Source organism: Oncorhynchus nerka, linkage group LG7 (assembly GCF_034236695.1).
Source record: "Oncorhynchus nerka isolate Pitt River linkage group LG7, Oner_Uvic_2.0, whole genome shotgun sequence".
In the NCBI taxonomy this organism is placed as follows: domain Eukaryota; kingdom Metazoa; phylum Chordata; class Actinopteri; order Salmoniformes; family Salmonidae; genus Oncorhynchus; species Oncorhynchus nerka.
The window spans coordinates 71,106,611-71,176,346 of record NC_088402.1 but is presented as its reverse complement, the minus strand read 5'-3'; the positions used below and the strand labels follow the sequence as shown (position 1 = coordinate 71,176,346).

Below are 69,736 nucleotides of genomic sequence, written 5' to 3'. Positions count from 1 at the left end.
CTTAGAAATGTTCTGGTTTTTGAAAGACATCAAATTGATCAGAAATACAGTATAGACATTGTTAATGTTGTAAATGACTATTAATATCTACATAGGTGTACAGAGGCCCATTATTAGCAACCATCACTCCTGTGTTCCACTGGCACGTTGTGTTAGCTAACCCAAGTTTATCATTATAAAAGGCTAACTGATCCTTAGAATGTCACGTTCTTTCAAAATCGAACCCAGAAGCAGACCAGGACAAGGAGAGTAGGAAGAAGGTGAGTATTTATTTACAAGTGAATGTGAATGGGTAGATATATCCAGGTGGCGTAGCGGGCAGCGGTGGTGAGTTGATGGGAGTAAATAGGTGGATCCAATGGGGTAGCGGAATCCTCCGACGACCAGGCGGGAATGGGGTAAATGATCCGGGTGAGTAACTGAAGACAGAACAAACGGAGGTAAGTTTAAGGCAAGCAATACGTAAAAAACAACAAAACAAATTCTATCCAACTTGAGGCTGATACTATGGCACAACATACTGTTCATGGCTAACGATCCGGCAGGGAATGGATGTCAGGTCAGAGCTTTTGAAGGGGAGAGGTGATGATCAGGACAGGTGTGCAGATTACTGATGGGATACAGGTGCGGGTGAACATCGATCTCCCAACAAGCTAATTCGCCCGGCAACCAGACAGGGTGCGTTCCAAGACACCGGAAACACACTCCAGGACAGAAACACAGGCAAACACAGACTCAGGAAGCGGGATTCATGACAGTACCCCCCCTCCGACGAACGCCACCGGGCGGACTACCTGGAGCGCCAGGGTGGAGGCGGTAGAAGTCACGAAGCAGGTCGTCATCAAGGATCTGACGCCGAGGAATCCAACTCCTCTCCTCTGGACCATATCCTTCCCAATCCACGAGATAGTGGAAACCTCGACCCCGCCGTCTGGAATCCATTATGCGGCGCACCGTGTAGGCAGGACCACCTCCGATCATCCGAGGAGGAGGAGGGGGCAACAGAGGACTGAGGAGAACCGGCTTGAGGCAGGAGACATGAAAGGTGGGGTGTACTCGAAGCGTTGCCGGCAATTTGAGTCGGACCACAACAGGGTTAATGATTCTCTCCACCACAAATGGACCAATGAACTTTGGTGACAGTTTCCTCGACTCAGTCCGTAGAGGAAGATCCCGTGTAGCCAACCAAACCTTATCTCCGATGGTATAAGCGGGAGCAGGAATACGGCGACGATTCGCCTGGATCTGATACCGGTCAGAAACTCTAAGGAGGACCTTCCTGGCCCGATGCCAGGTCCGGTGGCAACGACGAATGTGGGCCTGGACAGAAGGAACCGAAAGATCCCTCTCCTGAGAAGGAAACAAGGGAGGTTGGTATCCGTACAGGCATTGGAAGGGGGACATCCCAGTGGCAGATGAAGGAAGGGTATTATGGGCATATTCGACCCAGGGTAATTGAGATGACCAAGAGGTGGGATCAGAGGAGACAAGACAATGCAGCGTGGACTCCATCTTCTGGTTGGCTCTCTCCGCCTGACCATTAGATTGTGGGTGAAATCCAGAAGTGAGACTGACTGTAGCTCCAATGTCCAAACAGAAGGATCTCCAGACAGAGGTAAACTGAGGACCACGGTCAGAAACAATGTCACTGAGCAATCCGTGGACCCTGAAAACCTCCCTAACCAGGATCTCGGACGTCTCCGTGGCAGATGGAAGCTTGGAGAGAGGGACAAAATGAGCAAACTTGCTGAATCTGTCCACAATGGTCAGAATGACCGTGTTCCCAACAGAATGGGGCAATCCCGTGACAGAATCCAGGGCCAGATGCGACCAAGGTCGCCGAGGAATAGGTAGGGGGTGAAGAAGCCCAGAGTTGGGCCGATTGGCACTTTTGTTCTGAGCACAAACAGGACATGCGGCAACAAACCTCCGGGTATCTTCTCCCATGGCAGGCCACCAAAATCGTCTGCGCAGTAGCGCCATAGTCCGAGCAACGCCAGGGTGACAAGCTATCTTGCTGGCGTGGGACCACTGAAGAACAGCAGAACGGACCGACTCAGGCACGAACAACCGACCGGGTGGACCGTTACCGGGGCCGGGCTGCGTCTGAAGGGCCGCCATCACATCCTCCTCAATCCTCCATGTAACGGCTCCCATGACAAGGTTCTGGGGAAGAATCGTCTCAGTCTTGGCCCCACTCTCATCCGTCTTGGAGAACATCCGGGACAAGGCGACTGCTTTGCCGTTCTTCGACCCAGGTCGGAACGTCAGGGAAAAATTGAAGCGTCCAAAAAACAAAGCCCACCTGGCCTGACGGGAGTTGAGACGTTTAGCCGATTGCACGTAAGCCAGATTCTTGTGGTCAGTCCAGACCACAAACGGTTGCTCCGCTCCCTCCAACCAGTGACGCCACTCCTCCAAGGCAAGCTTCACAGCGAGAAGCTCCCGGTTACCCACATCGTAGTCTCTCTCAGCTGGTGAAAGACGACAAGAGTAGAAGGCGCAGGGATGGAGTTTACCGTCAGTGGAGCTACGCTGGGACAGGATGGCGCCCACTCCCACATCAGACGCGTCCACCTCAACAACAAACTGACGGGAAGTGTCAGGTTGAGAGAGAATCGGCGCGTTGCTGAATCGGCTCTTCAAGTTCAGAAATGCTCGGTCTGCCTCAGGAGTCCAACAGAAAATTCTGGTGCAAGACGTCAGAGCAGTTAAAGGGGCGGCCACCCAGCTGTAATCACGGATAAACCTCCGATAGAAGTTCGCAAATCCCAGGAATCTCTGGAGCTGCAATCTCGTACCGGGCCGGGCCCAATCCCGAACCGCCCGAACCTTCTCTTGGTCCATCTTGATCTCACCCCTGGAGATGATGTACCCGAGGAAGGATGTAGTGTGGGCGTGAAAATCACACTTCTCTGCCTTCACAAACAGACGGTTCTCCAATAACCGCTGCAGGACCTGCTTAACCTGCTGGATGTGGCTGGAAAGCTCATTGGAGAAAATCAGGATGTCATCCAGGTAAACGAACACAAACAGACCGATCATATCCCTCAGCACGTCATTCACCAAACTTTGGAACACTGCTGGAGCGTTGGAAAGTCCAAACGGCATCACCTGGTACTCGAAATGTCCCATAGGTGTATTGAATCCAGTCAACCACTCGTCCCCCTCTTTGATCCGAACCAGATGATACGAATTGCGTAGATCAAGCTTCGTAAACACAGTAGCACCCTGTAAAGAATCGAAAGTGGAGCTCATCAAGGGCAAGGGGTACTTGTTCTTGACCGTAATATCATTCAACCCCCGATAATCAATACACGGTCGAAGAGAGCCATCCTTCTTACTCACAAAAAAAAATCCAGCTCCCAGGGGTGATGACGAGGGACGAATGAGACCTGCAGCAAGAGACTCCTTTATGTAGGTCTCCAGGGCTTCCCGCTCAGGTCGAGAAATACTGCATAACCGTCCCTTGGGAAAGGCAGCTCCAGGGAACAGCTTAACTGTACAATCATAAGGTCGGTGGGGAGGAAGTGACTGAGCTTTCTGCTTACTGAACACCTCACCCAACTCGTGATATGTTTCAGGAACCAGGGACAAATCAGGAGGAGCAGACTCACTGACCCGACTGGGGATAGCATAAGAACAGGCAGTCCTGAGGCAGTTAGCATGGCACTCAATGCTCCAACTAGTTACCTTACCAGTCACCCAATCGAACGAAGGATTGTGTTCTCTTAGGCAGGGGTATCCAAGAACCAGAGGAACATGGGGGGAAGGCAAAATGAAAAAAGAAATAACCTCTGAATGATTCCCCGACAACAACATCTTAACCGGTTCAGTCCTCATAGTGATCCGTGCCAGACTACTGCCGTTCAGAGTGGTTGCTTCAATGGCTTCCGGTAATTGCTCCTTGGAAAGCCCCAGCTGTTCCACTAAGTCGGCATCAATGAAGCTGTCATCGGCACCTGAATCGATGAAAGCGTTAATCGCTAAACTCTGATTCTTATTTATGAGGGTAGCAGGAAAACGAGGTCTGACAGGGCTCTTGAGAGGTTGAAACTGGCTCGCTAACAAACCTCCCAAACTTAACGAGCCGAGCAGTTTAACGTGCGCTGAGGACAAACGGAGATGTAATGTCCCGAGCTACCACAGTAGAGGCAGCTGTTGGTCTCACGTCTACGTTGGCGCTCGTCCTTAGTTAACCCGTGCCACCCCACTTGCATAGGTTCAGGATCTGGCGGCAGGACTCCTCCACTAATCCCGTGTGAGGGAAAATGATCAACCCGTTCTGGTCCACTTCCTGACCCGAATGGTAACCGAGTCTCAGATTGATTAGATGGACACCACTGCTTCTCCCTCCTTTCTCGGACTCTATTATCTACCCGAATAGCTAAGGTGACCAAACTATCTAGGTCACTAGGCTCTGGATATGAGATCAGCTCGTCCTTGAGTTGCTCCGAAAACCCCTGGTAAAAAAACGCTTGTAGTGATTCCTCATTCCAACCACTCTCCACAGCCAATGTCCTGAATTCTATCACAAAGTCTGCCACACTGCGAGCTCCTTGGCGAAGAGAGAACAAACGTTTAGCTGCGTCCTTACCTCGGACTGGATTGTCAAAAAGCTTTCTCATCTCTGCCGTGAAACCCTGGTATGACGTCATGCATGTGTCCCGTCGTTCCCAAACAGCTGAAGCCCATTCCAGAGCTCTACCACGCAGCAGCTCAATAACAAAAGCTATCCTAGCCTTATCTGTGGCGTAAGAGTAGGGCTGCAGATCAAAAACTAACCCACACTGTAAAAGAAATGAACGGCATCCTCCCAGATCTCCCTCGTACTTCTCCGGTGTCGGAACCTTGGGCTCACGGAAGGAAACCGCACCAGACACGGCAGGTGAGATGGGTGAAACAGGTGGTGAATGAATCGCCGGCAAACTGAGCTGATCCTGGATTTGTGTCAAGCTAGCAGATAAGTTCTGGATTGAACCAGCTATCTCCTGTAGCGCCGTCTTGTGTTGTTCCAATGTCTTCCCCTGCTGGGTAATGGCATGGCAAACGGAGTCCAGGTCCGCTGGGTTCATCCTTGGCCGGATCGTTCTGTCACGTTCTTTCAAAATCGAACTCAGAAGCAGACCAGGACAAGGAGAGTAGGAAGAAGGTGAGTATTTATTTACAAGTGAATGTGAATGGGTAGATATATCCAGGTGGCGTAGCGGGCAGCGGTGGTGAGTTGATGGGAGTAAATAGGTGGATCCAATGGGGTAGCGGAATCCTCCGACGACCAGGCGGGAATGGGGTAAATGATCCGGGTGAGTAACTGAAGACAGAACAAACGGAGGTAAGTTTAAGGCAAGCAATACGTAAAAAACAACAAAACAAATTCTATCCAACTTGAGGCTGATACTATGGCACAACATACTGTTCATGGCTAACGATCCGGCAGGGAATGGATGTCAGGTCAGAGCTTTTGAAGGGGAGAGGTGATGATCAGGACAGGTGTGCAGATTACTGATGGGATACAGGTGCGGGTGAACATCGATCTCCCAACAAGCTAATTCGCCCGGCAACCAGACAGGGTGCGTTCCAAGACACCGGAAACACACTCCAGGACAGAAACACAGGCAAACACAGACTCAGGAAGCGGGATTCGTGACATAGAAAACCCTTTTGCAATTATGTTAGCACAGCTGAAAACTGTTGTTCAGATTAAAGAAGCAATAAAACTGGCCTTCTTTAGACTAGTTGAGTATCTGGAGCATCAGCATTTGTGGGTTCGATTACAGGTTCAAAATGGCCAGAAACATAGCACTTTCTTCGTAAACTCGTCAGTCTATTCTTGTTCTGAGAAATGAAGGCTATTCCATGCGAAAAATTGCCAAGAAACTGAAGATCTCGTACAACGCCGTGTACTACTCCCTTCACAGAACAGCGCAAACTGACTCTAACCAGAATAGAAAGAGGAGTGTGAGGCCCCGGTGCACAACTGAGCAAGAGGACAAGTACATTAGAGTGTCTAGTTTGAGAAACAGACACCTTGCAAGTCCTCAACTGGCAGCTTCATTAAATAGCACCCGCATAACACCAGTCTCAATGTCAACAGTGAAGAGGCGACTCCGGGATGCTGGCCTTCTAGGCAGAGTTCCTCTGTCCAGTGTCTGTGTTCTTTTGCCCATCTTAATCTTTTATTTTTATTGACCAGTCTGAGATATGGCTTTTTCTTTGCAACTCTGCCTCGAAGGCCAGCATCCTGGAGTAACCTCTTCACTGTTGACATTGAGACTAAGGTGTTTAGCAGAAAAAAAACCTGTATTTAGTTGCAATGACTGTAATTTCCTCTATATTTAAGGGATAGTAAGAGATTTTGTCAGTGAAGCCTTTTCTCTACTTCCCCAGATCCGGTTGAACAGGAACAGCTAGAACTGGTTATCATTGGCTTGTGAAACTAGCTCTAACTTCTTTCATACTGGACACAGACACATACAAATGGTGGTATTCTGTTGCAGCTAGCGATATTCATAAAATATACATATTTTTCACATGACTAAATCCCGTAAATATTATTTTTTAAATAGAGCACAATACAGTAGAGCACAGTACAGTAAAGTACAATACATTACAGTACAGTACTGTAGAGCACATTATAGACATCTATAGATATACCAAATCTATACCAAATAGATGTCAATGTTTGGGCTCTTGGAGGGTTGGAACCAGCTGGCTATGCATCTCTATACTCTACACTTTTTTCTGAAGTGTGCACTTGTCCACTACATGGTGGTCCTCTGCAGCTCAGTTGGTAGAGCATGGCACGCATGCTACCAGTGGTGCCACAAACACCATAATGACACAGATACAAAGATGAGACCTCTATATAACTCTATGTAGTCAATTATTTTGGTTGTGACTATTGGTCAATTTGAACATATTTTGGACTTTAAAGAATCCCCATAGCTATCTTTCATTTTGACAGATGTACATCCCAGCAAACATATATTTTAGTCCCACAGCCATACTTTACATATTTATGGATATATTAGATTGTTCGGTGGTGACACTTCTCAAAAATACATGATGACTTACCAACTTGCTCAGTCATTTTCTCCAAAATGTTTGCAGACCGGCTACTCACCATCTGGCCATGCTGGAGAGTGCATGTACAAAAGCTAAGGAACATATGCACATCCATGTACTTTCCATACTTTCCAGTTACCATGCTGGTGATATTTGTAGGGGTGTGGCTTAAGGTACATTCATTCTACAGTCTTTTAATGTGTGTGTTCAAGAGACCCTCCACAACCAGCACCACTCATCGTAGTAGGACAGAAAGTACCAGTGGTAACAAGTACCAAGTACTGTATCTTGGTTTTCATCGAGACTCTAAACTCAGTGGTGACACACGTGTGAAACAGTCAGTGAGAAAGGCCACAAAGCGCCTGCACTTTTTGACTGTTCTTGACAGAAATGGCATACCCACTGAAGATCTGGTAACAGTATACACTACACTGGTCAGACCTTGTCTGGAATACAGTGGACTGCTGTTAGTTGGATGCAACCAAAAGCAGCAGGCCCAACTCCACAGGGTGCAAAAGAAGGCCCTGAAGATCATGTCCAGAGATGGAGCAGTCCAACCACAGTTCCCGTCACTGCAGAGCAGGTGAAAGCAGGCTGCAGTGCACCTAGTGAAGGACATGGTGCTACATCCAGAAAGAGGTGACAGCGCCAGGCTCCTGAGAAACTCTTTACTGTAACTGCCCGTACGAACCGCCATTGTAACCACTGCTGTCAGACTGTAGCTCTTAAATGTTTTTCCCAACTATTTTATTTTTAACAATTACATTTTAACATTTCAGTTCCCATCATGAAAAAATGTAATGTAAAGTTTTAGGTGTCCAAACTTTTTTCAGCAAACATCAATGAAATCACACCTGCTCAGACCCACGTGTTCCCACCACAACCACACACATCCCATTTGTCTCACAACAATTGCCCTCATCCTTCATCCTTCATCCCCTGGACATTTCCAGTGATTGTAACACTCTATGCCATATGGCCTCAAATTGCGCTATTCTGTTTCTCTCCATAGCCCATAGTTTTCCAATATTTAAATAATAATGTGTTTCATTCATCCACTGTCTTAACAATGGATTATTATTTGATTTACAGTTTTTAAGTGAAGGATTTTTCAAAATGATTGACGAGAAAAGTATGTTCCAACCCATTGGGAATCTCATCCCACTCTCATATGCCATGTCGTGAAATATGCAGATTAAATTTAACTTAAATTGTAAAACTTCTGACAGCCAACATTCTAACTCCGCCCATAACTTTTGGACTTAATGGCCATTCCAGAAGGCATTAATTACTGAGTTGTTGTTAGTTTTACACATAAGACATGATTCTGCTGTTGTGCTGTAGAATGTGTAAAGTTTGTCTCTTGCATAATACATTTTATACATTAGTTTATACTGGATTAAATGTACATTTTCGTTAACTGTAATTTTGGTAGTTATGTTCCAACATTCCCTCCATCTATCAGTTCCTGTCACACCCTGATCTGTTTCACCTGTCTTTGTGATTGTCTCTACCCCCCTCCTGGTGTCGCCCATCTTCCCCATTATCCCCTGTGTATTTATTTATACCTTTGTTCTCTGTTGTCTGTTGCCAGTTCCTCTTGTTTGTCAAGTCAACCAGCGGTTTTCTTTTTCTCGCCCTCCTGGTTTTGACCCATGCCTGTCCTGACTCTGAGCCCACCTGCCTGACCAGTCTGCCTGCCCCTGCCCCTGAGCCTGCCTGCTGACCTGTACCTTTGCCCCACCTCTGGTTTACTGAACCCTGCCTGCCTTGACCTGTCTATTGCCTGCTCGACGCCCTTATTGCTTTGACCATCCACATTGACGGGCGATTGTGGGAACGACAGATGGAGAGGAAATTTGATTTCGCTCGCACGTCCAGGGATTCCACCTCGTCTCCGAGCCAACCCGGAAGTCCCAGACGTTGCCGAGTGCACCTGATGTTTCCCAACCTTCCTCGAGAGTCACAAAAGACGGCAGAAGCACTGTTCCCGAGCCTATGCAACTAGGCCGAGCTGGGCTATCGCCAGCGGAACGGCAACACAAGATCAACACAAGGAGCTGTCTGTATTGCGAGACTTTGGGTCATTTTGTGTCCTCTTTCCCGGTAAAAGACCAGGCTCACCGGTAGGAGTGAGTACTCTGGTGCGGCATATGGAGAACTTTTCTGCTTCCCTTACTCGCACCCCTTTTCATGTAATTCTGCTGTGGGGAAACCAGTCCAAATCTCTCCGGGTCCTCATTGGGGCCGATGAGAGCTTTTTGAACATCCCCACTCAGCCCATCTCCATTCCCATGGAGGTTAGAGCGCTGGACGGGCGCAAATCTGACCATCACCCCTGGCGAAACACAATCGCGACTCGTCAGTGAAGAGCACTTTTGGCCAGTCCTGTTTGGTCCAGCGACGGTGGGTTTGTGACTATAGGCGAATTTGTTGCCGGTGATGTCTGGTGAGGACCTGCCTTACAACAGGCCTACAAGCCCTCAGTCCAGCCTCTCTCAGCCTATTGCGGACAGTCTGAGCACTGATGGAGGGATTGTGCGTTCCTGGTGTAACTCAGGCAGTTGTGTTGTCATCCTGTACCTGTCCCGCAGGTGTGTTGTTCTGATGTACCGATCTTGCGCAGATGTTGTTACACGTGGTCTGCCACTGCAAGGACAATCAGCTGTCCGTCTTGTCTCCCTATAGCGCTGTCTTTGGCGTCTCACAGTACGGGCATTGCAATTTATTGCCCTGGCCACATTTGGAGTCCTCATGCCTCCTTGCAGCATGCCTAAGGCACGCTCACGCAGATGAGCAGGGACCCTGGGCTTCTTTCTTTTGGTGTTTTTCAGGGTCAGTAGAAAGGCCTTTTTAGTGTCCTAAGTTTTTATAACCGTGACCTTAATTGCCTACCATCTGTAAGCTGTTAGTGTCTTAACGACCGTTCCACAGGTGCATGTTTATTAATTGTTTATGGTTCATTGAACAAACATGGGAAACAGTGTTTAATCCCTTTAGAATGAAGATCTGTGAAGTTATTTGGATTTTTACGAATTATCTTTGAAAGACAGGGTCCTGAAAAAGGGACGTTTCTTTTTATGCTGAGTTTATATAGAACTTGTGAACATGTTGGCTGAGCAAACATTTAACAGAGGACAAAGTACTTATTTGTACTTTAATGCACTGTGCTTTTAAAGTATAGTGACTTCTGGGGCTCTACTTGGGGAGAGTTAAAAGACCGAAGTGAGATGAGTGAAGGCACCACACATACAGCACTTCAAGGAAGTGTCTGATGCCCTATCAGCCACCCCATCCCAATCCCTTGGAAAGAGCCCCTCTCCACTCTCGCCAATAACCACCATGGGATCTTACCTATAATGGCGGCAAACAAGGTATAATAATGACTCGACATCCTCTCCTAATCTTGCAAGAACTGTTATTCATTTTACAGCAGGTTTGCAAATCACAAAAATAAATACAAGTACATTGTAACATAGATAAATCCTTCCTTCCCTCTCTCCCAAGCCAAACTTATCACTCTCCACCTTTCCGTTCCAGTTTCCTCCCCCCTGTACCCCACCCAGCCCATGTACTATATACATTTAACAATATGTTTATAGCCATTCCATTGAATTAGAAAATATCATAATATAAATAAATGTCCTAAGATGGAGACTTAAACTTTTTTTTAAATTGTTTTTTTGGGGTGCAATTTGCACCACTTCCGTAGAAGCACCCATAAAGCGTTTTGGATTGAAACTCTTCAGTTGTCTTATTTTAAAAGGTTTAAAAGGTTAAAAAGTAAATTTTCTGTAGCTGTCACACTCTGACCATTATATTTGAGTTGTTTGTTTCTATGTTTTGTTTGGTCAGGGTGTGATATGAGTGGGCATTCTATGTTGCATGTCTAGTTAGTCTGTTTCTATGTGTTTTGGCCTGATATGGTTGTCAATCAGTGGCAGGTGTTTGTCGTTGTCTCTGATTGGGAACCATATTTAGGTAGCCTGTTTTGTATTGTGGTTTGTGGGTTATTGTCTATGTTATAGGTTAGCACAGTGGTTCTATAGCAGTCACGTTTGTTTAGTGTACTTCGTGTTTTTTTTTCATTCACACCACGCTGCGCTTTGGTCTACTCCATACGACGATCGTGACAGTAGCCTATTAATTTGTCAAGCCTCCCAGCCTACTGTAAACAATGTACCACCCCCTCATTCCCCCCATTCCAACCCCCCAACCCCCAGCTCTAGGGTTTCATCAGACATGAATGAATAAGGATCTCATTATGATTCCCCCAAACCATCTGTCCTCTGGATATCTCCTCCTCACAGCCAAGAACCAACCATCTGAGTGGTTTAGATATTTATGATGCATAAACTATACAACTGGATTGCTGTCATAATATTGTGTAAGTTAAATTGCTAACACGCAGTTTAGTTCAGGTTCTTTTTGGCATATCTGCTATGAACACCCTGTTAACATTGTGCACTGGTTTATCCAGATAATTCCCTTCTTCAGTAACAATCTAGGCAAGACTACAGGAAAAATCAACACCATACTGTATTTACTTAAACCATTCCATCAATAGAGGTTGAATCAATAAAGGATGGGTACACTGAAATCATTGGAGCATGATGTTTTTATAGTAGCCAGCCACAGTCATTGAGAGCAGCTACTGCAAGTTCAAGAATCTTGTTGCCTTGACTGGTGGTCTCGGTGGATTCTTGCATTCCTAGAATTCATTTGCTTGTATGTTGATTTTTCACATGGTGAAATGTAGGTCTGTGAGCCAGTTGACCAGGATGACACAAACGCACATTTCGAACTTGCAAGTCTTGCATGCTCTGTCAAGGCAGGTTAATCAAATAGCTACCCGGAGTATCTGCATTGGCCCTTTTTGCACAACACATAAGCTGCTGCTACTGTTTATTATCGGTCACTGTATTCCTAGTTATATGTACATACAGTATCTACCTTACTTCATACCCCTGCAAATCAACTCAGTACTGTATATAACCAAGTTATCGTTACTTATTGTGTATTTATTATTACTTGTATTATTATGTGTTTTACTTTTCTATTATTTACATATTTTCTTTCTGTATGCATTGTTGGGAAGGGCCCCTCAGTAAGCATTTCACTGTTCGTTTACACCTGTTGTTTATAAAGCATGTGACAAATACAATTATATTTTATTTTATTTGTCACCTGCAGACTCAATGGTGATGATGATTGTCCTAGCTTTACGCTGCCGCCCGGTGGAGAATAAGGGACTTTTAAACGGGGACAGTGCAGATTGCAAGGCACAGGAGAGTCGCCTGTGGTGATCTGGCGTTTGCTTTTAACCTTTCCACGGTACAGCCTGTAATGTAATGTGACACTATGCTATCGCAATACCTAACTGGTTGTAAACTTTATGTTCAGACTCCAGTACCATTGCTAGAGAGCAGTAGGGTACAAGCTCCGATAATAATAATAACCTACATTAATAAACATAATACATAACCTACCCACATTTTAAGATCACATTTTCTCAATGTTATTCTCCCATCATCAAAAAAAAACATAAAACACGAGATTTCCTCAAATATTTTCAAACATAATCAATATTTGGGTCAATGCTATTAACACGGCTATGTAGTCTACGAAATTTAGAAATAGTCAACTCATCTGATGGTTTGCAATGTGACTTGTACATGGTAGTTGGATCGTAGTTACAATGTAATTACACTATAGGTATACAATGTTGCACAATAGGCTTATAGTTGTAGTTACACTGTAGCCTACCTTTCATAGAAAGAAAAGTAGGGTATGTGTGAAAATGATGGAGATGATAATAAGGCTATTCTTTTTAAGAACGAATACTTATATTTGTACATTGAAACAATGTATCCCGCTATGGTATTTTACCTGAGCAGATTTGAAGGTAAAATGTGGTAAAATCCCATCGGATGTTGCGACCAATGAAAAAGCTGACATTGACCGATCAATACACCAAACGTGTGGCTTATGGTGCTTGTAGTTTTCCATACCACAAACTCCCATTTCTACGAGCGTCATTCCCTGTTCTACAGAACTTCATATGTTTTTGCGTTGTTTGCGCGCTGGGTCTTGGAGCAAGACGGGTTTGCGTTTTCAGTGGCTGTTACAGCGAGTGTTTTAGAGAGGTGGCCATAACATCGTTCGTTTCTTTATAATTTGAAATTGCCAAGAAGTTGACAGCCGCAAGTATGCAAGCGGAATCGGGTATAGTTCCCGACTTCGAGGTTGGAGAAGAGTTTCAAGAGGAACCAAAAACGTATTACGAATTGAAGAGTCAGCCCTTGAAAAAAAACAGGTCGGTGTTTTGACTGTGCACTGCTATTTTATGCGGTAAAGAGGAATTTGATATTCGAGGGATGTTTGCAAAAGTTTTAATTATTGTGGAAATGTTTTTTTTTTGTGTGGGTATAATTATATTATTTCCAATGAAGGCGATTCCACAGGGATGTTATCCTATATCAAAATGTCCTATCCTATTGAGGACTTTCTAGGAGGGATTTGTTTGCTTCCCATTCCTTATGTCTCTTCTATATTGCACATTTAGTTATGCAACACTTGGGTGTTGTCTTGTTAACATGCAACCTCAAATATTAGCTTGTGAAGAATAGAGTTTGTTTGTGGATTTTGATCAGCCATACCAGGGAGTAAACTATGATGTCTTCTTCACTGTGATTACCATAGCGAACTAAACTCCACTCCATGGTGAACGTCATTCAGTTTATTCCGTTGCCATAGTTATTTTCCACATGTATAGTCTAAATGCATTTTCTTTTGAAATAAATATATTTCATGCATTGTAAATGTCATTACAATGTCAAGAAAAATGTCATGTTAAATGGTGTTGTAATGTATGTGTTCAATGTGATCAAATGTGTGTCACATTTCACTGGTGCATCAGTTTGTGCATCTGCTGTAGGGATATACCTAGTGCTCAGTGAATTCTTAATATTATTTATATCAATAGAGACCTAGTAAGAAAATGCGTTATACATTCTAAAATTAAGTAAATAAATATTGTAGGAACCATGTTACTTTCCAAAATAGCTTATTTAACTACATAAAGGAAAATGTATAGATATTTTCCTAAACAGTTGACAAATGACTTAATAGAGAGCTATTTGCATCCATATTGTGTCCTCTGTCCCTAGCGCTGAATAAAGAGCAGGGAGCTGAGTCAGGTCTGTTCGCTGGACATGACCTTTTACCCCTCTGCCGCCTGGGGTCCAGGCCTCCCCTGAATTATTGTCACTTTGGTTATGTCTCTCTGTGTAAGATTAGAATGTACAAATAACTGGGACTTTTCTATTCTAAAGACTAATGCATCAGTGGGGGCTGCTGAGGGGAGGATGGCTCATAATAATGTCTGGAATGGAGTCAATGGTGTGGTATCAAAAACATCAAAGATGGGCTTTCCATGTGTTTCATACCATTCCATTGATCATTCCAGTCATTATTATGAGCCGTCCTCCCCTCAGCAGCCTCCACTGTTATACATTTAAGTCCTTATACCATAATATTGCCTTCTGTGTAATTGCGTAGTTCATGGGGATGCCGACTGTGAAGCTTGATTGACTGGGACAAGCGTTACATTGAGCAATGGTCTAAAATGCCTGTCAATACTGTGCGCTTGGCTGCATGCCCATTGCCAGGAAGTAGTTCAAAGCAATATTGTCTCTTTTTGTCTGTTAATTATGTATGACTTCATTATTGTGCTTAGTGGTGGAGACATGTGACCTTTCTAAACATGACAGTGCTCTTCTGTGTCTAGATTTCCTATAGCATACTTGTGGTGGACCCAATCAGTCTTTCCTTTCTGGATCTTTTTTTCCCTCTCTTTTTTAGGGGCTAGATCAGCTATGAAATGATCAGATAGAATTGAAGTCTATCAAATAACATTACCTGCATCATTTCTAATCCCCTTTTTTAGTATATATATTTTATATACACTACCGTTCAAAAGTTTGGGGGCACTTAGAAATGTCCTTGTTTTTTAAAGAAAAGCACATATTTTGTCCATTAAAATGACATCAAATTGATCAGAAATACAGTGTAGTCATTGTTAATGTTGTAAATGACTATAGTAGCTGGAAATGGCAGATTTGTTAACTGAAGATAGGCGTACAGAGGCCCATCATCAGCATCCATCACACCTGTGTTCCAATGGCACGTTGTGTTAGCTAATCCAAGTTTATCATTTTAAACGGATAATTGATTAGAAAACCCTTTTGCAATTATGTTAGTGTGGCCGATGTGAAATGGCTAGCTAGTTAGCGGTGGTGCGCTAATAGTGTTCCCCTTGCTCTACAAGGGCTGTGGCTTTTGTGGCGCGATGGGTAACGATGCTTCATGGGTGACTGTGGTTGATGTGTGCAGAGGGTCCCTGGTTCGAGCCCAGGTTGGGGCGAGGAGAGGAATGGAAGCTGTACTGGTTACATTGGTGCCGTGACCCGGATCACTGGTTGCTGTGGAAAAGGAGGAGGTCAAAAGGGGAAACTGAAGATCTCGTACAACGCTGTGTACTACTCCCTTTACAGAACAGCGCAAACTGGCTCTAACCAGAATAGAAATAGTACTTTATTAAATAGTACCCACAAAACACCCGGCTCAACGTCAACAGTGAAGAGGCGACTCCGGGATGCTGGCCTTCTAGGCAGAGTTGCAAAGAGAAAGCCATATTTCAGACTGGCCAATAAAAAGAAAAGATTAAGATGGGCAAAAGAACACAGACACTGGACAGAGGATCTGTCCCATATATTGAGCATTCTTTTTGTGGCGAAAATTTTATATAATAGTTTAAATGGAAAAGAACGGATGGATCCATCAATTGTTATTTTGTGTATAGGTTCATTAATCCAATGCCATGTATTTCCTTTCCGGAACTTGGGATTTTGTCAGCAATTTGTTTGATATTTTTTGCAATGACACATTGCTGTGGAGTTTCTTGCTTTTATTTTCCACAAAATTTCATCGAAATGTCAGAGAGAACGAGAAAGCAATCACCATCTTGTGCAGCCCTTTAACGTAATTCATAATTTAAAACGATTTTCTTCATTAGTACATTTCATTACATTGATACTAAATCAACACTATATGGGCTTGCTGTAGCAGATGCTTGAAGTTGTGATTTAATTAAATTTTTTATTGTGACTTCTATGTGTCTCCAAAATTATCTGACATGCATGAATTAATACACTTTTCTGCTTTTCCTCTTGAACCTGAGAATGCCCCGCTAAAAGCAGTGCATCCTAATGGCTTTGCAACCACGACAGAAAGCCAAACATTGAGTGCAGTCGTTTTAACCATGCTTATCCTTATATACCCTTGTGGTTATGACACTGTGGTTCATTTGTTTGATCAAAATAAAATAAAATGGTATTTTTTACATGCGCTGAATACAACAGGTGGAGTAGACCTTACAGTGAAATGCTTACTTAGAAGCGCTTAATCAACAATGCAGTTTTAAGAAAATACCTAAAAAAATAAATAAATAAAAGTAACAAATAATTCAAGAGCAGCAGTAAAATAACAATAGCGAAGCTATATACAGGGGGTACCGGTACCGAGTCAATGTGCGGGGGCACCGGTTAGTCGAGGTAATTGAGGTAATATGTACATGTAGGTAGCGTTATTAAAGTGACTATGCATAGATAATAACAGAGAGTAGCAGCAGCGTAAAAGAGGGGGGGTCAATACAAATAGTCTGGGTAGCCATTTGATTAAATGTTCAGGTGTCTTATGACTTGGGGTAGAAGCTGTTTAGAAGCCTCTTGGACGTAGACTTGATGCTCCGGTACCGCTTGCCGTATGGTAGCAGAGAGAACAGTCTATGACTAGGGTGGCTGGAGTCTCTGACAATTTTTAGGGCATGTCCATATTTTTAATAAAGAAATTGAACACTGAGCAAAAAGAACAAAGTGAACGAACGAAACCGAAACAGTTCTGTCTGGTGCAGAATACAAACACTCAACAGAAAATAATCATCCACAACTCAAGGGTGAAAACAGGCTGCCTAAGTATGGTTCTCAATCAGGGACAACGATTGACAGCTGCCTCTGATTGAGAACCATACCAGGCTAAACACAGAAATACCAAATCATATAAAAACGAACATAGACAACACACCCGACTCACGCCCTGACCATACTAAAACAAAGACATAACAAAAGAACTAAGGTCAGAACGTGACACACATAAGTGTTCCTTTTGTCCAGGTGTGAAAGGGCAGTGTGGTGTGCAATAGAGATTGCATCATCTGTGGATCTGTTGGGGCGGTATGCAAATTGAGTGGGTCTAGGGTTTCTGTGATAATGGTGTTGATGTGAGCCATGACCAGCCTTTCAAAGCACTTCATGGTTCCGGACGTGAGTGTTACGGGTCGGTAGTTATTTAGGCAGGTTACCTTAGTCTTCATGGACACAGAGACTATAGTGGTCTGCTTGAAACATGTTGGTATTACAGACTCAGACAGGGTGAGATTGAAAATGTCAGTGAAGATACTTGCTAATTGGTCAGCGCATGCTCGGAGTACAAGTCCTGGTCATCCGTCTGGCCCTGCGGCCTTGTGAATGTTGACCTGTTTAAAGGTCTTACATCGGCTGCGGAGAGCGTGATCACACAGTCGTCCAGAACAGCTGATGCTCCCATGCATGTTTCAAGATGGCTTACCTAGAAGTGAGCATAGAAGTAATTTAGCTTGTCTGGTGGGCTTGTGTCACTGGGCAGCTCTCTGATGTGTTTCCCTTTGTACTCTGTAATAGTTTGCAAACCCTGCCATATAAGACGAGCGTCAGAACAGGTGTAGAACGATTCGATCTTAGTCCTGTATTGATGCTTTGCCTGTTTGATGGTTCTTATAAGCTTCCGGGTTAGAGTCCCGCTCGTTGAAAGTGACAGCTCTATCCTTTAGCTCAGTGCGGATGTTGCCTGTAATCCATGGCTTCTGGTTGGGGTATGTACATACAGTCACTGTGGGGACGACGTCATCGATGCACTTATTGATGAAGCCAGTGACTGAAGTCCTCAATGCCATCAGAAGAATCACGGAACATATTCCAGTCTGTGCTAGCAAAACAGTCCTGTAGCTTAGCATCTGCTTAGCATCTGCGTCTCTGTGTGTGGAGTAAAGGCGGTCTAGAGTTTTATCCTTCTGGTTGCACATTTAACATGCTGGTAGAAATGAGGTAAAATGGATGTAAGTTTTCCTTCATTAAAGTCCCCGGCCACTAGGAGCGCTGCCTCTGAATAAACATTTTCCTGTTTACTTATGGCCAGCATCGATTTGTGGTTGTAAATAGACAGCTACGAAGAATATCGATGAAAACTCTGTAGGTAGATAGTGTGGTCTACAGCTTATCAGCCGTTCTCTACAAATATACATAGATCATCACCCCTTGTCTTAGAAGCTGCTGTTCTATCCTGCCGATACAGTGTATAACCCGCCAGCTGTATGTTATTCATGTCGTTGTTCAGCCATAACTCGATAAAACATAAGATATTACAGTTTTTAATGTTCCGTTGGTAGGATATACATGCTTGTAGTTCGTCCACTTTATTATCAAGTGATTGTACGTTGGCCAATAGTACCGATGGCAAAGGCAGATTAGTCACTCGTCGCCGGATCCTCACAAGGCACCCCAATCTCCTTCCGCAAAACCTGTCTCTTTCTCCTGCGAATGACGAGGATGAGGGCCTGTTCGGGTGTCTGGAGTAAATCCTTCTCGTCCGACTCATTAAAGAAAAATTATTCTTCCAGCTCAAGCGGAGTAATTGCTGTTCTGATGTCCAGAAGCTCTTTTTGGTCATAAGAGAAGGTATCAAGTTACAAACAATGCAAAAAAACTAACAAATGCTACATACCCGGACTACTACAGTAACGCAAGGCCAAAGATAAGACATAGATTGACTGGCCTGATAGGTCTAAAATGCAGTTTTTCTTCATTTGAAATCATGATGTTGATAACATCATGAATTATCTTGTTTTTACTGACGGAGGTTACTTCGCTTTCTGGCTGTCTCAGAAAGCTTTTGGCACAGACAGCCGAACGAACCCCTGCAGAGTCAGAGCCTGAGCTGTGTGTTCTTAATATAGACGTGAGACAGACGGTGAAACTTGTCTTCTATGCGGTGTAAATTAGCTCTGTAAATTTAGCAATGGATATGTCACCTCCAATGCAAAGCAAGCCTGGCGTTGTTTGTTGCTGGGATTTTTTAGCAAGGTAACCCATGGAGTCAGCTTCACATTCTAATTAGACTGTCAATATTCTGCACGTCTCTTGACAGGATTTGTTCACGTCTCAGCTCATATATTTTACTTCTGGTAGGCCCAGAGTCTGGATTGGTCAAAATATGTGCTGCACCATTTGTAGGGCTACAGCACTAAATGGTGAAATTTACATTAAAATAGTGATGACATAGTTAAAAGCAAAAATGTAGATACAGTTTAGAGAGATATTCCATGTCATGACATTATGATTAAAAAAAGATGTAACGTCACTGCCCAATGGTCACATACCTGTCATACTGTATCTTTCATCTGTCACAGATGTGAATGAGAGGTAAAGTGTCAATGTAGCATGAACCTTGTCAAAGCATGTGGCATGGGCTCCCGACTGGCGCTGCATCTCAGTGCTAGAGGCGTCACTACAGACACCCTGGTTCGAATCCAGGCTGTATCACAACCGGCCGTGTTTGTGAGTCCCATAGGGCGACCCACAATTGGCCCAGCGTCGTCCGAGTTTGGCCGGTGTAGGCCGTCATTGTAAATAAGAATTTGTTCTTAATTGACTTTCCTAGATAAATAAAGGTTAAATTAAAAAAAGAACAAAGAAAATGTCTGTAAGTCAATGTTTGTTCCTTTTTCCACTATGGATCTTCCCGTTTATGTAATATGATGACTCATTGAGCGGTTAAGGATACACTATTCATGCAGTCAAACACTACGTAGAGTATGTGGCTATATGAGATGTCCCAGTTGTCCTCCAGTGACCATGCACTCCATGCCCCCGAACTGGTTTTATCGACTCCCTACAAGCCCCATTTGACCTAGAAGTTAAAGAATATCAAAGAGCAGAGGTTGTCTTTATTGTGTTCAATGCTCTTCCCAAGCCACATCTTGGCCTAGGCATTGAAGTAGATATATGGTAAAAATGTATTCACAGAAAGTACATACTGCATTGCATTATGATATGTGTTTTTACATGAGCATCCAGTATCCAGTGCCGGTGTCAATGTGGCCTCTGTAAGGGACACTCAAAGTCTCAGGGAGCGCTCTGTCCTGTTCTGTTTCTGGGAGTCCATATCATATACCAAAGAGGGAGGTCGGGACCAGGGTGTTCCTCTCCCGATCCAGGATGGGGATCCAATGGGGTCTGAGTGACACATACAGGTGCTAGAGTTGAGTGAGACACTACACAACCCAATGGTTACGTAATCACTCTGACCGCATCCTTACTCCCACTTTGGCTCTAAACACATTCACTGGACAGTGGCCATGATGGTGTTAATTTCATTTCTCCATAATTCCAGTTAGATCTGACAGTCTGAGTAAACAGATGTGAGACTGACAAAGGATTTTCTTTATCAATCAATCAAATGTATTTATAAAGCCGTTTTTACTTTAGCTGATGTCACAAAGTGCTGTACAGCCACCCAGCCTAAAACCCCAAACAGCAAACAATGCAGGTGTAGAAGCACGGTGGCGAGGAAAAACTCCCTAGAAAGGACAGAACCTAGGAAGAAACAACATTATGGTAGCCACTACATTACCAAGAGTATGTGGACACCTGCTTGTCGAACATCTCATTCCAAAATCATGGGTATTAATATGAAACTCCCTTTGCTGCTATAACAGCCTCCACTCATCTAGGAAGGCTTTCTTCTAGATGTTGGAACATTGCTGTGGGGACTTGCTTCCATTCAGTAAAACTGTTGCCACAAAAATTGGAAGCACAGAATCGTCTAGAATGTCATTGTATGCTGTAGCGTTAAGATTTCCCTTCATTGGAAATAAGGGGTCTAGCCCGAACCATGAAAAACAGATCCAGACCATTATTCCTCTTCCATATAACTCTACAGTTGTCCCTATGCACTGGGGCAGGTGGTGTTCTCCTGGCATCCGTCAAACCCAGATTCGTCCGTTCGACTGCCAGTTGGTAAAGTGTGATTCATCACTCCAGAAAACGCGTTTCCACTGCTTCAGAGTCCAATGGCATCCAAGCTTTACACCACTCCAGCCGATGCTTGGCATTTTGCATGGTGATCTTAGGCTTGTGTGCGGCTGCTCAGCCATGGAAACCCATTTTATGAAGTTCCCGACAAACAGTTACTGACGATTGCTTCCAGATGCAGTTTGGATCTCGGTAGTGGGTGTTGTGTGCTCAATTTGATACACCAGTCAGCAACGGCTGTGGCTGAAATAGTAGAATCCACTAATTTGAACGGGTGTCAACATACTTTTGTATATATAGTGTATTTTCAAATAGAGAACACGTTGATGCTGTCAATGATCATTTGAAGAGCATGCCTGTAGTAGGGCTCGACTTATCACACATTATAGCCACCCACCATTCTGTATGCAGCAGCAGTAATATTACTGCAATGCATTGATCATCTGTGTGGTTGTTTTTTGATGTGCTTCAGAGTGCTGTCCTAGTCATAGCATGCAGAGAGGGGAAGGCGAGCTGGACTGGAGTAGGCCATACTACTGTAAACAAGTAAAGAGACTCATGAAAGTCATAAAACCTAATTACAGAAATAGGACCCGGCAAGTTCAAATTATCCCAACCGGACCTTCTCTGCCCGTAACTACGACAACAAAGAACCCCATTATCTGTTGTGGTAGTTGGCAACTTGCAGTTTTGTTTTCCTTGCATAACACACACTGAGTATACAAAACATTAAGAACACCTGCTCTTTCATGACATAGACTGACCAGTTGAATCCAGTTGAAAGCTATGATCCCTTATTGACGTCACTTGTTAAATCCACTTCAATCAGTGTAGATTACCCGGATGAGACAGGTTAAAGAAGCCTTGGGACAATTGAGACATGGATTGTGTCTGTGTGTCATTCAGTGGGTGAATGGGCAAGACAAAATATTTAAGTGCCTTTAAACAGGGTATGTTAGTAGGTGCCAGGTGCGCTGGTTTGTGTCACACTCAACAGTTTCCTGTGTGTATCAAGAATGGTCCACCACCCAAAGGACATCTAGCCAACTTGACATAATTGTGGGAAGCATTGGTGTCAACATGGGCCAGCATTCCTGTGGATGCTTTCGATAACTTGTAGAGTCCATGCCCCAACGAATTGAGGCTGTTCTGAGGGAAAAAGGAGGGGTGCAACTCAATATTAGGAAGGTGTTCTTAATGTTTGGAGCACTCGGTGTATACATCAATTGTATTTATTTGTGACCATAGCGCACTTAACTTGTCTTACTTAACCAGAGCACTGTATACAGAGCCTTTCCTCACTGTGAGTGTTCTTCACCGTTATGTCATGGTCCGTTTAATCTGTGTTAATGTGTCTCTTTCCTTACTGTAGTCAATGTTTTAGTTTACATGACCTTTTAACCAGTTTATACATTTGAACTGCTTGGCCATAATGACCATTGTTATGTTTGCAGGAAAAAGGGGGAGACTTGTTCATCTCTAGGAGACCGAACGTGTCTCCTTCCTGAGTGGTATGACGGCTGTGTGGTCCCATAGTGTTTAAACCTGCCTACTATTGTTTGTACAGATGAATGTGGTACCTTCAGGCGTTTGGAAATTGCTCCCAAGGATGAACCAGACTTGTGGAGGTCTACAATTCTTTTTCTGTCTTGGCTGATTTCTTTTGATTTTCCCATGATGTCAAGCAAAGAGTCGCTGAGTTTGAAGGTAGGCCTTGAAATACATCCACAGGTACACCTCCAATTGACTCAAATTATGTCAATTGGGCTATCAGAAGCTTCTAAAGCCATGACATAATTTTCTGGAATTTTCCAAGAATTTTAGAGGCGCAGTCAATTTAGTGTATGTAAACTTCCACTGGAATTGTGATACAGTGAATTATAAGTGAAATAATCTGTCTGTAAACAATTGTTGGAAAAATGACTTGTGTCATGCGCAAAGTAGATGTCCTAACCGACTTGCCAAAACTATAGTTTGTTAACAAGAAATTTGTGGAGTGGTTGAAAAACAAGTTTTAATGACTCCAAGTTTTAAGGACTTCCGGCGCCGACAGAGATGGCCGCCTCGCTTCGCGTTCCTAGGAAACTATGCAGTTTTTTTTTTTTTTTACGTGTTATTTCTTACATTGGTACCCCAGGTCATCTTAGGTTTCATTACATACAGTCGAGAAGAACTACTGAACATAAGAGCAGCGTCAACTCACCATCAGTACGACCAAGAATATGACTTTCGCGAAGCGGACCCTGTGTTCTGCCTTTCACCCAGGACAACGGAATGGATCCCAGCCGGCGACCCCAAAAAACGACTTTGAAAAAGGGGAAAACGAAGCGTTCTTCTGGTCAGACTCCAGAGACGGGCACATCATGCACCACTCCCTAGCATTCTCCTCGCCAATGTCCAGTCCTTTGACAACAAGGTTGATGAAATCCGAGCAAGGGTAGCATTCCAGAAGGACATCAGATACTGTAACGTTCTTTGCTTCACGGAAACATGGCTCACTGGAGAGATGCTATCGGAGACGGTGCAGCCAGCTGGTTTCTCCACGCATCGCGCCGACAGAAACAAACATCTTTCTGGTAAGAAGAGGGGCGGGGGCGTATGCTTTATGGTTAACGTGACGTGGTGTGGCCAAAACAACATACAGGAACTCAAGTCCTTCTGTTCACCTGATTTAGAATTCCTCACAATCAAATGTAGACCGCATTATCTACCAAGGGAATTCTCTTTGATTATAATCACAGCCGTATATATTCCCCCCCAAGTAGACACATCGATGGCTCTGAACGAACTTTATTTGACTCTTTGCAAACTGGAATCCATATATCCGGAGGCTGCATTCATTGTAGCTGGGGATTTTAACAAGGCTAATCTGAAAACAAGACTCCCTAAATTTTATCAGCATATCGATTGCGCAACCAGGGCTGGAAAAACCTTGGATCATTGCTATTCCAACTTCCGTGACGCATATAAGGCCCCGCCCTCCTTTCGGAAAAGCTGACCACAACTCCATTTTGTGGATCCCTGCCTACAGACAGAAACTAAAACAAGAAGCTCCCGCGCTGAGGTCTGTTCAACGCTGGTCCGACCAATCTGATTCCACACTCCAAGACTGCTTCCATCACGTGGACTGGGATATGTTCGTATTGCGTCAGACGACAACATTGACGAATACGCTGATTCGGTGTGCGAGTTCATTAGAACGTGCGTTGAATATGTCGTTCCCATAGGAACGATTAAAACATTCCCAAACCAGAAACCGTGCATTGATGGCAGCAATCGTGTGAAACTGAAAGCGCGAACCACTGCTTTTAATCAGGGCAAGGTGACTGGAAACATGACCGAATACAAAACAGTGTAACTATTCCCTCCGCAAGGCAATCAAACAAGCTAAGCGTCAGTATAGAGACAAAGTAGAATCTCAATTCAATGGCTCAGACACAAGAGGTATGTGGCAGGGTCTACAGTCAATCACGGATTACAAAAAGAAAACCAGCACCGTCACGGACCAGGATGTCTTGCTCCCAGGCAGACTAAATAACTTTTTTGACGGGCCGCCCCCAGGTGGTGAGGGTAGGCAACAACATCTCCACCCCGCTGATCCTCAACACTGCGGCCCCACAAGGGTGCGTTCTGAGCCCTCTCCTGTACTCCCTGTTCACCCACGACTGCGTGGCCACGCACGCATCCAACTCAATCATCAAGTTTGCGGACGACACAACAGTGGTAGGCTTGATTACCAACAACGACGAGACGGCCTACAGGGAGGAGGTGAGGGCCCTTGGAGTGTGGTGCCAGGAAAATAACCTCACACTCAACGTCAACAAAACTAAGGAGATGATTGTGGACTTCAGGAAACAGCAGAGGGAACACCCCCCTATCCACATCGATGGAACAGTAGTGGAGAGGGTAGTAAGTTTTAAGTTCCTCGGCGTACACATCACAGACAAACTGAATTGGTCCACCCACACAGACAGCATCCTGAAGAAGGCGCAGCAGCGCCTCTTCGACCTCAGGAGGCTGAAGAAATTCGGCTTGTCACCAAAGGCACTCACAAACTTCTACAGATGCACAATCGAGAGCATCCTGTCGGGCTGTATCACCGCCTGGTACGGCAACTGCTCCGCCCACAACCATAAGGCTCTCCAGAGGGTAGTGAGGTCTTTACAACACATCACCAGGGGCAAACTACCTGCCCTCCAGGACACCTACACCACCCGATGCCACAGGAAGGCCATAAAGATCATCAAGGACGACAACCACCCGAGCCACTGCCTGTTCACCCCGCTATCATCCAGAAGGCGAGGTCAGTACAGGTGCATCAAAGCTGGGACCGAGAGACTGAAAAACAGCTTCTATCTCAAGGCCATCAGACTGTTAAACAGCCACCACTAACATTGAGTGGCTGCTGCCAACACACTGACTCAACTCCAGACACTTTAATAATGGGAATTGATGGGAATTGATGTAAAATATATCACTAGCCACTTTAAACAATGCTACCTAATATAATGTTTACATACCCTACATTATTCATCTCATATGTATACGTATATACTGTACTCTATATCATCTACTGCATCCTTATGTAATACATGTATCACTAGCCACTTTAACTATGCCACTTTGTTTACATACTCAACTCATATGTATATACTGCACTCAATACCATCTACTGTATCTTGCCTATGCCGCTCTGTACCATCACTCATTCATATATCTTTATGTACATATTCTTTATCCCCTTACACTTGTGTCTATAAGGTAGTAGTTTTGGAATTGTTAGCTAGATTACTTGTTGGTTATTACTGCATTGTCGGAACTAGAAGCACAAGCATTTCGCTACACTCGCACTAACATCTGCTAACCATGTGTATGTGACAAATAAAATTTGATTTGATTTGACCTATGTACATTTCCGACTTCAACTGTATATGCTCTTGGCACCAGGCAGCAATGTTCTGAGCAGAGGGGGTTGATTGGGTAGGTCAAGGTTCTGAGCAGTGGGGGTTGGTTGGGTAGGTCAAGGTTCTGAGCAGAACAGTGTGCAGTTGTGCTGCTCAAACTCCACCTCCAGCAGGGAGACTGTGTAGTGCTGTCAGGAACACCTGATCCAACCAGGAACCAAGACACCTGCAAACTGCAGTCACTGGACTGGGCTCTGTGTGTCTCAGAAGGTGATTGTGAAGGTGAGCCCAGAGGAAGAAGTGTACCTTATGGTGGGGGAAAGGGGCGGGGCCAGGATAACTCCTTGTATTTACTTCTGTCCTTCTGCACACATGGCTACTCATTGTTTGACCAGGGTCAATCTTTCCGGTCTGAGGATCTTGATGTTGATGCAGTAAGGAATCTAAGTCGCTCAGTTAGTGTACAGCACCTCCTGTTTGATAGATCATGTCTTGAACAGACAACACAGCACTGCTCCCGTGCTCTAGCTTACTCTCTCTCTCTCTCTCTCTCTCTCTCTCTCTCGCTCTCTCTCTCTCTCTTGCGCTCTCTCTCTCTCCCTCTCTCTCTCTCTCTTGCGCTCTCTCTCTCTCTCTCTCTCTCTCTCTCTCTCTCTCTCTCTCTCTCTTGCGCTCTCTCTCTCTCTCTCTTTCTCTCTCTCTCTCTCTCTCTCTCTCTCTCTCTCTCTCTCTCTGTGTCACTGTGTGTGGATTGGTGTTGACAGGACGGGGCTGTTCCTCCCTGGGTAGCTCTATGTAGGGATTGGAGTTCCCAGGCCTGGCCCTGGAGCCTCCCCCTTGTGACACACTTACAGGGCTGCATTGGCAACATGACTTTCACTGCTCTCCAAGGACAGCTGTCTGATGCACCTTCAGGAAAAACGAACAAACATGGAGGCCTTAGGAGCCCAAGTGCACAGACCCTGCTCCTTTTACACTAACCACCTGTGAGTAGCTGCACCTCCATGCTGCTATGTGTGCATGCATGTGTGTTTATATTTGAGAGTTGAATGTGCGTGTGTTAGAAAGAGTGAGATAGAAGGTTTATGTGTGTGCAGAGTGAAACGTGCATTTGGACTATAAATACAATACATCTATATGGCTATTAATAGCACTCTCTCTAGGCAGTAACTTTAGGTTGTGGTTTGTTTACTGCTCAGAGTTTTACTTGCCAATGCAGTGTTTTGATTTTGGACAGATAGGTCAGAAGCTTTTGCATTGGATTTCAAGAAATGTATGTGCAATTTGGGCTAAGTACTATAGCCAGAATGCATTTAAAGCTTTGGTGCATTATCCTTTTGTTTGGAACTCATATGTAATTATACAGATATGTAGATGTTGAAATGTGAAAGAGATTCAGCCAAGATTGAAGGACAATTAAAAGTTGACTAGAGAAATACTTATTTAAATATTTTGTCTAAAAGCATTGTTATGATGTTTGTAGACAGAATACAAAGCACATAGATATGATATAACATGTATTGTTTATTGTGTTGTCATTATCACTATTTGTTTTTTTATAGGTATTAGTATTGTTATTGAGCTGTTATTGTGCCATTGTTCATTGTGAAGCAAGATTGATGGCTCTCCCACTAGGCCAAGCTATTCTTTATCCAGCAGGTCATTAAGGTGTGTGAGGGTGGGCTGCAGCCTCCTCTCCTAAGCCATTGAACCACCTTCAGTCCAGGAGCTCTCTCTCTACATTAAAAACCTCTCGGCCAGGGGGTGTGGCCATGCGAGACTGTGCAGCCATTGTGTTTCCTGATACATATGCACAGAGAGGAGGTGTGTGCACACACAATAGTGGAAAGTTGAACCAGACAAAAGGTCTTTTTATGGGTTTCAGTATTCTGCTTAGGAACAACTGGGCAAAAAGCCATCTGGCAGCCGGTCAATGTGTTAGTGAGGGCAGAACCTACACACACAGTGGTCAATGGTTGTAATCTTGAGTCTGCCTCAATACAGTTCTGCTTATTCTCCTATGTAAGATGATAGAGGTATACCATATACACAAGGGTATACCGGTTATGAAACCTTTTTCGGATGCATTTTGTAAATACCACAAGTGCAAGAGTTGAGAATCAACATTTGTGTCTCTTGAATGCATGTTGAGGGAAGTCCTACAGATGAACTTAATGAAGGGCCACAGAAGCACATCAGATCGATATTATCTGGAGATTCCAAAATGTAAAGTGAAGATGAAAATGATTTTGGATCCACCACAGGAAGCATTTTGGTCTTGTGTAAGTCAGGTCTCCCAACCAATGTGTGTCAAAAGAGATGATTCACTTGCCCCAGACAAGCCATAATCAGTTTGCAAAAATGGGGAAAAGGCACCGACTGCATTTCGTCCATGTTCTAGACCTCAGAGATGTATATTAACCCCTCTCATTGTGGTTAAAGTGTGGAAAATGGCATTTGGTGTCAGGCTTCTTCAAGTTTATGAACATTTTTGGGCCTAAAATGTTGTGTTCGTATGATTACAATAAAAAACATTACATAAAGTGTGTAGGCCTATCTTTAATGCATCTCAGTTGTCAGAAATGTGATGCGTAAGATCACTTTTTTATTTTATGAGAGGGTTGACATGAGCTTCTATAACATAAAGGGAAAGCTCAGTGTGGAGGGATGGCTGTAGACCAAGGTTGCGTTTGACCAGACTGGCTAATTAGTCCGATTACTGCACAGCTTGATTGGTAAGACGTTTTGCTGAGTTTTTTTTATCAAATCACTCACTCAGGGAAGGCTTCATCCAGACAGCTTCATCTGCTCCAGCACACCCTGTATATTTTAGGCCTACAGCAGGATTCTGTCTGGGAAAACAGCAAGTGTCTACATTTGAGACCATAGGGAGAACTGAAACTGAGTGAAGAAAGTTCCCCTTTCTGAGTCATTGTTTTGATCCAAGTATGGGATGTTGGCTACATTTAAACACTATACAGACAAGACTAGAAGGAGATGTGTTAGGGTTAAGATTCCTCCTCAGTGATGGTGTTCAGTATTCTGCAGCAGACCAGCAGGAGACATTTAGAAGAAATCTTTAGGTTTTCTCACTGTGATGTGGCGTCTTCCTGATTCCAGTACTGTAGATCCTAATGCTCTAATGCCTCTCTCTTTTCCCTGACCTCTCGTTCACTCCTTAACGCTCACTCTCACCTCCCTAACCCCGCCCCCTCCCTCCTCCTCTCTCCTGATGCCCTGCCTGGTGTTTGTCTCTCCGTTCTGCAGTAATCCGTTAGACCAGCAATGCTCGTCTTCCAAGCCCCCGTTGGGCTCTTCCGCCATGACATCACGAATCCTGCTGCGGCAGCAGTTGATGCGAGAGCAGCTCCAGGAGCAGGAGCGGCGGGAGCAGCAGAGACGTCAGGCCTCCTCCATCTCGCTGCACCACCAGACCACCGACGGCCACATCCACACCCAGACCCCGGCCATCAACGTCAGCGCGCCCCCCAGCCTCCCCCCCCGCATCCCAGCTGCCAATGGAGGTGCTGAAGGTAGGCAATAAGTATTGTCCACAGTTCTCACACCTGATGACACAGGTGACACACCCCCTCTCTGGCTGGCTGCTTCACTGTGGTCTTCCAAACATGCCACTCCTCACACAATTCCAGAGGTCTCACTATCACCTCTAGATGCAGGCATTCACACTCAGATGTTGTTTTAAGAAGTTACTGTGGGTTGGATGACTCTATATTGGCAACTTCTGGACAGTAGAGCAAGCACGGTTTACTATGATACGGTGTAAAACACGTGGAGGTGGGAAGCGTTTTAAAACGCATATGAGAGAATTTCCTGAGAGAATTCCTCTTTAATGCATGCTGTGCTTCCATCCATTTGGATTTAGCCATCTTTAATCCTATTTGCTGAGCTACATTCATATCTTTTCATAGTTTTGATTCATTGTTAATCTGCTCTGGGTGACTAGAGACTGTTGCAATTTTTCTGAAAGCTAGGGGAGACAGATTGATAACTACCACAACACACTACTATACTATAGTACATCCAGAAAAACAAAGACCATTTGGTAAGTTTAAAAAAAATCCTTTACATTTGTTTGTCCTTCTTTAGAAAAAGTATAACTAAATATAAAAAATAATATTAAAAAAAAGGTAAAGATTAAATGTTGAAGTGTATCCAAAACTTCATACAGTGAGGGAAAAAAGTATTTGATCCCCTGCTGATTTTGTACGTTTGCCCACTGACAAAAAAATTATCAGTCTATCATTTTAATGGTAGGTTTATTTGAACAGTGAGAGACAGAATAACAACAACAAAATCCAGAGAAACGTATGTCAAAAATGTTATAAATTGATTTGCATTTTAATGAGGGAAATAAGTATTTGACCCCTCTGCAAAACATGACTTAGTACTTGGTGGCAAAACCCTTGTTGGCAATCACAGAGGTCAGACATTTCTTGTAGTTGGCCACCAGATTTGCACACATCTTAGGAGGGATTTTGTCCCACTCCTCTTTTCAGATCTTCTCCAAGTCATTAAGGTTTTGAGGCTGATGTTTGGCAACTCGAACCTTCAGCTCCCTCCACAGATTTTCTATGGGATTAAGGTCTGGAGACTGGCTAGGTCACTCCAGGACCTTAATGTGCTTCTTCTTGAGCCACTCCTTTGTTGCCTTGGCTGTGTGTTTTGGGTCATTGTCATGCTGGAATAACCATCCATGACCCATTTTCAATGCCCTGGCTGAGGGAAGGAGGTTCTCGCCCAAGATTTGACGGTACATGGCCCGTCCATCGTCCCTTTGATGCTGTGAAGTTGTCCTGTCCCCTTAGCAGAAAAACACCCCCAAAGCATAATGTTTCCACCTCCATGTTTGACGGTGGGGATGGTGTTCTTGGGGTCATAGGCAGCATTCCTCCTCCTCCAAACACGGCGAGTTGAGTTGATGCCAAACAGCTCCATTTTGGTCTCATCTGACCACAACACTTTCACCCAGTTGTCCTATGAATCATTCAGATGTTCATTGGCAAACTTCAGACGGGCATGTATATGTGCTTTCTTGAGCAGGGGGACCTTGCGGGCGCTGCAGGATTTCAGTGCTTCACGGCGTAGTGTGTTACCAATTGTTTTCTTGGTGACTATGGTCCCAGCTGCCTTGAGATCATTGACAAGATCCTCCCGTGTAGTTATGGGCTGATTCCTTACCGTTCTCATGATCATTGCAACTCCACGAGGTGAGATCTTGCATGGAGCCCCAGGCCGAGGGAGATCGGCTCTTTTGTGTTTCTTCCATTTGCGAACAATTGCACTAACTGTTGTCACCTTCTCGCCAAGCTGCTTGGCGATGGTCTTGTAGCCCATGCCAGCCTTGTGTAGGTCTACAATCTTGTCCCTGACATCCTTGGAGAGCTCTTTGGTCTTGGCCATGGTGGAGAGTTTGAAATCTGATTGATTGATTGCTTTTAATCTCAGCTCATTACCTGTATAAAAGACACCTGGGAGCCAGAAATCTTTCTGATTGAGAGGGGGTCAAATACTTCATTAAAATGCAAATCAATTGATAACATTTTTGACATGCGTTTTTCTGGATTTTTTTGTTGTTATTCTGTCTCTCACTGTTCAAATTAACCTACCATTACAATTATAGACTGATCATTTCTTTGTCAGTGGGCAAACATACAAAATCAGCAGGGGATCAAATACTTTTTCCCCCTCACTGTATCTAAAGCATGACTGGATAGATATTTCTCCTTTGCGTTTTCCTTTGAATATGACAATTTTCCTGTTGTCTCCAACATTGTCACTGCAACATTCTAATTGATTGTTATCACTGGAAAAAATTGAATGTTTTCATTGCTTAAGAAAATTATGAGAATATGAATCATAACAATAAAGATAATAACACAATGATACCGTTTTATGACACAATGATACAGGACATGGTAGTTTCATAGCATGAACTGCCTGACAAGCATTTCTTAAGAGCATACTGCCACCCATTCAGAAAACAGCGAGGGTATGTTTTTACAATGTATGCATTATTTTTTACATTTTCACACTTTTCTGGGGCACAACCTAATTTTAAGGAGATCAGGCGAGACTGAGTCATTTATAATTCTGATTATGACTGCTTTAGGACTTGTTTATTTCTGAACCCTCTGAACATATAGATTCACTGCAGATTTACTAGAAGTATTGTAGTAATTTAGCAGTAGAAAAGCCCTAGTCCATGTTTACGCTGGTAGGAATTTGCCATCTGGGTAGTCCAGATGGCAAAGTAGGTTGTATGTGTGCAAGTGTTCTATATCAATGTAATATTTCATTATAGCAAATATGTTTAATATTGTATTGATTGATAGCTTTTGTGGAAATATGACACAGATTATATATTTACAGTGCATTCGGGAAAGTATTCAGATGCCTTTACTTTTCCCACACTTTGATACAGTACATTACAGGCTTATTCTAAAAAAAAAAACTTTTTTTTTAACCCCTCATCAATCTTATCCAATACCCCATAATAACAAAGCAAAAACACTTTTTTAGAAATTGTTGCAAATTTAATACAAATAATACACTGAAAATGTACATTTACATAAGTATAGAGACCCTTTACTCAGTACTTTATTGAAGCACCGTTGGCAGCGATGACAACCTCTAGTCTTTTTGGGTATGAAGCTATAAGCTTGGCACACCTGTATTTGGGGAGTTTCTCCCATTTGTCTCTGCAGATCCTCTCAAGCTCTGTCAGGTGGATAGGGAGTATTGCTGCACAGCTATTTTCAGGTCTCTCCAGAGATGTTCAATCGGATTCAAGTCCGGCCCACTCAAGGACATTAAGAGACTTGTCCCGAAGCCACTCCTGCATTCTCTCGGCTGTCTGCTTAGGGTCATTGTCCTGTTGGAAGGCGAACCTTCGCCCCAGTCTGAGGTCCTGAGCGCTCTGGAGCAGGTTTTCATCAAGGATCTCTCGGTACTTTGCTCCATCATCTTTCCCTTGATCCTGACTAGTCTCCCAGTCCCTGCCGCTGAAAAACATCTCCACAGCATGATGAGGTTTCCTCCAGACGTGACGCTTGGCATTCAGACCAAATAGTCTAATCTTGGTTTCATCAGACCAGAGAATCTTGTTTATCATGGTCTGAGAGTCTTTAGGTGCCTTTTGGCAAACTCCAAGCGGGCTGTCATGTGCCTTTTTCTGAGGAGTGGCTTCCGTATGGCCACTCTACCAAAAAGGCCTGATTGGTGGAGTGTTGCAGAGATGGGATAAACTTCCAGAAGGACAACCATCTCCACAGAGGAACTCTGGAGCTCTGTCAGAGTGACCTTCGGGTTCATGGTCACCTTGCTGACCAAGGCCCTTCTCCCCCGATTGCTCAGTTTGGCGAGGCGGCCAGTTCTAGGAAAAGTCTTGGTGATTCCAAACTTCTTCCATTTAAGAATGATGGAGGCCACTGTGTTCTTGGGGACCTTCAATGCTGCAGAACATTTTTGATACCCTACCCCAGACCTGTGCCTTGACACAATCCAGTCTCGGAGCTCTGTGGACAATTCCTTCGACCTCATGTCTTGGTTTTTGCTCTGACATGCACTGTCAACTGTGGGACCTCATATAGACAGGTGTGTGCCTTTCCAAATCATGTCCAATCAATTAAATGTACCACAGGTGGATTTCAATCAAGTTGTAGAACCATATCAAGGATGATTAATGGAAACAGGATGCACCTGTGCAAAAAAAAAAGCATTATTGGTTATTGTGTGTAGATTCATGAGGAACATGTTTTATTTAATCAATTTTAGAATAAGGCTGTAACGTAACAAAATGTGGAAAAAATGTTTTAAGTTAAAGTCTTAATTACATTATGTAAAATTCCATTCCATATAGTATAAAGTAGTAGGATAGTAGTATAAATAGTGCCCCCCTCTTGTCATCATACTGAACATGTGTGGCATGGGTCCAACCATTGAAACCATTGCCCTCCACATACAGCATAAACATTACTTATCCTATACTCTGTAAAATTGTTAGCTCTTTGAAAGGTTTAGGATAACCCCATAAAAGAGTACAATACGACAAGCTGGAAGACATTTCTGTGATTCAGGTTTGGAGCTTACGGGCATTCTTCATTGACTGAAATTCCCCCAAATGAAAGGCCTGTTCCTGTCTAGCACTAAGCACTGTAGAGCAGGGTTTACCTGCTAGCCTGTCTGTGACTAGATTAGCACAGTCCACACGCAAAGCTACACAAAATTAGCTTAGGGGTACCAGGCAGGGCTGCTGGACCTTAAAGGTGAAAACATTAAGCTCAGATGAGTTTGTCTAAAGACAGATTCGGCCCTTAATTAACCAAGTGACCACTGACCTTTGGAGAAATATGTACGGGATCAGTTTGGGGATCAGGACAAAGGCAAGCAGTCTTACCATACACCCTAACTCTAATTCAGCGAAGAATGCTCGTAATTAGCCCCACTGCTTTCATTCCATGGCATAAGGGGAAAACACTAGCTTTGAAATGTATTTAGGATCATTTCCTAAAAGGGTTCAACATGATTTCTAGATTTATTGAAAAGGAATTTAGCATATTTGTCAGCGGTGGGTGTAGCTTGTGCATGGAAGTCAGGCGTAGGAGAGGAGAGATGAATGGACAAAGTACTTTACTAAGGCAATAATAATACAGAACGCAACCGCGTCACAAAACAAATGCCCACAGAACAAGTGAGGCAGCAAAAGTACAGACCCAAGTATAAAGTACCGGCTGCCACAAAGCACGGGTAAAACAAAACCCGGCGCAAACCAGCCGGAAGCGTACCAACCCCGACAATAAACAATACCTCACACAGACATGGAGGGAACAGAGGGTTAAATACACATGTTAATTAGTAGGAGATGTGAACCAGGTGTGCTGGAAGACAAGACAAAACAAATGGAAAATGAAAGGTGGATCGGCGATGGCTAGAAGACCGGCGACGTCGACCGCCGAACGCCGCCTGAACAAGGAGAGGAACCGACTTCGGCGGAAGTCGTGACAGTATTATGAGAAGAATAAAGCACTGTGCATAGTCATCAAAAAGAAAGGAGGACCAAGGCACTCTTCATATAATAGCGGAACACAAGTACGCCATACGGGTAGGTAATGAAGACTACCCCATGGCAAGGCACTACAAGTCCCTACACCATGGCAACCCTGCCTCCCTACAAGCTATGGGTATTGATCATATTCCAGCCTCTAATAGAAAAGGGGACCGTCTTAAACAGTTAAACCAAAGGGAAAGTTTTGGGATTTACAAACTACAGGCCACTAAATACCCTGGTTTAAATAAAGATATGGATTTCTCACCCTTCCTGTAGGGTCGTGATGGGTCCATTTACTGTCATCTAGTGGACATTTTGCTCTCTTGCCCTCAGCTATGTTTAGACTGTTGTTGTCCATGTTTTGCTGTGTTCTAGTGTACTATGGAATATTTAGCTTTCTTATTCTTGACACTTCTCCCAGTCATATTTAAGGTTAGAACTACCTTTTATTTATTTATTTATTTATTTATTTTATTTCACCTTTATTTAACCAGGTAGGCAAGTTGAGAACAAGTTCTCATTTACAATTGCGACCTGGCCAAGATAAAGCAAAGCAGTTCGACACATACAACGACACAGAGTTACACATGGAGTAAAACAAACATACAGTCAATAATACAGTATAAACAAGTCTATATACGATGTGAGCAAATGAGGTGAGATAAGGGAGGTAAAGGCAAAAAAAGGCCATGGTGGCAAAGTAAATACAATATAGCAAGTAAAACACTGCAATGGTAGATTTGCAATGGAAGAATGTGGAAAGTAGAAATAAAAATAATGGGGTGCAAAGGAGCAAAATAAATAAATAAATTAAATACAGTAGGGAAAGAGGTAGTTGTTTGGGCTAAATTATAGGTGGGCTATGTACAGGTGCAGTAATCTGTGAGCTGCTCTGACAGTTGGTGCTTAAAGCTAGTGAGGGAGATACGTGTTTCCAGTTTCAGAGATTTTTGTAGTTCGTTCCAGTCATTGGCAGCAGAGAACTGAAAGGAGAGGCGGCCAAAGAAAGAATTGGTTTTGGGGGTGACTAGAGAGATATACCTGCTGGAGCGTGTGCTACAGGTGGGAGATGCTATGGTGACTAGCGAGCTGAGATAAGGGGGGACTTTACCTAGCAGGGTCTTGTAGATGACATGGAGCCAGTGGGTTTGGCGACGAGTATGAAGCGAGGGCCAGCCAACGAGAGCGTACAGGTCGCAATGGTGGGTAGTATATGGGGCTTTGGTGACAAAACGGATTGCACTGTGATAGACTGCATCCAATTTGTTGAGTAGAGTGTTGGAGGCTATTTTGTAAATGACATCGCCAAAGTCGAGGATTAGTGTTTAGTGTTCTGATACTTCTAATGGACATTTTTTGTAGGGATTGATACATTTTTCGTTAGGGCAAATCAAGTCTGACATTTTAAAGTGGAAATGACAAACTTTAGAAGCATTTTTAAACCTCAAACACAACAAGTTTGCATTTCCTGCTGTGCCAGCCTGGTCTCATGTTCAGGAAAATGATCAGAAACAAAGGAGTGATCAATTTAAGATCCTACATCTGTAATTATCCATGGGTGTCACATACTGTAATTTTCGTATTTACTAGTTTACAGATGGTCACTTTGGTTTAGCCACAAAGAAACAGTTTATTTAAACTTGAGAAATTCATCAAATACAATTATTGAACCTTTGAGACATTAGACATTGTAAGATTTCATAATATAATGAAATTAATAGATCAGGAAAATTTGCATTAGGTTTACTCTCATGGATTAGATCAGGGGTTCCCAAACTTTTTACTCAGCATTGGGTATTGTGTATTCATGTGATATTGGAGTGACTAAAACATTACAACAAAATCAATGGGCTAAAAAAACCTAGCTAAAACAATAGTAATTGACTTTATCAAGGAGGAGTTGCTTGTTGCCTCAGGACTGTGTTGGCCTGTCTTATTTTGGAAGTCAGATTATTTATTGTTTATTTTATCCTAGGAATATCCCATTAATCAAGTTTGAGCTAAGACTAAATTCAAGCCATGTATCTTCTGACTTCACACTAGTTACTAGCGTTTCTCTCATGGAAGTTATAAACACCAAATGAGAACCGTAAGGCAAAGAACATGTAGTGTGGTTTGGAAGAACTTCTAGTTCAGTTACTAGAGGCATAAAGTTCAATCTGTATTGAGTGAAATCAATTCGACAAAGCCTGCATTCTGTATTCTGGCCAATTCTAATGCTTATTTTATATAATGTACAAGTAGTATAGATTTTTTTGTGTGCTTCTTGGCTCACTATATTGAGGTAATCCAGTGTTATAATCCATGTTATTATTTCAATTTAAATGTCAATCAATCAATGTAAAAAATAACAAATAATTGCTGATCTTGTTCCGTTGTCTCAATAACACCCTGGTACATAGATGTCGCTATCGATTCAAAGCAATTCATCATAACAAAAGCAGTATTTACACACCTTCCATGTTCAATATTAGCAGAAGGAATTTGACCAGGTCAAGAAAATACTGAGGCAGATTGGCTGGAAGTATGCCTTGGTATTCTCTGATGGAAATGGATGTCGGACTGGTGTGAGAAAGTAGAAAGATGTACAACTCTGAAATATACAGAACACATATTGTGTCAATGGATTCTAACTTGTGTTTTCAGCTTTGCAGCAACATTTGCCTTTCCACAGTACTGTACAATTATGAAATGTATTATTACTGTCGGGGGTCGTGCATGTGGCCGTCATATTAGTAGTAATAGTAGCGTTAATTGCATATTAAGACGTTAAGAGACTTGTTATCAGATTGTTCAGCATGTGGCGCTTTCTAAGAAAACATACAGGCTAATTATTTATATATTTTTAAATGAATAATCAAACACCCATGTACACAAACAGTGCAACTAGTTCTTACTCCTCAATTACAGCTCAGGCTAATTGCGTGTCTAGGATTGTTGGATGATTATTTGGTGTCCCATTTACAGCACATGAACACTATATAGATACAAATCAGGGATTGCTCACACCTCTCTGACATTTAGAAAATATGATTTGAACGGTTCGCCTGGTTTAGGATGCCTCTAATTCTACACAATTCCTCCACCTCTCATTGTTGACGAACAGTGCATTTAAAGGACATTTAAAAGCTGGCCCAGAGGGTTTTATTGCCTAATTGGTCAGGATGCATTCCCAACTTTGACCCCTTCAGTTATCACACGGTCAACATGCCTGAAATAACTTTCAACTCTCCCCAGGGGAATTCCCAAAATACCTCAGAAAGCTATTAATAGACCTGCCAGTTAGGATACATTCCTTATGGAATGACTAGAAATAGGGAATGCCAATTTACATTGAGCAATACACATCTATTGAATTACCTTTTTAATTTTTGTTGCATAAAACAAATAGGCCTACCAGTAAATGCTTATTACCATGTTATAGTAGAACAGTGTATGATATTCTCTATTGATGCTAGTGTGGTGTCAGTTGTTACTGTAGATACTATTTGCAAGGTTAAATAACCCAATAAGGGCCCGGGGGAGGGACCATCTGGTTCTGTTGCTGCGTTGTTGAGCCAAGAGTTCAGGAGGTGAATGGGGTTGTGAGGAGCTCCATCTGCCTCAAGCCTTTCCAAATAACCAGACTCTGTCATCCACACTTGGTTATCCTGAGCTCATTAACCACCTCACCAGTGAAATCAACTGTCATTCTGAGTTTGTCCAGGCTTGGCTACAGTCAATTTACACACGTGTTGGATAAACACACATGCTTCAGTACAACCGATTCTAAACGGAATTCTCTCCCATTACTGGTTTATAATTGGTCATTTATCAGTTGGTTATCTTTGCTGTTGTTGGAACCCTTGAATGCAGTGATGTACTGTCCTGTTAGGATTCAGGAATAACTTCATATTAGAGATAATGTTACAGGTAGCTGAAATCTCATGTTTAGAAACATCTTATTACAATCTGCTTTCTCTCAGGTTTGAGTAAAGAATAAATAAAGTAGTCTCCCTTTAGCAACGTAATCATTTTATGGATTTTTTGTTTCAATGAAGATGTTTAGACAAACAAAACAATACAGTATATATTTTACTATATTATGAAGCATGTAGTTTACAAGAATAGTTTTAGCTCAGTGAGCCTATCATCCAAAAATAGCAGAGTAACCAGCCAGTGTGCAACAGCCATGCATGTGGTTAAAGAGGAGATGAGAAGTTATCTGGCCTGGGGCAAGTGTCAGTAGACAGGGTGACCTGGTCTTGGTTGTAGAAAGAGCCTCTTTGTAAGACTCCCACTCTGACGTCAAACTAGCACCATAAAGGCATAAATTCATATTTTACATAAAGCATCACAATCTTTAAAAAGGTTAATTGTGTCTCACTTAGACTTATTAACATGTGTAGCTAATGCCTTTTTTCTGCCTTTTATAAGCTGAACTAGAGGTGTTCCTCTCTGTATTATCAGTGTTGAAAGCAGCGGATGAAAGAGAGGAAGACAGCCTCTCTGGTCTTGCATAGACTTTGAAAGGGAATATAATTAGGTTTTAAGCATCTCTTATTTGTAGTTGGAATATAAATTGTGCTGGAGATGTTGGAGATGCTTGAATACCACCATTATCAAGTAGGTCCAGTATTATGCTGATTGAAATATATTTTATTTTCCCCCCTTTTTCTTTTGGGGTATGGTAAGATAAACATAACATTTATTCAGATGGAACGTGTGACATGAATTGTGAATACATGTATTTATATCTAGGGATTATTTAGCTATCAAGAGATAGCACAGAAAAAAATATAAATGAAAAGATAAGCTTACGACGCACTGCTTTGGGATTTGCTAGTAATATTGATACTTTCTAACATTTCAATTCATACTTGACTTTCTCTGGTCAAGTCAAGGACTCTATCACTAGTTGAGCTGACAGGTATTTTATTTTCAAATTAATTAGTAATCAGGTTCTCTTTATTATTATAAATGTATGGAAACATTTTCAAGGCTGTTTCTTGCTTATTTAGTGAGATTAATATTCAGTGAGATATGTGAGCTGTTTCTTGAGTGCACAGCACAATTTCAACATGACCAATGATCATCAACCCATCATAACAGCGCTTGAGGATTCTGACTCTCACTTATGTCTCTCCCTCTTTCACTCCATCTCTCCCTACCTCCTCCAGGTGCAGACTCACCTGGAGAACCCCACCAAGTACCACATCCAGCAGGCCCAGCAGCAGCAGGTGAAGCGCTACCTGGGCAAGCTTGGCTCCCTGCCCTGCCCCAACCTGTCCTCTGACCACAAGGGCATGGCTCTGGGTCCGGGAAACAGTGCCCCCAACAGCCCCATGGCCTTACTCACCCTCAACATCAACTGTGAGAAAGAGGTAACGCAAAACGTAACATGGCCATAGATGCCGAGCTACAATGCAGTGTGTGTAAATTCAGTGTGCTTTTCACACCATAATATCTGCCAATTTTCGATTACTTATACTTCAAAGCAACGTGTATTTGAGTAATGAATGGTAGGAAATGTGATCTTCTGTTGATTAACCCTCAACTGAATCACTGTCTGTTAGAAAATATGTTATCTCAAATTCAATTTTAGTTTTTTTTTATTATAGATGGATGATGTCATTGATGACATAATTAGTCTGGAATCGAGTTATAACGACGATATCCTTGGATTAATGGACCCAGGGCTTCAGATGGCCAATACGGTATGATTGCCTTAATTTACTGTCTGCTTGCATGAGGCCAGTAACCGAAAGGCTGCTGGTTTGAATACCTGAGCTGACAAGGGGAAATCTGTCTATGTGCCCTTGAGCAAGGCACTTAACCCTAATTTGCTCCAGGGGCGCAGTACTACTATGGCTGACCCTGTAGAGCAACACATCTCACTGCACCTATCCGGTGGAGGCCTATGTGACAATTCATAGTTGATGTGTCTACGAATACAGCAAATGTTTGCTTCCAGATCATTGTGTAAACACATTTTAAAGGGTTAACTACTCATGTGTCAAGCACCACATGTGCCAGGTATATTTGACCCTGCTAACATTACTATTGTCTGTGGTTATCTTTTCTCATCAGATCGCTGTCAACACTAACCTCTTGGACATTTATGGTAACCAGAGCATGCCCCATCCAGGCCTGGCCATCAACTCCTGCCCTGCCAACCTGCCCAACATCAAAAGGGAATACTCAGGTGAGCATGACCCCATTACATGGAAAACATCCAGATTCAAACATACTCTCCAGACCTTTGTGACTGAGCAATATGTTTGAAAGGGTCAGGTAAATGTTATGCATGTGCTTTGCATTGATATTGTTTTTGATTATTGTAAACTTTGTTATTTTGTCATTCAAAATAAAGTGAAATGCATTGAAAATTTTATGTGCCAAATAGTTTCCCAATCTCCGGCCATCATGCACATGCTGGACAAGTCTGGATCGTGTAGCAAGTTTGAGAACTATCACAGGCCTGAAGGGTTTCCTGTAGGTATGTCTGCATAGTCATATTCATATTTACTTTAGCTAACTGTGAGTTTGAGTTAGGTTACACGGGTGCATATTGCTTAGCCTATAATGTGCTCAGCACAGTTTAATTTATTTTCTTCCCGAAACTAACTAAACATTTCTGGCATAACTGTTTTGTTGTGTGTCAACATCAATGTTTTGCCATTGTCCTACAGATGAAGGATCTTAAACTGATCCAGTTTGAAAATAATCCTGCAGCAACAAGAAATGTGAATTATTATATGGATTATAATTAATGGACGTTTTTGTAGGGGTTGATACATTTTTCGTAAGGTAAAATAAAATCTGAAATTTCAAAGTGGAAATTACACATTTTAAACCTCAAATACACTACAAGTTTTACATTTCCTGCATTGTTCTCCTGCAACAGGGTTATCAAATGAAGATCCCACATCTGTAGTCATTGTCCATTCCTAATGCTAACTGCTTTGTTTCAGAAGCAGAGGTCAGGGCAATGGCAAAGGAACGACAGAAGAAGGATAACCATAATTTGAGTGAGTTTTGCTATACGGTAATTATCAGCTATCTAGTAATATCATGTGGGTTGTTTAGATATGCGGTGATATGACCTTTTCATTATTACATTTTGCATGATTGATTGTTTCTTATTGTTCTCTTCTCGTCCTATTCCCTGTAGTTGAGAGAAGACGGAGGTTTAACATCAACGACCGGATCAAAGAATTGGGGACCATGATTCCAAAATCAAATGATCCGTAAGTTGCGTTATGTTTACTTGGATTTGAAGTCTTTCTACCAGATACAGCGCAGTCTGGAATTATTGGATCCCTTAACAAAGATGAGCAAAAAATAACAGAAAATCAGTAATACAAATAGTGAGCTATATTGTATACTCCAAAAATTAGAACAATTATATTATTTAATAATAATACTATTGCTCAGAGACCGAGATTTTGTGTAACAAGTAATTAAAACAAATGTCAAAAAGATATGGGTCAAAATGATTGGATCCCCTGTTTTCAATGCTCCAGTAAGGGAAAGGGATTCAGTTATACACCTGAATACATTCAACTGAAATGTGTCTTCCGCATTTAACCCAACCATTCTGAATCAGAGCTGCCATAATCGACATCCACGTCTTCAGTGACCGGAGAACAGTGGGTTAACTGCCTTGCTCAGGGGCAGAACAACAGATTTTTACCTTGTCAGCTCTGGGATTCAATCCAGCAACCTTTCGCTTACTGGCTCTAACCACTAGGCTACCTGCCGACCCCTCCCCTTGTAAGGATATTGACAATGAGCCTTTTTCTAAAATGTTTTATGAGATTGGGGAACACACTAGGAGGGATCTTAGACCATTCCTCCATACAGAATCTTTCCAGATCCTTGATATATTTTGTCTGCGCTAATTGATTGCCCTCTTCAATTCAAACCACAGGTTTTCAATGGCCACTGAGATGGCCATTGCAAAATGTTGATTTTGTTTTTTTCTTTGTGGTTTTTGCTGGAATATTCACTTGCGGCCAAGTTTCAGCCTCCTGGCAGAGGCAACCAGGTTTTTGGCTAACATGTCCTGGTACTTGACAAAGTTCATAATGCCGTTGACCTTAACACGGACCCCAGGACCAGTGGAAGCAAAATAGCCACATAACATCATCAATCCACCACCATATTAAACAGTAATGATGAGGTATTTTACTACATATGCATTGTTCTTTCTAAGGCCAAACCCACCGCTGGGTGGACCTCTATTTTCGTGTCATATGACCATAGCACTGGTTCCAAACCAAGTGCAAATCATGTTTAGCAAACTCCAGGCGGTGCTATGGTCAGATGACATGAAAATAGAGGTATTTGGTCACGGTTATGACCTTCGAGGATCTGGAAAGATTCTGTATGGTGAAATGGTCTAAGATCTCTCCCAAAGTGTTCTCCAATCTCATAAAACATTTGATAAAAAGGCTCAGTATTGTTATCCTTCCAAAGGGAGGGTACTGGAGTATTGAAAACAGGGGATCCAATAATGCTGACCCCTATCTTTTAGCTTTTTTTTTTATTACTTAAATTAAAAAATAAATAATATCTCTTTCTCTGAGCAATTCTATTCGTATAAAATAATATAATTTGTCATTTTTTAAGCATACAACATAGCTCAGTATTTGTATTATTTATTTTATACAGTCTTTTTTGCTCATCTTTATCAAAGGTTCCAATAATTCCGGACCCCACGGTATATATCATGGGTCAGACATAGACCCTAGGCTAGAGTTTACGATAATTATAGATCAATGCCTCAGTTTATTTTCAGTGCATCCATACCCTTGAGAAGTGTGTGAGTTAGAACGTTGTCAGTGTACTCTAGAATGCTACCAGTTCAGGCTGATAAAACCTTGCTGGCCTGCTACTCCCCTCTCTGGTCCTCAGGGATATGCGATGGAACAAAGGCACCATTCTCAAGGCGTCGGTGGATTACATCAGGAAGCTACAGAGGGAGCAGCAGAGGGCCAAAGAGCTGGAGAACAGACAGAAGAAGCTGGAGCATGCCAATAGACACCTGATGCTGCGGATACAGGTACAGCATGGTAGGCCGTGGGGCACTGGGAGAGATAAGGAGCAACTTAGCCATGCCTTCAAAATGTCACATACTGTATTAGCCAATCAAAGTAGGATTGAATTGAGATGAGGCTCTTCTATATTCTGGATGGTATCAGATATGCAGCATGCAGACAGACAATGTTGATAACACTCTCTTTCCTTTCTCTTTCTCCGTCCCTTGATGGGGTTCAGGAGTTGGAGATGCAAGCTCGTGCCCATGGTCTGACCACAGACACATCTGCCCTCTGCTCAGCTGAGCTCTCAGCCCGAGGCATCAAGCAGGAGCCAGCCCTGGGAGACTGCCACCAGGATCTGTACCATGTCCACCCCCGGCACCAACACCACCCAGCCTGCACTCCAGACCAGGTTCAGTACACCATCTTGGAGCTCAACGATGGAGCATCTCCCTATACCAAGGGCCACAGGGGAGTCTCAGGTGACCAGGGGCCTTACGGCAGTCATCCTAAGGGGGCCTTGATGGACATCCTGATGGATGACAACTTGTCCCCTGTGGGAGGGGGAGACCCCCTGCTTTCCTCTGTCTCGCCCGGAGCTTCTAAGGACAGCAGCTGCTCAGGCAGCAAAAGCATGGAAGAGAACGACCAGAGCTGTTAGCACTCACTGCTGCCCACTCCACTCACCTGCATCTTTATCTCCACCCCTTCAACCTGTTCTATGTTGTGTTGTGTTGAGGCCTCCTCAGACGTCTCCCGTCAGTAGCTAACTTCAGCCAACTGCTGTTTAGTTAGTTAGTTTGTTTTCAGGTGTTTACACATTTTACATTTTTCATTGTTTTTTTTTTTTTGTTTATTATATGGTATCATTGGGTTCTGAAAGCCGTCAAACTGAATTTAGTTCAGTTTCTCTTGTGTATTGATTATAAATTACTTTTTAATAGTTCGTTTTAATAGATCATGCTCTGATTTTATCAATACTTTTATGACAATGAGTCAGGGAGCGACATCTCACACATACTGTACCTGTGTAAGGTCATCATGGTATAGGGCAGGCTTATAATAGTTATAAAACCCTGATTGATAAGCTTATTGCTTTAAATTTAAAAAAAAAATTCAATTCCCTCGAAGTGAAAACTAAAAATTGTGGTTTAATATATTGTTGGTGTTACACAGTCACACTACTTCCTTTATAGCATGTCTATTCAGCGCAATATGACAGAAGCGATAATACATTATTTTGATTACTTTTGTTTGTGCATTACTTTTGTGCTTTTGAACTTGAATGAGATAACGTCTTAGTCAGGAGATTTGTAAACATTTCACATATAGCACAGAACATAATGTCAGTCTATCAATATTGGTAGAAATGCAACATTGATTTCCATACAGGCACATTTGGTTTATGAAGATATTTATGATAATAAGATTGAAATGTATTGCAGCAAATACTCACTAAGAAGTGGATCTCTAAGGAAGAAAAATACATTCTGTTTTTAACGTGTCCATTTTCAATTTTTTTTTTTTTGTACACTTATTAGGATTTGCCTGTCCATCCATTTCGTGTTTAAGAGATATTCAGGATATTTTTTTTTTTGTCAATGATGTGAATGTTTATATTGCTAGGAATATAAGGAGATGTACGTGTAGAAAATTGTTTAAACACTGGAATGACGTCCATAAATTGATTTAAATATATATTTACTAACGATTATATTTAGGTTTTTCAAATGATTGATTGTAGTTAAACTGTACTGTTAATGTATATTTCTACTGTTTAACAACTGTAGGAAAGTACTCAAATATGCCTTTGATAACAACTATCTACTGTACATTACACCACTGTATTGAGAACATGGTTACAGTGCACCCTCAAGTCTGTGGAACTATGCAATGATTACAGTTGTGCCTGTTTTACCCAGAAGACATTAGACACATTAGGCTGGTCATATAATATGTTGTAATGATTAGTAAGAAGCACCTAGCAGAATGATTTACATTGAAGTGCCTTACTGTTAGTTTTTTGTTTTCCACAGATCTAGGAGGACTACTAGACACTGGTTTGTTGTTGTTGTTTCTGGTGTTTGGTGCTTCATGTATAAAGTGTTGAGCTGCAAGGTCCCTACGGGAAGCAGTAGGGAAGGGCCTTTTGTCAGAGAGTAGAAAACCATGTTATGGGCCTCCAAATGTCTCTCTAGGCCATCCATTTTGTTTGGGATGTTTTTGATGCTAGAGTTCTGTTTTGAGGTCAGAATTCCACTCGGAGGGCAATAATCAAAACATTGCTTTACTGAATTCTCAGCTTCTTTTTTGAGACCAATTATTTTTCTGAATGTAATGTAACTCAGTGTTGACTGCCAAAATGTGTTGCCAAAATCAAAGTGAAGTCTAAAATATGCAAAGAAGGAATTAACGTTGTTATTTTTTGATGTTGTACTTTTGTGTAAGGATGTTTCTTCTTTATTTCTAGAGCAATAATTTAAGAATAATGGCTATCAGGCTGCACGTAAAGCTAAGCACAAAGTAGTCCATGTACTTATAGGCGAATTCTCTGCAGTACAAATCCACTGCAGAATGGCCCTCATGGTCAAACTGCACCCAGGTCTGTCTGGTAATATCTAGACACAGGCCTGTCATTCACTCACTGTCCTTTGACTGAACCCAGATCAGCATATAATTTCCCTAGACAATGTCACCCTCTTGTGTTGATGAAACCACTATGCACCAAGATTGGTGTTTTCAACCATAGAACTAAAATGCATAGAACTAACATTTTCATTTAAAGCAATGGTGACAGTTGATTGATGCCCATTATTTGTAAATAAATATATTAATCGATCCGCTTGTTACCATGGCACAGTTTGGGTATACCACTAACATTTCAAAGAGCCATGTTTGTTCACACATTGAACACCCCAGGCTGACAGGTCTATTAATTGTATTTACATGGTTTCAGATAGACGCCTCTGCCGAGATTGCCACTGTAATGTGATAATGACTCTGTTTCCAGGGGAGATGGAGGTAGTGATGGTCATACACTGGTTAGGGATGGATCAGTGATGTCAAGGCCATTCATTGGAACTGAGTGTGGAAAATAGCTTTTGACAAACATTAAAGTCAATTAAATATTTTTACTTGTGTTATTGCAGGAGTATGTTTCGTTCTATGATTGATAAAAATAAAAGTATTTCACTAATTGTCTCTGAACACTAATGATGGGTAAATAATATGAGAATAGATCATGTTCAACAGACACTCCAATATAATGAATGATAATATTTTATTGGTAGACTTCCAGGGCTCTATCCAATCCGCATTGCTGAAGTTCAGCTGTACAGCGTGGTTGAAATTAAAGGATATGTTTCTGCATTAGCAGAGACTGCATTCACAGTAAATGCTGCATATGTCGGCTCAATCAAAAATGACCTTTACCTTTGTATCACAGAATCTGTAACACTTCAGTTTAACATATTAAATAAAGCCCCAAGTAAATGTGCGTTGACTGAAACATATTGAATATGAAACACAGCATTTCTTCTTCACCGGCTCATCAGGGCATGGATATTATCACCAGCCTTCAAGAAGAACCAAGTTCATCACACAGACACCAACTAAAGCAGCACCGGCCTCTCAAGATTCTGAGCCTGCCTGGTAGGGTTGGTCCTGCAAAGTCAAAGCCCCCTGATGGGAGAGGATAATATGCAAGGAAATTCTCAATGCTGCTAATTTGAACCTTGACAAACTTTTACCTAGCCGATGGGGATTCCGGTGGGGTGCCCCCACCCAGGTAGTGGCAGCGCTGGCATGAAGAGCTGCACTAACCCATGGGGAGGGGGCATATTATTGTGGCCCTGGTAGCACAAAATAAATAAAAGGTCTGACTGCACAGAGTTGCTTGGAAATTGGTCACAATGGGAGACCAGTGTGTGTGTGTGTTTCAGAGGAAGGGGGTGTATCTGATCTCCATCACCTAGGACTGAACAATAGTTAATGAAATCTCCTAATTTTTCAATTTTTTAGCTAAATGTTTCATGCCTTCTCAAACAGCTGCAACTGTATATGCATTCATAAAACAAGTCCTTTCTTGAGTTGGGCTCAGGGATGGAACACCTGTTGAGCGTCTCAGCTTATGGTAGTTTATGGGGAAAAGGGGTTGAGTGTGTGTGTATGAATGTGTGTGTGTATGTATTCCACATCTGTTGCTAGGGGGTAATGATGTTAGGGACAATATAGGATGAATCACAATAAATGTGTGGTAAAATAATAATTGCTTACCAAAAATATAATTTTTGTAATGGCAATCCTGGTTATAGGTAATAATCCTTTGCATGAACAGCCTACATTATTACGCATATTATTTGTTAATAATGGGAATTAAGATACGCAGGATTTTTAATATACAGTGCATTTTGGAAAGTATTCAGACCCCTTGACTTTTTCCACATTTTGTTACGTTACAGCCTTATTCAATTGCTTTGTTTAATCAAACAACACACAATACCCCATAATGACGAAGCAAAAACTGTTTAGACATTTTTGCAAATGTATAAAAAATCCAAAACTGAAATCTCACATTTGCATAAGTATTCAAACCCTTTACTCAGTACTTTGTTGAAGCACCGTTGGCAGTGATTAAAGCGAGTCTTTTTGGGTATGACGCTACAAGCTTGGCACACTTGTATTTGGGGAGTTTCTCCCATTCTTCTCAAGTTCTGTCAGGTTAGATGGGGAGTGTCGCTGCACCACTATTTTCAGGCCTCTACAGAGATGTTCGACCGCATTCAAGTCCGGGCTCTGGCTGGACCACTCAAGGGCATTCAGAGACTTGCTCTGAAGCCACTCCTGTGTTGTCTTGGCTGTGTGCTTAGGGTCGTTGTCCTATTGGGAGGTAAACCTTCGCCCCAGTCTGAGGTCCTGAGCGCTCCGGAGCAGGTTTTCATCAAGGATCTCAATGTACTTTGCTCCGTTCATCTTTCCCCTCGATCCTGACTAGTCTCCCAGTCCCTGCCACTGAAAAACATCCCCACAGCATGATGCTGCCACCACCATGCTTTACCATAGGTATGGTGCCAGGTTTCCTCCAGACGTGACGCTTGGCATTCAGGCCAAAGAGTTTAATCTTGGTTTCATCAGACCAGAGAATCTTGTTTCTCATGGTCTGAGAGTCCTTTAGATGCCTTTTGGCAAACTCCGAGCAGGCTGTCATGTGTCTTTTACTGAGGAGTGGCTTCCGTCTGGCCACTCTACGAAAAAGACCTGATTGGTGGAGTGCTGCAGAGATGGTTGTCCTTCTGGAAGGTTCTCCCATCTCCACAGAGGAACTCCGCAGCTCTGTCAGAGTGACCATCAGGTTTTTGGTCAGCTCCCTGACCAAGGCCCTTCTCCCCCGATTGCTGTTTGGCCAGGCGGCCAGCTCTAGGAAGAGTCTTGGTGGTTCCAAACTTCTTCCATTTAAGATTTATGGAGGCCACTTTGTTCTTGGAGACCATCAATGCTGCAGACATTTTTTGATACCCTTCCCCAAATCTGTGCCTCGACACAATCCTGTCTCGGAGCTCTACGGACAATTGCTTTGACCTCATTTCTTGGTTTTTGCTCTGGCATGCACTGTCAACTGTGGGACATTATATAGACAGGCGTGTGCCTTTCCAAATCATGTCCAATCAATTTAATTTATCACAGATGGACTCCAATCAAGTTCGAGTCTCATAGTGAAGGGTCTGTAAGCTTATGTAAATAAGGTATTTCTGTTTTTTACTTCTAATAAATTTGCTAACAATTCTACAAACCTGTTTTCGCTTTGTCATTATGGGGTGTTGTGTGTAGATTGATGAGGATTTGTTTTTGTTTTTTTTGTTTTTTGTAACGTAACAAATTGTGGAAAAAGTCAAGGGTTCACAATACTTTTGAATGCACTGTATATACAGAACCAGTCAAACGTTTGGACACACCTACTCATTCAAGGGTTTTTCTTTATTTGTACTATTTTCTACAAATAATAGTGAAGACATCAAAACTATGAAATAACACATATGGAATCATGTAGTAACCCAAAAAAGTGTTAAACAAATCCAAATATATTTGAGATACTTCAACTTTGCACACGCTTGGCATTCACTCAACCAGCTTTATGAGGTATTCACCTGGAATGCATTTCAATTAACAGGTGTTCTTTGTTAAAAGTTCATTTGTGTTATTCATTTTTGTTTGAGCCAATCAGTTGTGTTGTGACAAGGTAGGGATGGTATACAGAAGATGGCCCTATTTGGTAAAAGACCAAGTGCATATTATGGCAAGAACAGTTTAAATAAGCATAGAGACACGACAGTCCATCATTACTTTAAGACATGAAGGTCAGACAATTAAGACATGAAGGTCAGACATTTCAAGAATTTCTTCAAGTGCAGCCACAAAAACAATCAAGCACTGAAACTGGCTGTCATGAGGACCACCACAGGAAAGGAAGACCCAGAATTACCTCTGCTGCAGAGAATAAGTTAGAGTTACCAGCCTCAGAAAATGCAGCCCAAAGAAATGCTTCACAGAGACACATCTCAACATCAAATGTTCAGAAGAGAATGCGCGAATCAGGTCTTCATGGTCAAATTGCTGCAAAGAAACCATTACTAAAAGACACCAATAAGAAGAAGAGACTTGCTTGGGCAAAGAAACACGAGCAATGGACATTAGACCGGTGGAGATCTGTCCTTTGGTCTGATGAGTCCAAATTTGAGATTTTTGGTTCCAACCGCCGTGTCTTTGTGAGACACAGAGCAGGTGAACGGATGATTGCCGCATGTGTGGTTCCCACCGTGAAGCATGGAAGAGGAGGTGTGATGGTGTGGGGGTGTGTTGCTGGTGACTCTGTCAGTGATTTATTTAGAATTCAAAAGCACACTTGGCTACCACCAGCATGACTACCACAGCATTCTGCAGCGATACACCATCCCATCTGGTTTGCACTTAGTGGGACTATCATTTGTATTTCAACAGGACAATGACCCAACACACCTCAAGGCTGTGTAAGGGCTATTTGACCAAGAAGGAGATGGATGGAGTGATGCATCAGATGACCTGGCCTCCACAAGAATCTAAAATCTAAAATATATTTGGATTTGTTTAACACTTCCTTGGTTACTACATAGTTTTGATGTCTTCGCTATTATTGTACAATGTAGAAAATAGCACAAATAAAGAAAAACCCTTGAATGAGTATGTGTGTCCAAACCTTTGATTGGTACTGTATATGTAAATATATACAGTGGGGCAAAAAAGTATTTAGTCAGCCACCAATTGTGCAAGTTCTCCCACTTAAAAAGATGAGAGAGGCCTGTAATTTTCATCATAGGTACACTTCAACTATGACAGACAAAATGAGAAAAAAAATCCAGAAAATCCCATTGTAGGATTTTGAATGAATTTATTTGCAAATTATGGTGGGAAATAAGTATTTGGTCACCTACAAGCAAGCAAGATTTCTGGCTCTCACAGACCTGTAACTTCTTCTTTAAGAGTCTCCTCTGTCCTCCACTCGTTACCTGTATTAATGGCACCTGTTTGAACTTGTTATCAGTATAAAAGACACCTGTCCACAACCTCAAACAGTCACACTCCAAACTCCACTATGGCCAAGACCAAAGAGCTGTCAAAGGACACCAGAAACAAAATTGTAGACCTGCACCAGGCTGGGAAGACTGAATCTGCAATAAGTAAGCAGCTTGGTTTGAAGAAATCAACTGTGGGAGCAATTATTAGGAAATGGAAGACATACAAGACCACTGATAATCTCCATCGATCTGGGGCTCCACGCAAGATCTCACCCCGTGGGGTCAAAATGAGCACAAGAACGGTGAGAAAAAATCCCAGAACCACACGGGGGGACCTAGTGAATGACCTGCAGAGAGCTGGGACCAAAGTAACAGAGCCTACCATCAGTAACACACTACGCCGCCAGGGACTCAAATCCTGCAGTGCCAGACATGTCCCTCTGCTTAAGCCAGTACATGTCCAGGCCCGTCTGAAGTTTGCTAGAGAGCATTTGGATGATCCAGAAGAAGATTGGGAGAATGGTCAGATGAAACCAAAATATAACTTTTTGGTAAAAACTCAACTCGTCGTGTTTGGAGGACAAAGAATGCTGAGTTGCATCCAAAGAACACCATGCCTACTGTGAAGCATGGGGGTGGAAACATCATGCTTTGGGGCTGTTTTTCTGCAAGGGACCAGGACGACTGATCCGTGTAAAGGAAAGAATGAATGGGGCCATGTATCGTGAGATTTTGAGTGAAAACCTCCTTCCATCAGCAAGGTCATTGAAGATGAAACGTGGCTGGGTCTTTCAGCATGACAATGATCCCAAACACACCGCCCGGGCAACGAAGGAGTGGCTTCGTAAGAAGCATTTTAAGGTCCTGGAGTGGCCTAGCCAGTCTCCAGCTCTCAACCCCATAGAAAATCTTTGGAGGTTGAAAGTCCGTCTTGCCCAGCAACAGCCCCAAAACATCACTGCTCTAGAGGAGATCTGCATGGAGGAATGGGCCAAAATACCAGCAACAGTGTGTGAAAACCTTGTGAAGACTTACAGAAAACGTTTGACCTCTGTCATTGCCAACAAAGGGTATATAACAAAGTATTGAGATAAACTTTTGTTATTGACCAAATACTTATTTTCCACCATCATTTGCAAATAAATACATTAGAAATTCTACAATGTTATTTTCTGTATTTTTTTTCTCATTTTGTCTGTCATAGTTGAAGTGTACCTATGATGAAAATTACAGGCCTCTCTCATCTTTTTAAGTGGGAGAACTTGTACAATTGGTGGCTGACTAAATACTTTTTTGCCTCACTGTATATATATATATATATATATGTATATATATATATATATATATATATACACACACACACACACACACACACACACACACACACACACACACACGTTGAAGTCGGAAGTTAACATGCACCTTAGCCAAATACATTTAAACTCAACTTTTCACAATTCCTGACATTTAATCCTTGTAAACATTGCCTGTTTTAGGTCAGTTAGGATCACCACTTTATTTTAAGAAGGTGAAATGTCAGAATAATGGTCGAGGGAATGTTTTATTTCAGCTTTTCTTTCTTTCATTACATTCCCAGTGGGCAGAAGTTTACATACACTCAATTATTATTTGATAGCATTGCCTTTAAATTGTTGAACTTGGGTCAAACGTTTCGGGTAGCCTTCCACAAGCTTCCCACAATAAGTTGGGTGAATTTTGGCCCATTCCTCCTGACAGAGCTGGTGTAACTGAGTCAGGTTTGTAGGCATCCTTGCTCGCACACGCTTTTTCAGTTCTGCCCACAAATTATTCATAGGATTGAGGTCAAGCTTTAACTTCCTGACTAATGTCTTGAGATCTTGAGATGTTGCTTCAATATATCCACGTAATTTTCCTACCTCATGATGCCATCTATTTTGTGAAGTTCACCAGTCCCTCCTACAGCAAAGCACCCCCACAACATGATGCTGCCACCCCCGTGCTTCCCGGTTGGGATGGTGTTCTCCGGCTTGCAAGCATCCGCCTTTTTCCTCCAAATTTAATGATGGTCAATATGGTCAAACAGTTGTATTTTTGTTTCATCAGACCAGAGGTAATTTCTCCAAAAAGTACGATCTTTGTCCCCATGTGCAGTTGCAAACTGTAGTCTGGATTTTTTTCATGGCGGTTTTGGAGTAGTGTCTTCTTCCTTGCTTAGTGGACTTTCAGGTTATGTCGATATCGGACTCGTTTTTACCTTGGATATAGATACTTTTGTAACTATTTCCTCCAGCATCTCACAAGGTCCTTTGCTGTTGTTCTGGGATTGATTTGCCCTTTTTGCACCAAAGTATCTAGGAGACAGAACGCGTCTCCTTCCTGAGCGGTATGTCGGCTGCGTGGACCGATGGTGTTTAAACTTGCGTAGTATTGTTTGTACAGATGAACGTGATACCTTCAGGCATTTGGAAATTGCTCCCAAGGATGAACCAGACTTGTGAAGGTCTACATTTTTTTTTCTGAGGTCTTGGCAGATTTCTTTTGATTTTCCCATGATGTCAAGCAAAGAGGTCGCTGAGTTTGAAGGTAGGCCTTGAAATACATCCACAGGTACACCTCCAATTCACTCAAATGATGTCAATTAGCCTAACAGAAGCTTCTAAAGCCATGACATCTGTAAACAATTTTTGGAAAAATTACTTGTGTCATGCATGAAGTAGATGTCCTAACCAACTTGCCAAAACTATAGTTTGTTAACAAGAAATTTGTGGAGTGGTTGAAAAACAAGTTTTAATGACTCCAACCTAAGTGTACGTAAACTTCCGACTTCAACTGTATATATATAGTTACAAAAAAAATATATGGGAGATTGGAATTGATGCAGACAATTACATTGATGGAAGCTACAATCTATCTGCAATATTAAAGCTGATCAATATCAAAAGGTAATCACAGCTGCTCTTGAAAGCCTGACACAGAATGTCATCACCGATGTCATGGAAGATTTCTGTAGAGATGAGACTGTACAGTAAATGTGCTTGTGTAGCGGACGTACTGTAACATTGCTTGCTTAGCGAGAACCACTTCCTCCTAATTCGCTCAAACACAGGACCTCTGCCTTTTAACTGCCCCACTGAAGCGTAATACCAGTCGCGCCACAGGGAAAGCTAGGGAAAGCGAGCTATTCTGGGACACAAGTGGGGACACTTCAGACCGAAGAGTGAGTTTCACACATCCCCATGTGCTACATTCACCCTTCAAACTTACTCCACAGAGACCCCAGTGTTGAGCTGAGCGCAACTGCAGATTCAGGTCGCGGCACTATCTGTAACGGATGTCACGTTCCTTGCTTAGCGATTACCACTTCCTACTGATTCAGCTCACACAGAGGCTCGAACCCAGGACCCCTGTCTTGCTAGCACACTGGACTGTACTCCCGAAGTGTCTTACCAGTCCGGCCACGCAAAAAGCTAGCTATTCTGTGACAAAAGTAGGAACACTTCAGGCTGAGGTTTGAGTTTCATACATCCCCATCGGATACATTTACTTGTTTTGGAAATTCCAAAACTCATACTGTATGGAATGTCTAGGAATGTTCTGATTTAAAAAGGCAGTTTGATGGTGTTCTTAAAGCGTCAATCAGCAGTTGAGACAATAACAAAGTGGCCTCCCCACCCCTATTTTGGTAAAAACCTGAGGGATGGGGTGGGAGAAATGTAACCACTCTCAAATTCAAAGAGGAAGCTATTGTTGCAAGGATAGACCATCGATGACATTACAATTACTGATATAGCCATGTTTTGAGGCTGTTTGTTTACATTTATTTTGTTTACAAAAGTAGTAAAACAAGCTTATATTTTGGGTTCTGATGGGGTAAGACAGTTAAACTTAGCTCATGAGGCATTTATAAATGATATTCTTCAATAATCAATGGGTACATATCTTTCCCCTTTAAAGGAAAGATGTCCAGACCTGCACAGCACAGTCCTTTATGAAGAGTTATCCTCAGGGACCCTGCAGAGTGTTTAAAGACTCCTGCACCAGGGCCAGAGTGCAGTCCTGGTGCCACACAGGCAGCTCCAGCTCCATCATGCAGCGGCTGATCCGGGCCTTCTCCTCTTCCGTCTGGAGCCCTTTCTGGTGGGCCACGTACACCATGAAGGACATGTCGATGTTCACGCCTCCCCGTGGAGCAGCACAGTCAGCACTTTCTGCAAAGAAGGTCAAGTTATACTGCATGCATATTTGCCAAATTGTCTCTTCACTTGTCAAAAATATATCTGAGCATTCATACCTTCCCTGATGCCGTTTTCTCCCTCCTTTCATATCCCTTCCATATTAACCTAGTGATAAACGTTTTACCATTCGTAGCTCAGGGCTGACTAGGTGGCCAAAGTCCACCAGTCTGTCCAGGTCATCTTCCCACAGGTTGGGAGCCAACTCCTCTAGCATGGTTTCTATGGCAATCTGTGGGGATGTAGTGGCAGCATCCTCCATGTCACAGCAGCCACTGGTCTTCTGGTCACAGGACTGGAAGCTGGAGTCCAGCAAGTCCCCACCTTCAGTCTCTAGGAGTTCAAACAGGCCCCTGTGTATCATCAGGGCCACCTAGAACACAAAGGATGATGGACATAGCTGATTTATTAGCTCCATACAGAGTTTGGAAACACAATGTAGGTAAGACACTACCAATGGGGTGGTTTAGGCTTGTAAAAAGTGTTTGTTCATTACTAATGGTGATTAGTAAAGAGTGTAATAGACATGTAATAGAGAGCAGACAAATACAACCACATTTAGCTGTTAAGTGATGCTTGTCCCGTTGTCCAGATAGGTCTCGAAATGCACAGAACAGTGTTCAGTCGTTTTAGAAAGATGATATGCTCAGTTTGTAATGCTGACACATATTCAACCCACATACATATTGTGAGGAGCACCTTTAATAATTCTGCCATCCCAATAGAAACCTGCCTGCGAGGAACAGTCTAAAAACATATCGACCGGGGATGTAACTCCCCAGCTTGTTCTTTCCATTGACAAAGTTGACTCCAGTTTTAGCCCCCACACTGGCATCAATGTAGAAGAGCAGGGTGGTCGGGACACGGATATAGGGGGTTGTTCTCCGGTAGAAAGAAACAGCTAGGCCCACCACATCCAGGCACACCCCTGCTCCAATAGCAATGAGGGGCTCAGAGCGCCTGTCTATGCCAAACTTGTGGACCTCCTCCAGAATCCTGGTCACGTGCTCCGTGGACTTGTTCTCCTCTGTAGTGGGCAGTGGGAGGATCCTATAGAGAACATTTAATGGACCTGTTCGCCTCTGTAGTGGGCAATGGGAGGATCCTATAGAGAACATTTAATGGACCTGTTCTCCTCTGTAGTGGGCAGTGGGAGGATCCTATAGAGAACATTTAATGGACCTGTTCTCCTCTGTAGTGGGCAGTGGGAGGATCCTATAGAGAACATTTAATGGACCTGTTCTCCTCTGTAGTGGGCAGTGGGAGGATCCTATAGAGAACAGTTAATGGACCTGTTCTCCTCTGTAGTGGGCAGTGGGAGGATCCTATAGAGAACATTTAATGGACCTGTTCTCCTCTGTAGTGGGCAGTGGGAGGATCCTATAGAGAACATTTAATGGACCTGTTCTCCTCTGTAGTGGGCAGTGGGAGGATCCTATAGAGAACAGTTAATGGACCTGTTCTCCTCTGTAGTGGGCAGTGGGAGGATCCTATAGAGAACATTTAATGGACCTGTTCTCCTCTGTAGTGGGCAGTGGGAGGATCCTATAGAGAACATTTCTGGCATCAAAGTACCTGGTGACCTGGGAGCCATAGAGCTGATTGACTGCCTCAGCAATGACAATGAAGCCGTTGATGCGCTTGGTGTTGCTTCTGATGGCCTTGAGCTCTTCCTGGTCCTCTATATGACCACACAGCAGTGGGTCGTTCCCATCATCCAGCAGGTTGTGGCATTGGATCACTCTGTAGGTGAACACATTGGAGCTGACCACTGTCCAGGACATATTGAGATGCTCTGGATGCTGAGGAGCCAGCAGAAATGGTAAGTGATCACAACAACAGTCAGAGAGTGGCACGTCTGAATGGTAACAGAATTGCCATCAGTTACAACCCATTTATTTATAAAGCTTTACTATTTTTGCCAGGCTTGTCTATAAATACTTAACATCTCAAATCTTTAATAATGAAAACAATATTATGAAAATTACACCATCAACAAGAACAGACAAAGTGTACAGACAAAATTGAAAGTGTTAAACAGCGTTTCCAGTATCCTGGTCTACTGTTTCCAGTATCCTGGTCTACTGTACACCTACAGAACCACAAGCTGAAATGGCAGCTGCACCCAAAATAGAAAGAGATTCTGTCTTCCAGTAAATAAGTCACCGCTCTACAAAAAACACTGCTGACCCACATTTAGTCAACAGAAAATGATGCATCTCATAAGATTAAAATAGGCCCTGTTCTAAAATAACAAATATAGTTTAAATGAACACTAATCAAATGTATTAAATAATGTATTGTTTCCTAAGATTTGGAAACAGAGGTATACTGCCCTTTTTTACACTGCTGTTCAGCAAGATCATCATTTTGACATGCTTATGACTAGATGTGATAAATCCTTCAATTTGTTTCACAAGAAAAAGACAACATGTAAATGATACTCACATTTTAGCAGCTGACAATCATCCCTCCTGAGACTGTGCACCAGTCTGTCTGTTCCATGCCCAGTTCACTTGCAACAGACTGAACTCTGTTTGTTGGCTCGTACCACTATCAGACTCGTCGTGTCAGTGCAAGCCCTCATTTACTGAATGGGACACAGTTGGCTCTGTCATTTTTGTTGGGGTCACTCTTGTTGGGGTCCAGCAATACTAAGGCAATTTACATACAGTTAAAACATGCTCAATGGGTGACATGTCTGGTGAGTATGTAGGTCATGGAAGAACTGGGACACTTTCAGCTTCCAGAAATTGTGTAAAGATCCTTGTGACATGGGGCCGTGCATTGTCATGTGGAAACGTGAGGTGATGGCGGCAGATTGATGGTTCGACAATGGGCCTCAGGATCTCGTCACAGTATCTCTGTGCATTGAAAATGCCATCAATAAAATGCAATTGTGTTCGTCGCCCGTAGCTTACGCCTGCCCATACCGTATCCCCACCGCCAGAATGTGGCACTCAGTTCATAACAATGACATCAGCAAACCGCTCGCCCTGTGGTCGTAAGGCTGGTTGGACATACTGCAAAATTCTCTAAAACGACGGCTTATGGTAGAGAAATGAACATTAAATTATGTGGCAGCAGCTCTGGTGGACATTCCTGCAATCAGCATGCCAATTGCATGCGTCGTCAAAACTTGAGACATCCGTGGCATTGTGTTGTGTGACAAAACTGCATATTTTAGAGTGGCCTGTCATTGTCCCCAGCACAAGGTGCACCTGTGTAATGATCAAACCTTTTAATCAGCTTCTTGATATGCCACACCTGTCAGGTGGATAGATTATCTTGGCAAAGGAGAAACGCTCACTAACAGGGATCTAAATACATTTGTACACACAATTTGAGATAAATAAGCTTTTTACGCGCATGGAACATTCTGGGATCTTTTATTTCAGCTCATGAAACAAGGGACCAACACTTCACATGTTGCGTTTATATTTTTGTTCAGTGTCATTTGTATGGGGTATGGTGGCCATTGGGCTCAATTTACCCCAAGGTAAACATTTTTAAAACAGAGTCTGGTGCTCTCTAACGTGTGGATAGGCCACTAGGAGTAAACAAATAACGGACTGCACTCTGGTAAAAGGGTGATGACAGACACAGAAGCCCAGTCTAGGAGTTTAATGATGAAACAGAGCATACATGTGCTATTTGGTCCAAAACTGACAAATATCCCTGCAAATGGTCCGATCTCCACGAAAGCCAACCAAACTGAGAAATACGTTTAGTTTTTATACTAACAAGTGGTTGCCATGGTGAATAATTCAATAATAATTGGTAGAACACATGAAAGGAAACAAAGAGTTTACCAGAATCTCTAAATTAAAATTCTGGTAGATCAATAAAATGTCATTGTAGATCTAATTAAATTTAGAGGACACTAAATTAATATCTAAGGGGGTTTTATACAATTTTGACTACATTAGTCCACACCGCTACAAGGATGCACTTTCATGCTAGCTTTAGGACCTTATATTGTAGCTTAGAGACCCCAAATGATGTATAAAACAATCTTAAAACGATCTACTTTAGTTTAGATACTGTACAAGCATCATAAAACCTAGAACACAAATGAATTTGCCTTTGTGAATTTTTTTTTTTTAACCCAAATTACTTACCACGTACCATGTAGTTTCTTCCTTCACAGACTCCAGGAAATGATGAACTCTTCCTAAATATTTGGTGACACGATTAATTTCATGTATGGATTCTTAGAAACAAGGGGTGGCTCAACTAACATTTTGGCTCAACTTACCCCACTCTCCCCTACAGAATACAAGTCTGCAGCAGTCAAGGTAGAATGGGACCACATTTGCTTAAGCACTCTTGCAATGGAGATAAATTCCCCACTATGATACTTGGCTCGACCATTAACCAGTAAATACAAAGATGACCCTAACCAGAAAAATAGAAGATAACCCATTTTTAAAAACAAAGATTTTTCTCTCAAGATTCGGTTATTAAAAATGTTTGATAAGATTACCACATGCCCATGCAACCTAATAATATAACCTATGCGCCTATATAATATTTGCAGATCATATTCCATTCCTTTCACGTATGCATATTTATGGTAAGATACTTATTCTTAATTATAAATCAAATTGACTTTCCCTGAAACAAAACTTCACAAAGGCTAACAAAAAAATTATTTATTGTCCACAATGGGACAGAACCATCCAATCCTTGTAAAGCTGCTGGATCCTCGTGTGGATGAAGTGCAGCTTGGATCGCAGTGCTCTGTAAACGGGCAGGACAGGACACACCCCCATCTGGATCCGAGCCATAGCCAACCAGACAGCGCAAAAAGTTTTTGGCAGGATGAGTTTTGGTCAATTGTAAGTATATTTTATCACTCTGACGACCTCAGTCAGATAGGCTATCACGGTATGAGCCTATATAGATGCCACTATAGGTTACCTACTCATCTCTATGCAGTGTGCACACATCCAGGCTGGTTGATGTTGATGATGTGGTCTGAACTGAATGAAGGGAGTATATTTACAGTAGAACCTTCTCCTGCCAAACAACGTCTTCTTCCCATTGCCTGCCATCCATTAGATAGCCACATATTGACCACTGAAGTATGGCCATTACCACACTGTTAAAACAAACTCCGGTCATAACTCAAAACCTGCACATAAACACAATAATGAATGCTTCAAACCAGACATTCGCCACACACTTTTTATACGGAATGTATTAGAGACAGCATTTAGTGCACAACTATGGCAATGTATGATACAACACTAAATAAGTCCAAAAAGCCATGTTTGGGATAGTGGGGGGAAAAATAAGATTATTAGGCTACATAAATAATAATATCCCAACAGATCGGTTACACATAAATCATATTTTTGGCAGTATACAGCTCCCTTTTAAAAGTAACCAATTCTCAAGGATATCATGTCAAACAAAACAACTTGTTACAATCTGGTGGTTGTCTGGTACTCTCATATACAAATTAATTAGGGGGAGAAAACAAAGATTCATCTTCATGAAGTGCTGTCCATAAATATTGCCAATGCTCTGGTTATTGATATACACATTCTTGAAAGAAAATGTAAAAATATCTCTGCATCACTGAGCCAGCTCCCCATAGGGCTTCGTCATTGGTTGTACAGCCTCACAATAAGCCGATAGGGATGCATTATTTGAGGACAAGGGGTGTTACAAAGGTTCCGCCATCTGCTCTTGTCTTCAACGTGAGCTCTAGGTGGATAAAACCCAATACAACAGCGAGGACAAAATATCCTCAATAAATAAAATAGTAATTTCTTTCCTCAACAGAAAATGTGTGTTTTTCCACTTGATATGAAGCAGTTCTATATTAATTTGGTATATTTCATAGTTGTCCAATGTGGGTATCTTGCAGTGGAGAGTGACAGGTTTGAAAACAGTCCCTTTCACTGCGAAGGCACATGGGCCAGCTGCAGGTTGGGTCTCTCTGGGCTACCGCCGTCTTGGTCCACATCTGAGCTGTGCTCATCAGAGCTCTCAGTCTCTGAACAGTCATGGGGCACATTCTCATATGCCTCCTCATCCATTAGCTCTTCTTTCACGCTGAGAAGAAAAGTAATGATAAGGAAGAAATGTACTTATAATGAATTATGAAACATTTCTCCTCTATCAAATCTAGTTTTGAATGGTGATAGAACTCACAGAGGGTGAATTGGGTACTGCTCTTCACTGCTGTCACTGTAGGATCCATTCCCATACCAGAGAGCTGCATTCATCTCCTCCTGCTGGAACAGAGAACATAAAGGGAGCTCCTATAGAGGCTGGGTTGAATGGAGGTATACTACTCTCTAGCCATTCAGCCTGAAAAGACACGCCATAGGTTTATCAAGGGCCGGTGCCAGAAAAAATAAGTTGGATGGGCATTTGATTTCCATAGGCGGGGCACCTTAAAAAAAATATATATATTTAGGGGACCTCCAATGTGTGCACGCACACGCTTGCAAATGATTGTTTTCATGGGTGTTAAAGACCATGGGCAGCTCGTGAGTTTCAAGTTTGGGGAAGCTAACAATTTATCATACCATTTCTAAACTATCTGCATGCTAGTTATGATTATTTGTATATACGATATGCGCATTTTCATGAAACAGTTTAATTTCGATAACGTTTTCGTTTCTCAAAATCATTGTCATGTGGTTAATCGTAAAAATCTGAATTAAAATGATAAAAATCTAAAAGTTAAAATTCAACTAATGCAAGAACACCAGCCTCTGCCATATGGACACATTGATACACCGTGGCCCATTGGCGGCTAAAGAAATTAGTGTATGGAACTAGCCTATAGGCCAATGCAGTAGTAGGGCTACAATTTCCATCGTCAACCAAGTAAAATAGGTAGACATAAAGCCGACAAATAAAAACATCCTGATGAATGCGATTGAAAGAACTTGAATTTTCATCTCTACTCCACCTGTATGCCTCCCTTTCTATTTAATTAGCCTATTCCGGGCCCTCAGTGTTTCCGGTACCAGTGAGCACCGTACTGACAGCAGTTTTTTTTAAATTACGTTTCCACTGAATATATGGGGTCACCAGATCATGATATATTTGCTCTTTCACACCGAGGCTTGATGATTATCGAGGCCAGGAGTGTTGGAAAGATTTTTCAAATACTGTGAGGAACTACTATCATTTGCAATGGCTGTAGGCTTCGTTGCCTTACTGTGTGAGGTAAAAAAAAAAAAGTTTACTGAGAAGCTCAGTTTATTATTAGTAGTGTACGTGGTGAGTTAAGACAATCAGAAATCAAAATGGGCACTTTCCTACATTTGCACACAGCAGGCCTACTACTAGCGTGCTCAGGCGCGTGCTCCCTCACCGTTATCAGGACAGAGAAATCAGACATGCTCATTGCTCACATGAAGCACTCCAAATAAAAGACAATGGAAAAGTTTACAAAACTCTTAAATTATGGTTATGAAATAAACCTAAACTTGTGTTGCAGAGTTCACAATCTGCTAATAATGTTTCCACTCAGAATGAGAATAGTAAACGACAAATTGTTACATGCATTAACAGAAATGTATGTAACCAAATGACAGGGATTGCCGGTATATTCACTAGACCTACTGGTGACATACAGTTGAAGTCAGAAGTTACACCTTAGCCAAATACATTTAAACTCAGTTTTTCACAATTCCTGACATTTAATCCTAGTAAACATTCCCTGTTTTAGGTCAGTTAGGATCACCACTTATTTTAAGAATGTGAAATGTCAGAATAATAGTCGAGAGAATGATTTATTTCAGCTTTTATTTCTTTCATCACATTCCCAGTGGGTAAGAAGTTTACATACACTCAATTAGTATTTGGTAGCATTGCCTTTAAAATTGTTGAACTTGGGTCAAATGTTTTGGGTAGCCTTCTACAAGCTTCCCACAATAAGTTGGGTGAATTTTGGCCCATTCCTTCTGACAGAGCTGATGAAACGGAGTCAGGTTTGTAGGCCTTTCTTACATTTTGGAAGACCCCTTTGAGACCAAGCTTTAACTTCCTGACTGATGTCTTGAGATGTTGCTTCAATATATCCACATAATTTTTCTGCCTCATGATGCCATCTTTTTTGTGAAGTGCACCAGAAGCTCCTGCAGCAAAGCACCCCCACAACGTGATGCTGCCAACCCCATGATTCACAGTTGGGATGTGGTTCTTCAGCTTACAAGCCTCCCCCTTTTCCCTCCAAACATAACGATGGTCATTATGGCCAAACAGTTCTATTTTTGTTTCATCAGACCAGAGGACATTTCTCCAAAAAGTACAATCTTTGTCCCTATGTGCAGTTGCAAACCGTGGCTTTTTAATGGCGGCCTTTCAGGTTATGCCGATATAGGACTCGTTTTGCCGTGGATCTAGATGCTTTTGTACCTGTTTCCTCCAGCATCTTCACAAGGTCCTTTGCTGTTGTTCTAGGATTTATTTGCACTTTTCGCATCAAAGTACGTTCATCTCTAGGAGACAGAACGCGTCTCCTTCCTGAGCGGTATGGCGGCTCCGTGGTCCCATGGTGTTTAAACATACGTAATATTGTTTGTACAGATGAACGTGGTACCTTCAGGCATTTGGAAAATGCTCCCAAGGATGAACCAGACTTGTGAAGGACTACACATTTTTTTGAGATCTTGACTGATTTCTTTGGATTTTCCCATGATGTCAAGGAGTTTGAAGGTAGGCCTTGAAATACATCCACAGGTACACCTCCAATTGACTCAAATTATGTCAATTACCCTATCAGAAGCCATGACATCATTTTCTGGATTTTCCAAGCTGTTTAAAGGTACTTAAGTGTATGTCAACTTCTGACCCACTGGAATTGTGATACAGTGAATTATAAGTGAAATATTCTGTCTGTAAACAATTGTTGGAAAAATGACTTGTGTCATGCACAAAGTAGATGTCCTAACCGACTTGCCAAAACTATAGTTTGTTAACAAGAAATTTGTGGTGGTTGAAAAACTAGTTTTAATGACTCCTAAGTGTATGTAAACTTCCGACTTCAACTGTATATATGGGCGATTGGAAATGATGCAGACAATTACATTGATGGAAGCTACAATCTGCAATATTAAAGCTGATCAATATTAAAGGTAATCACAGCTGCTCTTGAAAGCCTGACACAGAATATCATTGGGCTTATTCTGGACAGAGTTTGTGGCGAGAGTGAGCCCTCGTGTTACCTCTTCCTTTCTGCTGAAACTCTCCCAGGAGAAAGCATCCGAGCAAGCGAAACAGCACTCCTCTGTCTTACTATATGTAGACCATCTATCTGACGCTGTCTGGACAGAAATAGTATGACGTGCCATATTGCTTTTGTTCAGACAGCATCAGATACACAGTCTACACATACACATACAGAGAGGAACTGTTTCACTCGGATGCCTATCTGAGATGAATGAGTCTTTCTGTCGGCACGCTTCTCGGCCCAATAAATTATCAAGATTTCAATATTTTATTTGGACGGGAAAGGAGGTACAGTATGTGGCCAGGCCCCCTAACGCCGGTCCTGGGTTTAGTACTCAAAGTTGTCAAGAGAGCATTTACCTTAGAAGTAAGGAAAGCTGAGCAGTGACCATGGTCAGTGTTCTCCCTCTTGAGAGACCTGCAGTCACAAATAAACACATGTTCATCTATTCAACACACACTGGGAAATAGAGGGACAACATATCCTCACAAGACACTTTTATTTTAGTTACTAGTGCTGAGCGAATAACCAAAATATCAGTTATTTTCAATTTTTTAAACAACTGAGTGACCGATGTCGATTCAATTATATGAATTCCTTTTAGTTCGGGTTTTTCTGTGAGCTCAATGTGCACATTGCTCTGCAGTTTTTCTAGAGAAAAATCAGATCATGCCCAAACTTAGTTACATGGTTTGTATTAGTATAATACCAACAAAAATGCAGGTTTAACATGTTGAGAAACAGAGACATACATGGAGCTTTACTGGAGATACCGAGCATGTTAAACATACCCTTCACCAGCAGGCTTCTGGGGTCTTCTCCTCTGGAACTCCATCTCATCAACTGTCCACACAGCTCCTTTTACATTCTCCACTCGCACAAAACACTTGTGGAGGCTGAGGTTGTGTCTCACTGCATTCTGCAGAGTCAGAAAGAAGAACATTATTCCATACAAGTTGATCTAATGTAACATTCCTAAAAAACGTAATGAATATGGCATGGCAACTAAACATAGGACAAGGGTATTCATATACATGTAAATTACCCTTTAAATAGACAACGAAATACCTTCCATGTTGCGGCGTTGCGTCTAAAATAGGCAAATGTTCGCGTGAACCAATTGTAGATTTCATTTAGTGTCAGCTGCTTATAGGGGGATTCAAATATTGCCTGGAAAAATGCAAACATTCAATTAGCAAACAATAGACTCACTCCTTACGAATAGCTAACATTTAGTCATTGGAGGGTAAACCAGGGTGAAATAAAAGAAAAGATTCCTTACCTGTCTTATTAGGGCTGCATATGTAAATGGCGGTCTAGCTTCTTTATTCTGAACAATATCTGTTAAGGAATTAACAAGATGTGTTTTATTAAAATCAATGATTGAAGCCATTCAAGTAGATAAACTACCACAGGCATCAAAAAAATGTACCCTACTACCCTCATTAGGTTCAGCACCACTCTGCTAACTCACCTTGATTCATGGTCTTGCTGTATTTCATGGTCTTGCTGTCTGAGTACCATCTCCTTCCAGGGCTCACAGTGAGCAGGGTGTGGGGAGGGAGGATAGAGGAGGAGGTTGGGGGTGGTGTCAGGGGTGTAGAAGGAGCAGTGGCATTTTGAGACAAGCTCATGGAAGGAAGCACCTTGGGAAATGTCACCTGAGAGAAGGAGACATTGGGCACAGGATTCCCCTAGAAAATAAAAAGTAAAGATGAATTTAAAACGCAATACAGAGAACACAGCTGTAGGGAATGCAAACTTGAAGGGTGATTATTTTACCATTGTGGCTAATTCTCGTCTTACTCTGTTAGTAACATGATCTGAATTTAAGACATGCCCACTTTAATACTCCAGAGACTTACCGTTGGGGTTGCTGGTTTGGACTTTTGATCAGAGGATTTGAGGTGAGACATCATGGCTTGCAGACGCTCTTTGTCTTTTTTCAACTTCATTGAGGAGAAGATAAAACAACAAAGATGTCATGTGAAGTTGATTACAGTGAGAAGGTACTGTACAATGAATGGGCTTTATTTAAGCAAACGTCTTGTCTACTGTGTACCTGCAGTTCTAGCTGCTGAACAACCTGCATCTGCACTCGACACTGTGCTGTACTCTTGTCATCCAGTGTATGTTCACTGTTCAGATGCCTGGGGGGAAAACACATTCTATTATAAAACAAGAAAACACTGAAGAAGCCACTAGAACCCAGTGTTACTATTATAGTAAGAGAGATTGACCTTAATTTGTCTCTCTGAGAGATTGAATAGATGAGGAGAAACTCACTTGAGAAAAACTTGAAAGTCTCCAAAGACAGCCTCACAGCCAGACCATTTGCACATGCCGTGTCCATAGAGAGGGTGAGTGTTTTGTGTGCGATTATCCACAGGCCCACTGCAGAGAGACATATATATATATCATCAATGTAACACTTCAGGAAGTGGTTGGACAGATGAGAATGAATAAACACTGTTCCGAAATGACTAATCACCTGTCTTTCTTCTTTAGGATCTGTGATGGATGATTCCCATTGGTGGTGGAATGCTGACTGTGGAGCAGGTTCTTCTGAAGAGTAGCTGGATTCTCACCACCAGAGAGCAGGCTGGTGCCATTCTCACACCCTTTCATTAAACCTTGGAGAAATACACAAGTAATTCAGCCAAATAACTATAATATTCTTGCCCAACAACAACCAAAACAAATGTAGCTGCCTTGCAGCCATGGAGGAGGACAGCAACAACAAACAAAGCATGGGGCAGATACTTGATGGGGGAAGGTATGTTAGATTAGGGTTGGGGCTGAGGGGGTAGACACTTACCCTGAGCTGCAGAGGGGCTCATGGAGGGCAGGACAGACAGGAGACCCTGTCTCTGGAGGCTAAGGAGGTGCTGCTGTTGGACCTGCAGGAGCTGCTGCTGGATGGCCATGTGCTGAGCAGCTAGCTGCTGTAGGGGAGTGGGGAAGAGGTACACATAAGGCCTCAGCAATACTATAATAATACATTGATTTTATATAGCGCTTTGGAACATTTAGATGACAGTAAACTACAGACGTATGACAAAAAATAAGTATGTCGGCCTACCTCTTGGTCTGACTTCCCAGCATGCTTCTGCTGTAGGAGCTGGGCGTTGAACTGGTCCTGCTGTTTCTGGCAAAGATCCTGTATGTGTTGCTGTAGAAAAAAAAGAAGTAAAAAAACACCTTGAGTTAATGGAAGGTCATGAGGAAATACAGTGGTCACGTTCAAGCCATCAGCATCTCACTGGAAGATCCACATGAAAAATAGGTGACGTACAGAGAAATTAACAAAAATTCCTGCTAATATTACAATTGTGAAACAGAACACAATAAAGCATTTACATGTAGATTTGTGTGGTGAATATGATGTAGTTACCTGGTGTAACATGAGTGCTTTCTGCTGCTGGAGCAGGGCCTGGATCTGCTGTGGGTTGAGGACCTGCTGCTGTGTCTGCTGAGGAGTCTCCACCGGGGGGGTCATCATAGACACTGAAACTGTAACCTGCCAACACACAAATACAGATGAGCACAGATTAGACATAGCCATACCGGAAAATAACAGAAAAACAAAATGCCAACAACACCATTGAAGTGGTTTTTTTACATTTTAAAACCAAAACATATGAACAACCTTTGCTAGGCATCCAGCAATTACCCCTCCCTTTCTGCCTAACACCCACAGCTATGGGGATGTTTACAGTAAATATAATAATTAAAGCCAAATAAATTCACTGCACAAAAATATAAATGCAACGTGTAAAGTGTTGGTCCAATGCGTCATGAGCAGAAAAAAAAAAAAATGCCATAAATGTTCCATTCACACAAAAATATTATTTCTCTCAAATTTGGTGCACAAATGTGTTTACATCCCTGTTAGTGAGCATTTCTCCTTTGCCAAGATAATCCATCCACCTGACAGGTGAGGGATATCAAGAAGCTGATTAAAACAGCATGATCATTACACATTGGGTGGGCCTATGCCCTCCCAGGCCCACCCATGGCTGCACCCCTGCCCAGTCATGTGAAATCCATAGATTAAGGCCCAATTTATTTATTTCAATTGACTGATTTCTGTATATGAAATGTAACTCAGTAAAATCTTTGAAATTGTTGCATGTTTCGTTTATATTTTTGTTTAGTATAGATAAAAAATGAATACAAAGCCAGGGATGCATGGCAAGTTTAGCAAAAACAGAACTGCATTGCATTTTAGAGCCTCACACTTACAATACTTTTTGTAAAAATATCGTCGGATACACATAATATTCAAATGTAAACTTGCGTACTTGCAGGAACTTGGGGGTTCCTGGGGCCCAGAGTTATTCTTGATCTGATAGTAGGCTATTCTAACCAACTCTGGACCCTAGTTGTAGTGTATGACATAAATCAGCTAGAAAAAATATAAAAAAACATTCATAAACTGTTTTATATGGGCTATGATGGGACCAGATTTATTAAGTCATATGGTATAAAATTTGACAAAAACGATCAGGGCTGAGCTCTCTGTATG

At 42.3% G+C, this 69,736-nt stretch overlaps 1 protein-coding gene and 2 pseudogenes across 5 annotated transcripts in view; 1 reads left to right on the top strand and 2 right to left on the bottom strand.

Annotated features, from left to right (window-relative positions):
* Positions 1-13,160: 13,160 nt before the first annotated feature.
* LOC115132308 (microphthalmia-associated transcription factor-like) lies at positions 13,161-47,741 on the top strand (annotated as a pseudogene).
* A 6,933-nt stretch (positions 47,742-54,674) lies between these two features.
* On the bottom strand, positions 54,675-57,790 carry LOC115132626 (2-epi-5-epi-valiolone synthase-like; annotated as a pseudogene).
* A 3,392-nt stretch (positions 57,791-61,182) lies between these two features.
* The window catches only part of LOC115132306 (forkhead box protein P1-B-like), a 17,670-nt gene continuing 9,116 nt past the window's right edge, over positions 61,183-69,736 (bottom strand). For 4 of the 5 annotated variants that reach the window (XM_029664819.1, XM_029664818.2, XM_029664817.2 and 1 more), the window contains 14 exons: positions 68,603-68,728; positions 68,291-68,380; positions 68,027-68,153; positions 67,700-67,841; positions 67,495-67,602; positions 67,271-67,358; positions 67,074-67,157; positions 66,683-66,902; positions 66,491-66,549; positions 66,277-66,378; positions 66,000-66,127; positions 65,568-65,625; positions 62,172-62,254; positions 61,183-62,072 (listed from right to left, as the gene is read on the bottom strand). In XM_029664819.1, the coding sequence (XP_029520679.1) occupies positions 61,916-62,072; positions 62,172-62,254; positions 65,568-65,625; positions 66,000-66,127; positions 66,277-66,378; positions 66,491-66,549; positions 66,683-66,902; positions 67,074-67,157; positions 67,271-67,358; positions 67,495-67,602; positions 67,700-67,841; positions 68,027-68,153; positions 68,291-68,380; positions 68,603-68,728 (1,572 nt within the window). In that variant the 3' untranslated portion in view covers positions 61,183-61,915. The remainder of the gene's footprint in view (positions 62,073-62,171; positions 62,255-65,567; positions 65,626-65,999; positions 66,128-66,276; positions 66,379-66,490; positions 66,550-66,682; positions 66,903-67,073; positions 67,158-67,270; positions 67,359-67,494; positions 67,603-67,699; positions 67,842-68,026; positions 68,154-68,290; positions 68,381-68,602; positions 68,729-69,736) is intronic. The other variant, XM_029664820.2, reaches the window with a different exon arrangement.